This window comes from Nicotiana tomentosiformis, chromosome 1 (genome assembly GCF_000390325.3).
Source record: "Nicotiana tomentosiformis chromosome 1, ASM39032v3, whole genome shotgun sequence".
NCBI classification, from domain to species: Eukaryota; Viridiplantae; Streptophyta; class Magnoliopsida; order Solanales; family Solanaceae; genus Nicotiana; species Nicotiana tomentosiformis.
Genome location: NC_090812.1, coordinates 123,152,505 through 123,213,452, shown reverse-complemented (window position 1 = coordinate 123,213,452; position 60,948 = coordinate 123,152,505). Strand labels below are relative to the sequence as shown.

At 37.5% G+C, this 60,948-nt stretch overlaps 3 protein-coding genes across 5 annotated transcripts; 2 read left to right on the top strand and 1 right to left on the bottom strand.

Annotated features, from left to right (window-relative positions):
- The first annotated feature begins 5,761 nt into the window (after positions 1-5,761).
- Positions 5,762-12,750, top strand: LOC104084621 (rhodanese-like domain-containing protein 4A, chloroplastic). Its single transcript, XM_009588529.4, has 4 exons — positions 5,762-6,522; positions 11,185-11,287; positions 11,630-11,869; positions 12,398-12,750. The coding sequence occupies exons 1-4, from the start codon at positions 5,852-5,854 to the stop codon at positions 12,449-12,451; spliced, it is 1,068 nt and encodes a 355-aa protein (XP_009586824.1). The 5' UTR covers positions 5,762-5,851; the 3' UTR covers positions 12,452-12,750.
- Positions 12,751-13,304: 554 nt separating this feature from the next.
- LOC104084622 (ubiquitin-like-conjugating enzyme ATG10) lies at positions 13,305-17,007 on the top strand. Of its 2 annotated transcripts, none has more exons than XM_009588530.4 (7): positions 13,305-13,564; positions 13,773-13,948; positions 14,034-14,084; positions 14,223-14,306; positions 14,920-15,019; positions 15,569-15,666; positions 16,615-17,007. In XM_009588530.4, the coding sequence occupies exons 2-7, from the start codon at positions 13,775-13,777 to the stop codon at positions 16,861-16,863; spliced, it is 756 nt and encodes a 251-aa protein (XP_009586825.1). In that variant the 5' UTR covers positions 13,305-13,564; positions 13,773-13,774; the 3' UTR covers positions 16,864-17,007. The 2 variants fall into 2 exon arrangements, with proteins under 2 accessions (XP_009586825.1, XP_070046991.1); XM_070190890.1 differs by lacking the exon at positions 13,305-13,564 and adding an exon at positions 13,599-13,665.
- Positions 17,008-17,730: 723 nt separating this feature from the next.
- LOC104084623 (uncharacterized) lies at positions 17,731-39,554 on the bottom strand. Of its 2 annotated transcripts, none has more exons than XM_009588532.4 (9): positions 39,324-39,553; positions 39,011-39,098; positions 37,726-37,805; positions 36,905-37,007; positions 36,649-36,805; positions 36,109-36,237; positions 35,840-35,926; positions 23,646-23,690; positions 17,731-18,411 (listed from the first exon to the last, which is right to left on the bottom strand). In XM_009588532.4, the coding sequence occupies exons 1-9, from the start codon at positions 39,436-39,438 to the stop codon at positions 18,259-18,261; spliced, it is 957 nt and encodes a 318-aa protein (XP_009586827.1). In that variant the 5' UTR covers positions 39,439-39,553; the 3' UTR covers positions 17,731-18,258. The 2 variants fall into 2 exon arrangements, with proteins under 2 accessions (XP_009586827.1, XP_070046972.1); XM_070190871.1 differs by lacking the exon at positions 17,731-18,411 and adding an exon at positions 21,179-22,965 and having other exon boundaries at positions 39,324-39,554.
- Positions 39,555-60,948: the final 21,394 nt, after the last annotated feature.

The following is a 60,948-nucleotide window of genomic DNA, read 5'->3' as shown; positions in this document are numbered from 1 at the left end:
CTCCTCACCACCAGCAGTAGAAAAGGAAGGAACAAAAGCATAAAACGGTGCAAGCAGCAAAGCCAGAAAATACATGTTATAGATGTCGAGGAAAAGGGCATTGGTCACGTACATGTCGTACGCCAAAGCACCTGGTTGAGTTGTATCAAGCCTCCCTGAAGAAGATAGAGAAAAATATTGAAATAAATTTTATTTCTGAAGATAATTTATACTTCATGCATTTGGATATAGCTGATTACTTTGCACTCCCGGAAGGAGAAACAAGTCATGTGATCGGTGATGAATCTGTAGAGATGTAAATATTTTAATTTTTGTTATTTATAATAGATAGTATGGTTATGTAATTATTGTATATAAATAAAAGTTATACTTTGATACTGATGTTTACTATCATATTTATTTTGTTTATGTCATTTTAAAGAATATGGATAATCCTCAAATAAAGTTTGGATCAAAGACCAATCATGAAGATATTTGTGTAATTGATAATGGAACAACTCATGCCATTTTCAAAGATCAAAAATACTTTTCTTATTTGCATAAGGAAAAAGCAAATATTTCAAAAATTTCTAGTAATATAAGTTTAATTGAAGGCTCCGGAAGAGCCATTATATTTCTGTCTAAGGAAACAAAACTTACAATAGACAATGCATTATTCTCCTGCAAGCTCCGAAGAAACTTGTTGAGTTTTGTAGATATCCGCCGAAATGGGTATCATGTTGAGATGATAGATGAAGTGAATATGGAATATCTTTGTATTACAAAGAATATTTCTGGCCAGAAGTGCATTGTAGAAAAGTTACCAACTTTATCTTATGTCTTATACTATTCAAAGATTAGTACAGTTGAAGCACACTCTATCGTAAACTAGAAGTTTACTGATTCAAATATTTTTGTGCTTTGGTATGGCCGTTTAGGCCATCCTGGATCAATAATGATGAGACGAATTACTGAAAATTCGAGTGGGCATCCATTAAAGAACCTGAAGATTCTTACAAATAATGAACTTTCTTGTGATGCTTGTTATCAAGGCAAAATAATCACTAGACCATCACCAATGAAGGTTGGCATTGAATCCCTTGCATTTTTAGAACGTATACATGTGGATATATATGGACCTATTCACCTACCAAATGGGTTGTTTAGATATTTTATGGTCCTAATAGATGCATCTTCAAGATGATTTCATGTGTGCCTACTATCATCTCGTAACCTGGCATTTGCAAAGCTATTAGCCCAAATAATTCGATTAAGGGCACAATTCCCAGATTATCCTATAAAGGCTATTCGCCTTGATAATGTTGGAGAATTCTCATCTCAAGCTTTTGATGATTATTGTCTATCGGTTGGGACAAAAGTTGATCCTGTAGCTTATGTTCATACTCAAAATGGCCTTGCAGAGTCATTTATTAAACACATGCAATTGATAGCAAGACCACTACTGTTTGGGTCCATGCTATCATGCATGCAGCATCACTTATCTGTCTTATACCGATACAATATAATAAATATTCTCCATCACAATTAGTTTTTGGTCATGAACCAAATATTGTCCATCTACGAATTTTTGGATGTGCTGTATATGTGCTAGTAGCACCACCACAGCGCAGTAAGATAGGCCAGCAGAGAAGATTAGGAATATATATTGGGTTTGAATCACCCTCTATTATTCGTTATCTTGAACCATTGATGGGAGATTTATTTACTGCTCGATTTGCAGATTGTCGATCTGATGAAATAAATTTCCCACAATTATGGGGGAGAGAAAAAGGAAATCAAAAGAAAAATTGTGTGGAAAGTTTCATCATTATCCCATTTTGATCCACGTACCCCTATATGTAATCAGGAGGTCCAGAAGATCATCCATTTACAAAATATAGCAAATCAAATGCCAGACGCGTTTACTGATTTGAAAAGGATAACTAAGTCACATATCCCTGCAGAGAATGTGCCTATCCGAATTAATGTCCCAACAGGACCATCTACTAGCATGAGAGCTAGTGAACCTAAAGCACGTCTAAAGAGTGGTAGACCTTTGGGTTCTAAGGATCGAAATCCTCGAGAAAAAAAATAACAAATGATCAAAACGATACTATGAAGGGATCCCCTGAAGAGACCCAAGATCTGATTAGTTCTGAGATTCCTGAAGAAATCAATGAACCCGAAACTCAAGTGAGTGAGAAGCTTTTAATAAGTTTTACTGGTGAAAGGATTAATTTAAATCGATCTGAAATAGTGGTGGATTATATTTTTGCATATAATGTTGCACTTAACATTCTGCAAGATAGTGAGGATCTTGAACCCCGATCTGTTGAAGAATGTCGACAAAGATCTGATTGGCCAAAATGGCAAGAGGCAATTTAATCAGAATTAAACGCACTTGCTAAAAGAGAGGTCTTTGGACCGGTAGTTCAAACACCTACTGGTATAAAACCAGTTGGTCATAAATATTTTTTTGTGCGAAAAAGGAATGACAAAAATGAAATTGAAAGATACAAAGCCTGCCTTGTCGCACAAGGATTCTCACAACGACCTGGAGTTGATTTTGATGAAACATATTCACATGTTATGGATGCCATAACATTTCGATATCTCATCAGTTTAGCACTACATGAAAAGCTTGAAATATATCTAATGGATGTAGTTACAACTTATCTGTACGGTTCACATGATAATGAAATTTATATGAAAATTCCTAAAGGACTTAAAATGCTTGAAGCAAATCTAAAATCTCGGGAAATGTATTCAATCAGATTACAAAGATCTTTGTATGGTTTAAAGCAATCTGGGTGTATGTGGTATAATCGCCTCAATGAATATTTGCTGAAAGAGGGTTACATAAATGATGTTATTTGTCCATGTATTTTTATAAAAAAAATGGCATCAGAATTTGTTATACTTGCTGTTTATGTTGATGACACAAATCTTGTTGGAACTCCAGAAGAGCTCCAAAAGGCAATTGAATATCTTAAGAAAGAATTTGAGATGAAAGATCTTGGAAAGACAAAACTTTGTCTTGGTCTGCAAATTGAACATTTAGCAGACGGGATCTTTATCCATCAATCTGCCTATACAGAAAGGATCTTAAAACGCTTTTACATGGATAAAGCGCACACATTGAGTATACCAATGGTTATTCGATCACTTGAAGTGAATAAGGATTTGTTCCGATCTCCAGAAGAGGATGAGGAACTCTTTGGTCCCAAAATACTTTATCTTAGTACAATTGGTGCACTTATGTATCTTGCTAATTCTACAAGGCCTGACATAGCATTTTCTATTAATTTACTAGCAAGATATAGCTCTTCTCCTATACGGAGACATTGGAACGGGATTAAGCATATATTGCGATATTTAAAAGAAACATTTGATATGGGTTTATTTTATTCTAACAAAGGTAGTGCAAATCTTGTTAGTTATGCAGATGCAGGTTATTTATCTTATCCACATAAAGCTCGATCTCAAACCGAGTACGTGTTTACATGTGGAGGTACTGTCATATCATAGCGCTCCACAAAATAATATATTGTTGCTACTTCTTCAAATCATGCTGAGATAATAGCTATTCATGAAGCAAGTAGGGAATGCGTGTGGTTGAGATCAGTGATTCATTTTATTCAAGAAAAATGTGGTTTGGAATGTGATAAAAGATCCACAATTTTATACGAAGACAATGTTGCATGCATAGCCCAATTAAAGGGAGATTTTATAAAAGGAGATAGAATGAAGTACATTTTACCAAAATTATTCTACACACATGATCTTCAGAAAAATGGTGACATTGATGTACAACAAATCCGTTCAAATGACAATCCGGCAAATTTATTCACTAAATCTTTGCCAACTTCAACTTTTGAGAAGATGGTATACAAGATTGGAATGCGGAGACTCAAATATTTGAAACAAAGTTTTTATCAGGGGGAGTAAAATACGCGTTATACTATTTTTTCCTTACTAAGGTTTTTCTCACAGGGTTTTCCTTATAAGGTTTTTAATGAGACAACTAGTTATGCGTATTACTAAATATGTGTACTCTTTTTCCTTCACTAGGATTTTTTTCCCACGGTATTTTTCTTAGTAAGGTTTTAATGAGGAACATTATCTTTTAATGAACATCCACGGGGAGTGTTATAAATATATTATATTATGGATGTTCATTTAGTACTCCGTTAAAAATAAGCTTCTTGAAGAAGCTTATCTATATGAGACTCCGCCGTAAATATGTTTAAACTCTATTGGAAATAAGTCTTCTGAAGAAGTTTATCCTTTCAGTACCCCGTTATGGATAAACATCACACCCGGTAGAAGATTATTTATATCTGGTATAATGATCTTATCCTTTCAGTACCCCGTTATGGATAAACATCACACAAGATAGAAGATTATTTATATCTGGTACAATGAGCTTATCCTTTCGGTCCTCCGCTATGGATAAATATTACCCCCGATAAAAGATTATCTATATCTGGTATAATGAGCTTATCCTTTCGGTACTCCGTTATGGATAAACATTACCCTCGGTAGAAGATTATCTATATCTGGTATAATGAGCTTATCTTTTCGGTACTCCGTTATGGATAAATATTATCTCCGATAGAAGATTATCTATATCTGGTATAATGAGCTTATCCTTTCGGTACTCTGTTATGGATAAAAATTACCCCGGTAGAAAATTATCTATATCTGGTACAGTAGCAACTTACACAGCAGCTTGCAGAAGCAACTTACACAGCAACTTGCTTTCTTCTATAAATAGAGGAGATTTCAGTTCATTATGTACATAAGTTTGAAGTTTGAATAATATATCAGTTTCTCTCTATACTTGTCTTTACTTTATAGTCTTTATTTTATAACAAGAATTAAGTACTTTTAAATTTTATTTTCATATTTTACTTAAATAAAATCAAAAGATTTAATTATTGCCTGTAATAATAAATTTTTAAGATTATTTATTTACTTATAATATTAACTATTAAGTAAATCTATTCATGTCCTTATTTATAATTTGATACTTAAAAGCACTTTCTGAAAAATTTGGCTAGAGATAAATTATTGCTCAAAAGTGCTTTTGATAGTGATTAACCAAACACAAACTGCTTCTTTCCAAAAGTAATTTTTTCAAAAATACTTTTAAAAAAAATACTTCTCAAAATAAGCTGATTTCTCCAACTTGACCAAACATGCTATTAGTTATAATCACATAGTTGAAGTACAAAAAAGAAGAAAATCACAAGATCTTGGATTCGGATTTCTCTAAAAACTTATCCGTAGCTACCTTCACTTGGTATAGTAGTTGAATTGCTTTTGGATGATAGGTAACTTGTAATTCAACTCTTTATCCAAAAAAAAAAAAAAAATTGTTTCCTAATAATCACATTATGACATGTCATTTTGATTATAAAATTATGTGGTAATTACCTTTTCTACTAAATGAATACTCCTCTTTTTAACTGACCTTTAAACTAAAAACGTATATATCTATCCATGGAAAACTAGTTTCAACTTCTCAATGGCAAAGTTTCTCAAGGTTGAAAAATTCTATTAATTATATTTTTCAACATTTTTCTTCAAATATTATCACCCCCCCCCCCCCCGGTTACACTCTCTAAATATAAGAAACTTCTAATTCGCTTTATTAACTTCTGAAGTATTTAAATGCGAATCAATTGGAAATTTAATTCAATTTACTGAAAAGTAGGAATATTCCTTCCTGGAAAAGAACAGATAATAGGAAAAAAATGTCTAAATAGCAATTTGCCGTTATAAATGGCGCCACATCTTATCGTCTCCTTTTCCATATCAAATCCAATACATCTTTCCCTTCTCAGTTCTTTTATCTCGGCTCCTTCTAATGGAGTCTCTTTCAGTAGGCATTTTAACTTCCTTACCTCTCCAAAACCACTCCAAAACCAACAAATCCTCTCCAAAATCTCCATTTCCCAAATCTTCTCCCACTTTCCTCTGCAATTCAGTCCAACTCTATTCCCCTAAAACCAGAAAAATCGCTCCCGTTTTACAAACAGAAGCCCCAATTCATCATTCTACAAAATCCCAACAAATCTTTCCAAAATTTCATCTCTCTTTCCTTTCTCTGGGTCTCGCTTTTCCTCTTACAACCCTTGCCGCTGAAACTGCTGTACCCACTGAAGAAATTCCCTTTAAAATCAACTTAGAAGCAATCTTGCTCTCTATTGATGAATTTTTCACTAAGTATCCATTTTTTGTTGCCGGGGTTACTTTTATCTGGCTCGTTGTGATCCCATTAGCTGAAGAGTACTTCCAAAAGTATAAGTTCATCTCCGCCGTTGATGCTTTTGGGAAGCTCCGAGATGACCCCAGTTCGCTGCTGTTAGATGTTCGGGATAAGAAGAGCTTGGCTTATTTGCCTTCGCCCAATTTGAGAATGTTGAATAAGAGTGTGGTGCAGGTTGAATTCCGTGAAGGAGATGAAGATGCCTTTGTTAAGAGGGTGTTTGAGAATTTCAAGCAGCCAGAGAATACTACTGTTTGTGTTTTAGACAAGTAAGTGTTGTCAACATTATGTTTAATAAAATGCTTAGTACAAATTGTACCAATATATGTGAGAATTTTGCATTTTGACCTTTGATGCTTCGTGCTTCATTATATTCAGTTGACAGTTGAGAATATGTTTTAGAGCCTGTTTGGCCGAGACGGACAAGTACTTTTGGCCAGAGTAGAAGCAGTTTTTCTGCTTTTGGGAAGAAACAGAGAATTCTAGCTTCTTTCAAGAAACAGAAGCAGAAAATTAATTTATTCAAGACAAAACTATCCTCGCCATAAATTTATATTTCAAATTATCCCTTACTGATTTAAGCTTTTTCTTTTCTATTTTATTTCTAGTTTCTGCCATTCTTTTAAAATTAGAGATATCATATACATGAATCATATTGTAACTTTCCAAATTCTTTTTTGACTTTTTTTGTTTTTGATTTTTTCTTTGTGTAATGTCTTGTAACTTTCCAAAATATCTTCTTTTTGTTTTCAAACTAAAGCAAATTATCTACATCCTTTTTTGGATTATCAATTCTCTTCCTACAAATAATCATTTATAATTTCTTCTGTTATAGTCTATTAATTCCCAGTCTATTAATTCCCGAATCTTTAAAACAGTTATCAAATCTAATTTGTGAAAATTACCTACAAATAGGTAATAAATTTATAATTGCATCGCATAATCTTCTATATATTATTAAAACAAGAAAAAAATCTTCCACATTAAGCCAAGTGACAGCCTCACAATAGGCCACTTGGCAATCTAGGACAAAGTTAGTTATGTTAGGCAATAATTAGTTTCTTTTTGAATTTAAATTTTAATAAAATTAAATTATGCATTATGTGTTGTTAATAATTAGTTAATCTTTTTGAATTTGAATTTAAACGTACTTAACTATTTGTTTTACGAAAAGAATATTTTCTTATATATTTAAAATTATTTCTATTTTACGCTCAAAACCATCTTTCAAGTTTGATACTCAGAATCATCTTGTTACAACTACCATGGCTATATGTAATTTCATCCGACGACATTCTTCTACCGATAAGGAATTCAACTAATACTAATGAAGACATTACTGCGGAGATTGAGTAAGGAGATGGGCCTTCTGGTATTCCTTTAGAAATGCAAGGCAAATCTTCTACTGATAGAAACTAAGGGTCCACCAAGCTATGTAGAGAACCGGGTTCTCTATAAGTTCCCACAGAACGCATGCACACAGCAATAAGTAAATGACACAATGAGATTTTACATGAAAAACTCCCAGCTCACGGGATTAAAAACCACGACCTACCCTTGTAGGATTTCAACTTCACTACTGAGCAAACTTTAGATTACAACCTATTGTAACCTAGGAATTAACCTCTTAATCCCTCGCTAACTTGTAACAACTCTATTACAAGCCACTTTGTAATAACTCTATTACAAAGACTTACAACTCGACTAACTCTAGCCAAGACACAAACACAAGGCTTATGATTGTACAAAGATTTCCTACACAATGCTTCTAACTAAGCTCAGTAGGAATTACAAGTAAAGTGCTTTAACAATGGTGCAACACAACTAAGGACATGTAATGACTCAATACAGGAAACTGGTCTTTCATTATGTTGTTCTTTGTTCTTGATGCCCTTGATCTTGATGCCCTTGAGAATCACTTGCAAGATTGACACAGACTTGAGAGAATGCTTGATAGATTCTTGAATGTGCAAGTGTTTTGTTTTACCTTTTGCTTGATGTTAATAACTCATTTGTGACATCACTTGAATGATGCAAGCAAGTTAGGTAAAGGGCATTCCCCATAAAGTTGGCTGCTGCACTGTTTTTGCATTGTTGCGTGTGCAGGCAACAACTTTACAGTTGTGGGGAGTTGACTTGTACAGTCACCACGGGAACTGGTGGCCATCTGTTCCCTCTGTTGTTCCTTTGACTCTGAAGAGTTGAACCACGTCCCCGAACTGAGACTTATTGTTCTTTAAGTACTTGAGGATGTGTAACAAGTTCCTTATCTGGTTCTTATCGTTAAGTTTGTTAGATCATCAAAACATAACAGGGATACATATGTAACCTATCATCTACTATTATGTTAGCGTTGTGTGATGGAATTAGAGATGAAATTGTTGGGAAATGTTATCATGTGTGAGTGACTATGCTTATTATTTCATGGTGGATTATCAATATATAGTAATTTGTGGAATAGATTATAATTCATACTGAATGATGTATTTTGATTATTCAAATTATCGTGTAAACAATAAGTTATACTGGATAATATTATATGCTTTGATATAACTATATATGTTGTATTGATTTAAATCTTTAATATGTATGTTTACTTTATGTTGTATATTTTAATTAAATAAAATAAAAAATAATAAAAGTCTATTACGATAAATATTTAAGTTTATTTTTCTCTTTAAAATAATTATAAGACCTTGGTACTATCCTTTTTGGTAATTTGACACTCAAAAGCACTTTTTAGAAAGATAGATCAAACACAATTTGTTTACCAAATGCTGCAAAAAGTACTTATTAAATGAATTGGCCAAACGGGCTCTTAGTCATGTGAGCACTTTTAGTTTATGTTCGTTCCTATTCTAGGAGTTATTTAGCCTTTCAGAGATTTATACGTAGTAGAAAATATAGCGAACTTCTAGTACTTCTTATTTTTTAATTTTTATTTTGTATAATATTGGCCTGAGATGAGTTTATATGGAGTAACATAGTCAAGGAGGATTCACATAGCTGACCCCAACTTGTTTGGGCCTGAGACTTAGTTGTTGTTGTTGTTGTTGTTGTTGTTGTTGTTTTTGGTTTAATATGATAGATTAATATCTTTGGTGTGTTTCCTGTATGAGTCATAGTATGATCAGCTCAAGATGGTCTTCTCGAACTTGCAACATTTCACATATAGCAAGCAGTATGCAGGGGTAATTATTATACAGGTTACTTTACTGACTATAATTCATTCAAAAAGAGTAAAGAACTGGTTTAATAAAAGGGCTCTCAAAAGTGATTTGATATCTTCTTCCCTTGGTCTAGGAGGTAGGTTATGCAGGCGACAATTGTTCATAGGTTCCTCGATCAGGCCAAATAAGCTTTCCGAGAATGGAAAACCCCGGACGGCCGTGGAGGCCTGAAAACAAAGACAATCCGAAAAAAGGGCCTTCTGTCTACACACTTTCAAGAATAGGATAGACGAGACGACTGCGATTGACAAAGTAGGGGGAGTTGAGTTTATGCGTTTGGCATCGTATGTTGCATGTTTGGCATCATCTGTTGTACTCTCTAACCATTTGTACATGCAATGTAAAGGGGTCAAACTAAGCTCGCTGTTTCCAACTTTGAGTCCTCCATTTCTAACTCTCTACTTCTCTTCTTCATCTGATGATGACGAGTTTCAAGTGAAGCATTTGACTGATGATATAATTTCAGCAGTAGCAGAATTGATTGACCTTTTCTTTAGCCATTTTTTTGTGGTTGATGTTTTTTCCAATGTGAATAGATATTAGCTGCTTTGGCATAGTAAGATGTGGCAAGCTTTTGTGGGAATACAGATAAAAATGCTTAACAGTATTTTTCTACTTGCTTATAGTTATTAGATTGCTTCTTTGGGATCAAACTTCTGCCATTCCATAATACATAGGTGTGCGCGCGCGCGTGTCTTTCTCTTGCGTGTGATATGGGTGAGCGTGTGCACCATAGGGTCTGTAAATCCGCGCTTTTTGTTTGTTTTTGCATTAATTGTAGAGTATAGACATATAGAGAGACAGGGCCTTATAATTTATTTTTTTTAAAAAGGAGACATGTGACAGAGAAGTGGCTTTGAGTCCACCCTTATATTTTCCAGATGATCTTGCAAAGTTCTCTTGTGACCCTTATCCTCTTCAGATCAAATAATTTTCTTTTGTGTATAAAAGGTGCATTTGCTATTGTAGTAGGTACCTAGTGGAATAGTCGAGTGCGCACAAGTTGGGCCAGACACCATCATTAAAAAAAAATTAAAAATGTCAATTGCTATCTTAAAGTAAGATATTCTATAATGTCAAGTTACCATCACCTTTATGGTTAGTCGAGGAAGTTAATAGATTTGGATTAGCTTCCATGTCTCTCCTTATGTCTGCTCTTCATGGCTGTAGCAATTCGACTGTAATACTTGGGTGAAAAGGATGTTTGCACCTAGCCCCCTCTGGAGGCCAGGAGGCTGTCAACACAGTTGTCACATGTAGATGCAGGAGAGGTTGTGGAGCTGCGATTTGGACACTTCCTAGTTGTCCAAGTAGTGGCAGGTTAAATGCCCTTTCCACCTAAAACTTTTCCACGTTACCTCACCTTCTATCATTGATATCTCCTTGGGGATAATGAGGGTTTATGCGACTAAGATGTCAACCCAATTTAATGTCTTTACTAATTAGCGTTATAACTGCGTTTTACGATCAGATAGCAGCTGCAAAGAAGAGGAGATTCTAGTTAAGTTTCCCGCTTAATAAACATGTATGCGTTGAATATGTCTCTCGCCTAGTGAACGTTGTCTTTATGGCCTCTGCTCTGACAACGCTGGATGCTTTTAAAAGTAGCTAGCTGTAATAGCAGATAGTGACGTAGTAATACTCGACTATTTGAGTGGTTCAAAGAGTTTGATGGATATCCTTCTTTGATGTGGAAGGTAGTTTTGATGGAAACTCAATTAAAGTGGCTGAGCTATTGGTCAAAAATGGTCTTAAAGAGGCTTATGCTATCCGAGGTGGGATAAGAGGCAAGAAAGGATGGCAGGTATTCTTCCTTTCTTCCAAGTAGTTTGAGTTAGGCTGATTTAATCTCTTCATTCATGTTCAACTGTATCTTTTTGCTGTATGTATGTTTGCAAGTAGCTGTCTTTATATTCTTTGCATAGAATTCTGTCACACATAAATGATGAGAGATTCCAAGAGTTTTGGGGTCCTGATAACCTGCATCTTACCTTGCCTAGTTGGCGACCAAATAGATGTGGCCTTAGGCACTTTAACTTTATGTTGCTGGTCTTCGGAATGAAATTAGAAGCTTGATGCTTTAGTTATCAGAAACTCTGCACAGAATTGTTTCATCTTTTTCAGTTACGTTTATTTTTTCTTGTAGGAGATCCAAGAAACACTTCTCCCCCCATCTGTTCATATCTATGCCAAGAAGAAGGTTAAAGGAATGCAACAGCAAGACAGCAATGATGGAGTGATTCAAGCAAATGAAATTAATAGTCAATCTCCATCTGCTATAGGTGTGACCCAAGTTGAGCAGATAAGCAATGGTTCCATTAAGAAGTCCGTTGACTCAACCTCAGCGACAAAATGTGGTCCTAGATCATCATCCCCGTATCCAAATGTATGCTCTCTCTCTCTCTCTCTCTCTCTCCCGCATTGATTACGCATCCATGAGCAAGTGTCTGAGATTGCAAAGCTATTAAAAGACTATCTTTAACCTCAAGAGTAGTGGAAAGGTGCTTGGGACAATTCTCAAATGCCACTTGCTGCTTCAGCATCCAAGTTGGCGACTGTAATGTACTCTTTTATGCTTTAGGTTCTTGGTCTTAACGGGGAGTATGCCACACCTGTCCCAACTGTGTATAAATCTTTCTCAAAATATTATTACCTGACGCCCCCTGCATCCCACGGTAGCCAGCAGTTGCTAGTGCCAAACTCACCAAAGTAGAACCATTATTTCTTATGTCTCATTTACTCTCGGTGTGGTGATCTCAGTCAGTTTAGGTCATGTACTAATATTAAGATTGGTTTCGGGAAACTTCTTTCTCCTCTTTGCACACAACCATCAAATTGCTTTTGCTGGCAATAACTTTAGGCTTGTGAATTCTCTCAAGTGGTTTATTGACACTGTTATCTTTATATCCTGCAGTACCCAGATTTGAAGCCCCCATCATCACCTACTCCTTCAAAGCCTCAAAGTTGACAGCAGTTGCATGTTGCTTCTTTGATGCCTCATATCTCGTCGATCATGTGAATGGCATAGTCTTTGCCATGTCTCAACTGCAGCTTGATAGCAATATTTTCCTGAAGAGAGCATGACAGATACACGCTGATTTAACGAAAGCAATTAGTGGCTCTGATTTTTCCTCTATTACCATGGGAATGCAGAATTGCTTCTACAGTTCAGCTTTGGGCATTGCATGTATCAACAAGCTAAACATGCTAATGGATTTAGTTATTTCTCAACACTATCCAAATTCCAGAGCAATTTTCATATTTGTACATACATATTCTTGTCGGAGAGGCGCCATACATTAGATAATTAGAACAAACCAATGTAATCAGGAAATTGAGGTACTTGTACTGTGATTTCCCTCAATTGGTTTGAGTGACATAACACAATGCAAAAGAAAGAGGACATAACTTTGAGAGTCAAAGTAGGTAGATAATAGATAGACTTTAGCAACATAATTAACCGAAGAAGAAATTAAACATAATTAACCTATGAACTTTAAAGAAGGGTATTACTTATTTGAGAACCATCCAGTTTCTAAGCAAAGGTGAAAGTATTGTTTTTACGAAAATCACTGAAATGACCTTTAAAACTGCTTATAATATAGATTTTTACATGGAGCAGTACCAATGGTGAAAAAGTTTGGTTTTGGAAATGGTATTTCATAGATTACAAAGATAAAATAATAAAGATTTTGGTCAAACAAAAAATATCATAAACATAAATTAAAAAACCATTAGAGGGGCTTGATCAACTTATGACTTTTGGTGATTTTGGTTTATAAACAATTACTCATCCAAACGCTCTTAATTTTCACGTCGAATCAAATGAATATCATTAAAAATAAAATTATTTGATTTGGAGTTAAAGTTGAAGTTTAAAAAGTTGTGGAAACTCCATATGAGCTTCCGATTGATAATTACTGGTACTTCATATGGACCATATATCTTCGTCTTTGGCGCCTATTCTTGAAAATCTCTAACTGAACTCAAAAGTCAAACCCCCAAGAAGCTGATTCTGAAATTTTCGAATTTTCACAGCCGATAGATTTTATCTGAAGATTCTATCATTTCCGTCAAAGAGGTATCCTCTAATTTCCAGCAATCTTTCTGTATATTTGCAGAGGTCAATACATGTATCTGTTGTTATTCCAGTAATTCGCTATGTTAAATTTGAGTTAAAATGTATTAATCAATGATTACATAAATTGTTTTTCTTGTTTGATGCTTCATTATATCTTTTTACTGCTGCTTGAGTCTTTAATTATATGTATTTTTGTCCATTTGGGTAGAAATGCCATCAGATAAGGCCCTAATTAACATCTCCACTTGGGATGGCACCATTACATCTACTGATTTTTACGTTGCTGCTGTTAATTTTGCTGAGCAATGGAACAATTTAGATCTAGGGTTTCCTCACTGGTCATGGATCAACTGTCCAAAGGGACCACTGCTTGCTGCTAGCAAGGTTGGTCTTTGTGCATTTGCTTTATATATATGCTTTCGGCTTGTTTCTATATATTATTACTACTTGTATTCTGCAATTTGGGCAGGTAGAAGGATATTTATCATTGGAGAATATGATTCTCCCCGGATCTGCTGAGGTCTGTCCTTGGAACTTCAGTGGAGCCATATTGTAGAGAAAATCTAGCATAAGAGGTCACATTAGTGATTGGTCTAAGACTTTGCTCATTTAGTTTATATTTTCTTTTTCATTTTCTCTTTTTCTTTTTTGGTTATAGGATGATCGCAATGAATGTGGTCTTGCTGGAATAGAAGATTTGACTTGCTCTAACGAAGATGTATTTAGTGATACTGCCATATTGGTATGTTACACATTTTATTTATTGGAGTAATTTTGTTTACCTAGTGGACAACATTTTATTTGATGGAGTGTTTGAGTTTCAAATTATTGTGTTTTATTCACATGTCTTGAACGTTTAACAGGGACTTTTACTGGGTATAAAGTATAAACTGCTGAACTGTTGCAAACAAAACTTCCAGAAGTTTTGTGCTTTCTGTTGGATTACCATTTGAGTCTTTGGTGATATGTGCTAATTGTCTAATCTCTTGGTTCATGCATTAATTTCTTGCAATCAGGCAATTAAGATTCATGAGATCATGTATTTTTATCCTTAGCGTCTTTATAAAGATTTCAATTGGATTTGGCCGCTACTTTAAATAGATGTTAGTGCTCTTATCAACAATTCCCCTCTTTTAAGTACTCAAGCCACACTCGCTAAGTATCTGTTGCCTTCAATATTACTTTGGGGGTGGGGGTGGGGGTGTTGTTTTGTTTGTATGATTCATTGTCTTCTATAGTTTCATGCCACATACTTTAGCTGTGATATAGTAAATGTCTATTTCCTGTTCCAGTTCTCTTTATTTTTCTTTGAATTATAAATTGTTGAACATTTACGTGATGTTTCTCCTTTAAAGGTTCAAAAGCACAGCCAGGAAAGACATCATTATGACTTCCATGTCGTCTACAGTTCCTCTTTCAGGGTTCCGGTGCTATATTTCCGTGCATACTGCAGTGGTATGTTTGTCTGTATCCATTTTATGCCGGAAAGAAACTGAATAAATTAGTTCTCTTGCTATTTTCGGAGCACCTGCACGGATGCAGCGGTATTTTTGGAGAATTCGTGCAACATAGTTTATTGGAGCATCTGTCTTGTTGTATTATAACCATGCTTTAAGACTTGACTGCTACAGCAACACTGGTAATTAAAAACAAGATAGCAGCTTCATAACTCTGCCACTGAGACACTAGTTTGTATAATTTTAATTCTGAAGTAAAGCAGAAAATTTTGGTTAGACAAATCATGATGAGCTTGATACGTGTGGAAAAGATGATGACGAATCCCAGTCTGGGGTCAATCCAATGCTCTGCGTAGTTTCAAATTCTGCCTCTACTACTTGTTTGCTGTATATCATACTTTGTTCTCATCAGTTTATTTGTTTCATTAATCACTTCAATTGAACAACAAGCTAGTCTGTATTTGGTTTCTGATCTGCTATTCTGTCTCAGCTACATGATAATTTATACACCGGCATAAATATTGTTCTGATCGTGCTACATCCATAGATGGAGAACCCTTGGCAAAAGAAGACCTGGAAAGAGACCTTCCAGCTTATACTGCACAAGAATTAGCAATATCAAAATGGACTTTTATGACTCAGGAGGTATATTGCTTCTTCACTTATTTCCTCCGTGCTTCAGATATTTTCTGAAAACCTGAATACATTCTCTTGGCTTGCGATTTCTATTAGCACTTGGTATGTTTATGTGGCTTCACCTTCTATCGGAAAAAAGAAGAATTATCTCAACCAAGTTTACTTTTGTGAAACACTATTGATTTATTTCCTCTTTCTCCCAAACTCACGTACCTATCACCGCCTAACACCATTGTGTATCGCCACATAATCCATCTATGTCAATCTACCAGACTAGTAACAATATCCATCTCACTTGCCGTTGCATTTTAGCCTCTTGCTGTCATGCGTGACCACAAAAATAAGGTGGTTATCAGCATGAAGGAGAGGAATATTGAAATGGATTGCTGCATTTTAACTTTCTAGGAAGAACTGCAACATATGTATGATTTACTATTCCCTGGTCGACAATAATACATTATTAGTAGTATATAAGAATGTTTTGTGGCATTAAGTTGCAGCTGATAATCAAAGCTGCCACCAATTTCTAGTTGTTTTTAAGTATTCTCGGTGGAATCCTTATTTTCTGGTTGAGACTATCTGAATGTCAGGGTTCCTGCAAAATTCTCTTCAAATGATATCGGGCAATCCTTTTTAGTAGATATCGAATCTGCTCGGATGATCCTTGACATATCCCCTCAATTAGTATCTCTGCTTCTTTTTGCTTTATTTCTTCCATTACCCCCTTCACCCGTAAAAAGTAAAAGAGTAACGACAATTAAATGTCGTCCAAGATTATCCTGTTAAAGCTAAGATACATCTTATGCTTTGTTTGTCTCCTGGTAGTGCAGTTTACTTTTCTCAGTATATTTCCGTTTACCGATTAGCATGAGTTTATTTCAGTGGGAAAAAATTTGTGTTAATGAATGTGCACCATGTTTAGATCCATCTTAACTTCAAATGCTGAATTATCTGTAGGAGCACCCCTACCTGAATCGGCCGTGGTACACATTACATCCATGTGGAACTGGTGACTGGATGAAGCTACTTTTCAGTAATGAACCTTCAGCGGTGTCTCAAGGTGGAGTTGCAGTTGAGAAATATCTGATCTCATGGTTTTCAGTTGTGTGTCCGATCTTTGGTCTTAAAATCCCCTTAAAATTGTTTGTAAATGTGTCTAGCTGTATAACTGTTCAACCAACAAGTCTGAAAATGTTTCTGATGTAATATAGTTTTAGGATTTTTTTTCTCAACGTAAATGTTCTTCTGAACACAGCAGCAAAAATGAATTATCTGTAAGATGTACCTCTGTTAAAGATTGCATTCAGATGCAAAACATCAGACTACAGTACAATAAGTCATGTTTAAGTGTGGGATCATTGCATTGAAAATTTGCTTACGTAATTATATCTTAAACACGCCCGCTAACATGTTAATTCTTACGTGAGTAACAGAGTGATGCTGAAATCGGAAGCTCTAATACTATGTTAATTTAAGTTGCCAACTCAAATGAAAGCTTAAGTTTTTAGAAAGAGCGCACCTTTACTTTATTATCAAATGCTGAAAAGCACTTCTTAAATAAATTGGTCAAACTGTTACTTGCTAAAATTACTTTCTGAAAAGTAATTTTAATAAAGGTGCTTTCTAAAAATAAATGAGTAGTTTTGACTTTTGAGAAACTTGTCAGAATCTTCCAACAATTTACATTGTCTCGATCTGGTATTTGCTAGCTGTAGTCCACGCAAAATCTTGGCTAATTTTTGGATGTTTACAGCAAGAACGGATTAGAATTTCAGACTTTTCAAAGTGATTTCATGTTAAGTTTGCGATCCTGTACATTACAAATATTAAAGCTTTCATTTTAGACAAACCACACGAATCTCTTGTTTAACTGTTAAGCAATCCCCAAAATGGAAGAGGATCATGCAAGGAAACCTGGTACCTGTATTATCCTCGCCCTGTTATAAGTTACGGGGCTTAAAATTTACCTTTGTGCTAGTGAGCACTGCCGGAACAGCCATACAACTTTCGCAATGGTATTTCAGTACTACTACAATATATTATTTACGCCTCAAACCCAAGCAAGATGGATCGGCTATATAAATTATCACTGTCCATGTAACTCCATTTAAATCAGCATTCCAATATTTTGAAAAGGACTAGTTCTCTAGCACTAGCAAAGGTATTTCAGTAACCCATAATTTTGTCTTTCGAACTGCAGTATGGACGTGTATTACATTCCATTGCCAGCTGACTTTGGTATAAACAGGTAACTGGAGAAGAATACTACTATCACTACAGACTACATGTTACAGATGGAATCCAAATTCAGATTCGTAAACCACAATCTACACGACATGAACTAAAAAGTTCAACCCCCATCCTCTTGCTGCAAGTGTTATCATGCCAGCCTTCGCCAAAACTTGAATGTTTATTGTTATGGACAGTCAAGAAAGGACCAAAGAGTCAGAAGGCCCTTCATCTGGAATTCCTACTTAAGAATCATGCTTCCATGTAATTGACTTGATCTCCAAGCCCTTTAGAAGCTGTGCTCTTTAATGCTTTCGGGAAGACATCCAGCATGCCAGTATAATACATGTTAGATCCAAATGTTAGGTAGGCTCATTGTTTCTCGACTTCTTTACTAATGACTGCTTGTCGACTGAAGCAAGCCAGAAACTCTATATTGCCTTCAGCTCCTTTCAGAGGTGATTCAATCCAGCCTTTGCATTGAAACCCATGGTTTTGTACCCCATTTATGATCTTCTCAATCACCTGCACAGCAGTAATGTAAACATATCGTGACAACAGTAACAGTAAGAACAAGGAATTTCTGTTATAAGCAAGATATGTGACTAGGAGCATTTTTGTTTTTTTGAGAATGGTAACATTTGTATTAATAAAAGTGCACTAAGGCAGTGCATAACCATATGTACAGGGAATAGTAGATCAATCTTGATCTACCTAATTACAAAAAGCCTAACATGTCTACCAGAGATTCTGTATCCTCTACAAGACTTTCTTTACACCAAAAATGAAATAGAAGAATACAGTCCATTTTGACATCCTGAACGGATTTGTATCCTCAAAAACTCTTGAGTTTCTCTCCTTCCATACTGTCCACCATATGCATGCAGGTATCAGTCTCCACCATGTCTTTTGACTCACTGAGTCTCCAGTATTGTTCCAAGATTTTAGTAACTCAACAGTAGTAGCTGGCATAGACCATCTTAGCCCAACAATGTTAAGGAACAATTACCACAGTTGAGTAGTAATAGGGCAGTGAAGGAATAAGTGGTTGTTCATTTCCAATTCTCTGCCACATAAAACACATCTAGAGCAAAGTTGGAATCCCTTCCTTTTCAGGTTCTCTTGAGTTAAGCATGATTCTCTTGCTACCAGCCATGTGAAACAAATCACCTTATAAGGAGCTTTAACTTTCCAGATACTCTTCCATGGCCAACCTTCTATGTAACGACCAGTGTTTGACAACAAAAGATAAGCTGTTTTGACAGTATACATCCCATTTTTACCATTGTTTCAAATAAGAGAATCTTCATGTTCTTTAAGACCTTGGAAAGCTTCCAAAGTTGTAAAAAACTCAGCAATTCTCCCAAGCTCCCAATCATTCAGACCTCTTCTAAAATTGATGTTCCAACCATGTTGTCCCCAAGTTGCTTCCATTCTAAGATCAGGCACTGTAGCAATGCAGTAAAATTAAGGGAATAGTTCTTTTAGCGGACCATGTCCTAGCCAATTATCATTCCAAAACAATGTCTTCCTTCCATTTCCAAACTTTATGCTAGTGTTGCACAACATAGAATTCCAAAACTTCCTGATAGTTTTCCAAACTCCCACTCCATAAGGAGTATTAACTGGTCTTGTGCACCACTGATCCAACTGGCCATACTTCTCATATATGACCTTCCTCCATAGAGCATTAGTCTCTAGTTGATACCTCCACAACCACTTCATGAGCAGACTCTAATTGCGTGCCTTTAAGTTTCTGATACCTAGATCCCCTTCTCTTTTGCTGGTAATGAGTGAGTCCCAGTTAACTAAGTGAATGACTCTCTTGTCTCTATTGCCCTACCAGATAAAATTCCTCCTTGCTATGTCTATTCTTTTTCTCACCTTAACTGGAATAGGAAATAAGGACATGACATATGTTGGAAGTGCATCCAAAACAGAATTCACCAAAACCACTCTACCTCCCAGAGATAAATATTGGCTCTTCCAAGTTGCAAGTCTCTTTTCACATTTTTCTACCACAACATTCCATATTTCCTGGAATTTATTCTTAGAACCCAATGCCAAACCCAAGTAAGTGGTTGACAGAGATCCCACCTGGCAATCCAAAATTATAGCTAATACCTGAATGTTTTGAACTTCCTTGATCGGGAACAACAAACTTTTCCTCCAGTTCATGTGCAACCCTGAGATTGCTTCAAAGACAACCAAAATGAGCCTTAGATGTCTTAGTTGCTCAACCTTAGCTTCGCAAAACACCAGTGAATCATCAGCATACAACAAATGTGTGATCTCCAAGCTATTATCCTCCCTATTTGATGCAGAGAAACCCCTGATCCACCCATTCCTTTTGAAAATGTGCAGCATCTAACTCAGCCCTTCCATGGCTATTAGAAATAGGAAAGGTGAGAAGGGATCTTGTCTAAGACCTCTCTCTGATGCGAAAAATCCTTCTGGGGAGAGAATGGAAAATTTCACAGTTTTAATACAAAAAGTGATACACTTAATCCATTTTGCACCAAAACCTATATCCTTTAGCATTTTTAGAAGAAAGTTCCAATTAACATGATCATAATTCTCAATATCTAGCTTGCAAAGGATCCCTGGATACTGCCCTTTAAATCTAGAGTCCACACACTCATTAGCTATCAATGTAACGTCCATGATTTGTCTCCCTCTTATAAATGTCATTTGATGACCATCAACCAGCTTATTCACTACTCTCTTCAATCTTTCTGTCAACAGCTTGACGATGATCTTATACACACTTCCAATTAGGCTAATTGGTCTAAAATCTCGCAGCTCCTTTGCTCCATTCTACTTAGGAATGAATTAGTGCTATGTATGAGGCATTGAAACTTTTTTCAAAGTATTCATTATTATGAAAATTCTTAATGATTTTCATGAGATCCTCCCTGACTATCTCCCAACACTTATGAAAGAACCCCATAGTGTATCCATCCGGCCCTGGGGCCTTATCAGGTGCACATAGTTTAAGACTTTCCAATACCTCATGTTTGTCAAAATCCCTTTGCAGCCACTCCCTTTCTTCCTCTGAAATGCAAGGCCCAACCATTAAATTATAGTTTGGCCTCCATGTTTCTGTTTCAGCATATAGGTTCTGGTTTTTAATACCTTCTGGATCAGTAATAGCTTCTCCTTCAACCTCCAGATTATCTATGCGATTGAACCTTCTGCGAGAATTGGCCATTTTCCGGAAAAATTTTGTGTTTTTATCTCCTTCTTTTAGCCAAAGTCTTCTAGATTTCCGTCTCCATAAGATCTCTTCATATTTTGCTTTCTCCTCAAACTCCATATGTAAGTTTGCCTTTTGAAGAAGTTCATCTTCAGTAAGTGGTCTTTGCTCCTGTAAAATATCCATTGCTGAAATCTGATCAAGTATGTCAATTTTCTTTATCTTTAGGCTCCCATAGTTATTAGCATTCCATTGTTTCAGCTTTGTCTTCAAATATTTGAGTTTGCAGGCCAAAACATAGTCTGGTCTACCTTATATTTGAAATGAATTCCACCATCCTTCCACCTTTTCTTTGAAGCCATCTACCTCCATCCACCAATTCTCAAATTTAAAGTAAGACTTTGAGAATTCCCAGTCCCCACATGTCAGTAAAATGGGACAATGGTCAGAGTTAATCCTTGGAAGTAAGGATTGCTTGATGTTACTAAACTCCTCATCCCATTCGACCGAGAATAAAAATTTATCAATTCTTGAAGAACAATCATGATTTTTCCCTTTTGTCCAAGTGTACATTCCCCCCAGTAGTGGAGGGTCAACAAGCTCCAGTTCCCCTATGATATCAGAAAAATCCCCCATAGCCCTAGTAGAAATTTCATTTACCCTTCTTTCATATGCAAATCTGGTAGTATTGAAATCCCCACAAACCACCCCTTCACATACCCCTCTAGTGGCTGCAAGCTCCCACCACAACTCCTTTCTTTCTCTTCTACTATGTGGCCCATACACCCCTGTGAGAACCCAGCCAAAATTATTATATAGGGAGTTAAGTCTACGGGAAATGCTATATAGACCAGTATTTACTAGTTCCCCCCTCCATGCCCTTCGATCCCACATAATTAATATTCCACTTCTCCCATTAACTTCTTGTTAACTAGGAGCATTAACTTCTTGTTTTCTGTTATTTTTCATACTAAAAGTTATGGTGTACCAAACACCAAAAATGATTTGATATCGGGAAAAGGAGATGCAGGGATCTCGAGGAAGGAACAATATAATCAAGTGGGATTTCAGCATCTCCAGAATTTCCTCTAGCGAGGTTGTAGTGCAAATATCAACTAAACCTTACTTCACACGGCCAAGATTCCAAATACCTCCTTTTATGTCAAAATACTCTTAACCCCATTAAACAATGGCAAATCTACTAAAAAGATTGAGAACTGATAACTCAAACCAAAATTGACTTCTCCAAAAGGTCAGCCATATGGCACATCCTGAGCACAAACAAGCAGACAGCAAAAACAAAAGCAACATATCCTTGACATTGTTCTGTTCCATAACCCATAACAGCTAAGATGTACAATCAAAATGGAATGCTGTATACAATACAACTCTTCTCTTTGCTGGTTATTTAGCTTTTCACTGGCTTTCCCATCCTATCCGTGTTGACGGAACTTTCCATTCTCTTTATCCAAATCTAAGTTCTCAATTTTTTTCACCCTTTGTCAGTTGGCATCCATCAGAGTAAGAGAAAAACTTAACTTGGTCCAAAGGAAAATTTAAATTGTATGGAGACCTATTTCCCACCCTAAAGTATTCTATGCATCCACGAAAGATTTATGGGAGTCAAGGAAGGAAAGAAGAGAATTATGCAAGATACTATATTTACTTTAAGTTGCAGTATACTTTAATTTATTTTACCTTACTATAACTTCACTACCAGTAATTTATCTCATATAGAAAAACAAAAATGATTATAGCCCTGAATGAAATTGAGTAAAGGAGTCTAACGGGCTACTTCCCTCCAATTGACCTACTTATTCAGCCTTGTCGAGTGGCCCATCCCAGCCATAGAAGTGGCAATTGTTATGCATTTTGTCCATAAGCTGCCAAGCTCAGTTCAACAAAAATGCAAAAGGTGTCAATTTTTAGGATGCTGGACTGATGCTGAGCTTATCTACTGCTTTTCCCAAGTGTGAATTTATACAAGGTTTAATTTTCTTGTGGTAAACGAAGGAAAATACATAGAATAAGTACGGAAACTTCACGGGAAACGGTTTACCATAACATGAAATTGCTATGTAATATATATAGAGAAAAGGGCATACTATATGTGACGAAGTAGATTTTTGTTTTATACAAGTATTTGTTTGACAATGTAGCAAGTTAAGATAAGACATCAGGAAACAAGAAAATGAGATATCTTAACAGATTTAACATTCAAGTAACAATATAAGCAATGCAATCTTAGAATTTTCGAACAGTTAAATGTAGCTATTAGTCTAAATTGTTGTCCATAAAGTGCTCCTCTTTTAAAGCACAAATTCAAATGTCATTTCTTGCTAAACAATATTTCTGTTCTCCCACTAACCAAAAGTATTTCTTGGCTTTTCATATTTATTGACTGATTATAAAAGTTGGAACAACAATCAGTTGCTTTCCATATAGCCCCTCATCCCTCCTTAAAGTAGCCAAGATACTAGTATTATCATTAGCATTAAAACATGATTAAGTCAGAAATAAAGCATCAAAAGTAAGCAGATGAAAAAGTTCGGCAAATGCATACCTCTTGATGGACTAAGGGATCTCTTACAATTCCACCTCCTCCAACCTAACATGCATAAAGAAGCCTACATCAAAATGCATAATCTTCTTGCAAAATCAATCACAAAATTAACACACAATTGAGGAGATTTGAACTCCTCAATATGCTCTCAGGCACACTACCCAAGGTTTTTCTCTTTCCTACTTCTTAGGATTGTAGAACTACTTTTCTCCGGTGTTCCATCTCATCGGAATCCTTTCATCTGTCCCTGAAGCTTAGTTTTCACCCACTGTGATCTTTGTTTAAAACTTTCTCCGACTCATACTTCTTCTTTCCGGCGACTACGGCAGCGGAGGGAGATTTATTAGTATTGTTTCTGTACGTGGGGAAAGCAGAGCAGTTATTATTCTACCTGAAGTTGAATTAAATGCAGGGTGGGGAGAGATAGCCTCTAAAATAGAAAGGTTCATTCACAGAAACTTTCGCTTTTTTTTTGGTAATAAACTGTGAATATTACCATAACAAACAAAAAACTTTACAACTAAGAGCATCTAGTTTCCAAGACACCTTCTAGGAAGGGTGCTCAGAAAACTAAGATCTCAGAAAGACAAATCCGCCATCTATGTAATCTAATTACAGAGCCTAGTAATCAAAACTTTACAGTTCCTAGCTCTCCTAGAACCTGTACAATTGCTAATTCTCTCCCTAAGTTCTTTTTGAATCTGTAAAACTATAAACTCACTATTTACATTTAATTTCCTGAATATCCTCCAATTCCTAGCTTGCCATGTATAGTAAATCATGGCTCCATAAACAGCAGCACCAACTTCTTTTCTGAATTGCCTCCATTGTCTGTTTCTGATCCATTGCAGGGTGCTTCTAGCAGGCTTCTGTGGGAGAGAGATACTAGTCCATGTAGCCAGTTTTTCTCTTACTTCAGTGACCCATTCACATTCAGCAAAAAGGTGCAGCTGAGTTTCAGGAACTCCAAGCTCACATAAGCAGCAATTCATGTTCCCATCAGTGAGTATATTTAGTCTCAGTAACCTTTCCTTTGTTAGCAATTTATCCTGATAAGCAAGCCATAAGATTATTCTTTGTCTAGGCAACATTACAGCACTCCAACCAAGTCAACATTACAGCACTCCAACCAAGTCAACATTACATATAAGCTTCTCTCATCCTTGCATTATAACTACATGTTACTGAATAGGTGCCATTTGGAGTTAGCTTATATGTGTCTCTCTTATACCATTGTTCCATCATTTCTTTCAATGAATTCAATTTCTTCCACTACCAGCTACACTCTTGAGGTGGTTTATGTTCCCAGATGTCTCTACAGTTCTTTATATAAACCCCATGTACCCATTTAACCCACAACACATCCTTCTTAGTGACCATTTGCCATAGCAGCTTGCCAATTGATGCAATATTCCATAGTTTACATCCTTTAATGTTCAATCCTCCAAACTCCTTAGCCTTACACACGTTATCCCAAGTATCAGAGATACTTTCCTTTGCTCATCAGCAAAAATTAAATGTGTGAACTTGGTGCTTTTGCATATTGGATGGAATTGAAAGTCTTGGCAAATCACTCATCGTCCTAAGGACTCTGGTCAAATACTCCATGACAAGCACAAACAATAGAGGAGGCATAGGATCACCTTGTCTAAGCCCTCTCTTACCTGTAAAGTAGTCGTGCCCCTCTCCATTTACTCTAACAATGAAGCTAGTAGAAGTGACACAACTCATTACTAGGTGGACAAAGTGTTGAGGAAACCATACCCTTCCAGAACCTCTTCCAGGAAATCCCAGCTAACCATATCATAAGCCTTCTTGAGGTCAATCTTTATCAAGCATCTATGTGTAGTTTTTCTATTATAATGCCTTAGTAGACCATGGCAAATCAAGACATTGTGAATTAAGGACCTCCCCTCCACAAATGCTGCTTGGTTTTCAGCAACCAAAACTCTAATGACCTTCCTTAGCCTCTGACAAATGACTTTAGATATACATTTATATATCACATTACAGCATGAAATAGGTCTGTATTGATTAGCAAACTGAGGATCCTCTACTTTAGGAATTAGAGCTATAATAGTAGAGTTAATCTGCTTCAGCAATCTCCCATTCCCCAAGAATTCAAGAATGACATCTGTAACTTCATCCCCCACAATGGACCAAGCATCCTTGAAGAATCCACTTCCATAGCTATCAGGACCAGGACTTTTATTCACCTTTATACTAAACATAGCATCCTTAACCTCCTTAGCTGTATATGGTTTTAGAAGACTTAATTGTTGATCTATGTTTAGTACATGTCCATTCTTTATGAAACTGTGAAATGCTCTCACTCTATGTTGGTCTTTCTACCCCAATAACTAGTCCACAAATATAGATGCAATGGTTTGTTGATCAATCTGCATTCTACCTTGTTTGTCTGATAACTGCACAATACCTTGTTGCAGTTTCCTCTGCTTTATTATTGTGAAGAAATATCTGGTGTTCTCATCTCCCATTTTGATCCGGTTTGCCTTACTTCTTTGTTGCAGATACATCTTAGCCAAATAAAAGGACTGCCTGAACTTTAGAAATTTCTCTTTCTCCGCCTGTTGCAGATGTACATCAAGAGGATTAAGGTGCAGTGCTGCCTGAGCTTGAACAAGTTCTACTCTGTCTTCCTCTGCAATATCTGTAATGTTTCTAAAGTGTTGCCTGTTCAGGTGTTTCAGCTTCTGCTTCAGCATTTTTAATTTCCTTACAACCCTGAACATACTACAACCATCTACCTGTTGTTCCCAACCTTGCCTCACTATATGAAGGAATTCTGGGTGAGTAGACCAGACATTACAATACTTAAAGGCTGCTTTAGTTCTTCTTGTTGTATTTGTAGTTGACAGCTTCACCGGGCAGTGGCTTCAGGAAGGTGTTGGCCCTTAAAATCAGGCATAAAGTTAAGCCATTCATCATTTATAAACACACAGTCTATCTTAGATAATATTCTGTTATCCCCATGCCTATCACTCCAAGTGTATCTATTACCAGTACATGGTAGTTCAAGAAGCCCACAAGCCTGCACACAGTTATGGAAGTCCATTATCTCTTCCATACTTATGGGATTACCTCCAACTCTGTCTTCAACTCTCAGCACAAAATTAGTCTCTCATAACCAACCAAGGCATGCTGACACCCTGGCTAATACTTTCTAAATAGGTCCACAAGCTTCTTCTCTCCTCCCTTGTGTTGAATGCATACACAACAGTCTGGAGAAATGTTGCTTGCAAACTAACATGTTTCACTTGGCATGTAATTGCCTAATCAGTTTTACTAACAGGACTCGCTTGGTACCAGTCAGGTCTCCACGTCAACCACACTCTCCCATTATAGTGGAGGTCTAAATTAGTTATAAAACCCCACCCTCCCAAACATACTACTTGCTAGCTGATCTATCTTGTTGTCTTTTATTTTTGTTTCCAAAAGTCCTACCATACTAATATTTTCTCTGTTATAAAGGAGCTTTATCTCCTTTTGTTTGTTAAGGGCATTCATACCCCTAACATTCCAACACATGATGTTATCCATTGCTTAAGGGAGGGTTGATCATACCACCCCCTTTCTCCACTGGACTCTTTTCCCCTGGAACAGATTGCCACACTTGATTACTTGTCCCTACTTTTTCTAGTGGTTGGAAGGTATTCAGATTAACCACCCTATTCTCTGTTTGCTTGGACTTTGCAGTTCTGATACTATTCATAGGAGTCGCCCATCCTTCATTGTTTGGCCTACCAATTTGTACACCTTCAGTCACCTTAGTACCTCTTTCCACAGTACCATTACTTGTGTTTGCATTAGGAATTTCAGGCTATTCCTTATCTTTTGTTCCATCTTCATTTTGCTTCTTAGGAATAGTTTGTTGAGCCATATTTTTTGCCCTACAAGATTGTTCATCATGTCTATACTTCTTACAACATTTGCACAGTGTGGGCTTCCAATCATATTGTACTCTTTGCTCCATTAATACCCTTTTCTCATTCTTTAAAACTACTTTATCAGGTAGCTTTGTATCCATTTTCACTTCTATGAGTAATCTAGCAAAACTCAAACCTCTTTTCTGTTTTATATACTTATCCACTATTAGTGGCCTGCCAATTAGACTATCAGTTTTACTAAGCCCTTTATGACTCCAATATTTGAAATCTAACCCTGGAAGCTTAACCCAGATTGGCACTGTGTATAATTCCTCTCTGGTAAACTTCATGTCGGGATTCCACCCTTTGACTATAAATGGCTTGTTGTCAAAATGGTAGATCCCCCCTGTATCACCTCATTTTTCCCCTCCCTATTATCAAACCTAACAAGAACAATACCATTTTTTAACATTGACACCTTGTTAATCCCATATTTACCCCACATCCTCTGGACAGCCATTCAGAACAGAGAATGGAGGATGCGCCCCCAAAAAATAGCATACTACAGCATTCTTCCGGTAATCTAGCTCAGTAGTAATGTCTTCTGTCTCAATTTCACACACAAGTATTTCCTCATGCATTTCAGGTGCAATATAATAAAGCTTGAATCCAGCATTAGTTAGCATTAGTTACCTTGTTGATGTCAAAGTTATCCCAAATAGATCCCTGAACCTTTGCATCTAGCGTCTCCTCCACTTCATCTGCCCACGAGAGTTTGCTAGTACTTTTCACATTTTGTACAGATCCCATGCAATCCTGCTGAATCATCGAAATTATTGTATCATTTGTCTTCCTTGGTGACTGAATTTGACTTCCGCTCGCATCTATGGCTGAATGCTCATCGGAATTCAGTTCTGTTGTCCTCTGCGTAGTTCCCCTAATTTTCATCGCTCCTGTCTTCAATTGTGAATTTACAGTCATCTTCGATTGATCATCCTTCTTCCTTTGTTGATTCCCTAAAAAGCGGCTGATTCCTGAGCCATGAGTGCCTTCTGAGAGGGATTCCGAGCTCTCTTCGCCATGGACGGCGCACGCTATGTTAACATGCGCTGAGAGAGAAACGGACCCCTTAATTGATATGTTGCGGCCGAAAACTTTCGCTTTACAAGAGCAACAGAGATTCCAAAATTACATAATGATTTTGCTCATACTCTATGCTCAAACAAATGGTCAGAATCAAATGCCAACATCAGAGTTATTCAACCAGAAGGCAGCCCTAACAAAATTGTTGCTTCAATGCCAACAGATAAAAGTCTTTTGAACAGGTGCATCATCGGCAAGTTCTCGAAAGAACTAGATTTAATTCCCTCACGCACAGAGGTTCGAAGATGGGTAAACAACAAGTGGAGTAATGCCATTGAAGTCTATGAACTGAATGGACTACAATTTCTCTTCGAATTCCCAATCAGAAGGATGGTGGAGCAGACTATGGAGGAAACCTGGAGATGGAAGAACGTTACTTTATTGCTGAGCTGGTGGTCCCCGATAACAGCTTGCTATCCTTCTGAAACAAAATTCGACTGGATCTGGGTGAGGATTCTCGGACTCCCATTACATATATGGTCATCAAAAATCATGAAAGCTATCAGAGAAAAATGTGGTGGCTGGATTGAGACGGAGGAAGAGACGCAGTTGCGAAATCACATGAGGTAGGCTCGAATCAAAGTTAAGGGACCGGCTGAAAAGATCCCTAGAGTCGTAGAAGTAGAAGAAGGAGGAATGCTTTTTTCCTTGCCATTGTGGAGTGAAATTCCGACGACCGTGAAAGTTTTCCAAGAAGAGGCAGTAGTGAAAGTACGCCCTAAGCTCTGTGATGATATAGATACAGGCCCTGTTTTCATGAAAGAGGGGTCTAGGCACGTGGGTTCAGTAACAGGGCCCTTTAATTCAAAAATTTACAGTTGTATCCCACGTGCCATTGAGTGGGGGAATTGCTCTAATGAGATTAGGGTAAATACTAAAGTGGGTCGAGCCCAGGAGAAGCCCAAGACTTCACAAAAAATAAATGGTCCAGATTCTACAAAAACTGGCTGATGAAAAAAGCCCAAGTTCTATTATGGGTATCTGTGGGGCCAATCTAGCAAGACCCAAAACTTTGGCCTCTCAAAATTTTGGGCCCGATGTTATAAGTGAGGAACTAAATAGGGATTCTAATTTACCCCAACAAATGGAGCGACCCAACCTTCTACTCCTTGAGATAGAAGCGTGTAAACATACGGAGGTGTATCTGAGAGAGCAAACAAAAAAATCAACAGCTGCTCAACCGTTATTATCTCAATTGGAAGATGATGGAACTCACGCAGATCATGACATGCAAGAGGGGGAAATTGAGGGGGAGTTCTGATACTTGATAATCTGAATCAACAACAGATAATTGCATATAGAGGTGCAGATGCATGGGAGATAGAAGATGTTGATCCAATTCAAGTTCAATTCCAAGAAGCTGAAATTGAGGCAACTTTATGGGTACATAGTAATATATTGAGACTAAGCAAGACATATGGAGCAGTGTTCAAAGGCTGTGAAGGGGAGGCTCTATCTCTTTTCATGAAACTAGATGCCAGAAGGAACGAGGAGATGACAGAAACTCCTACTGCCAACTGTGGTACTCCAAAACAAAAGGGGGCAAAGAAAGTGGAAAAACTGGTTTTCAATGTGACGTATAAAGATGAGGGGAATAGGGCAAAGGGGAGGTCAATTTCCATAAGCAAACCATGAAGATAAAAATTATCTCGTTGAATGTTTGGGGATTGAATAAAAGGGAAAAGAGAAGGTTAGTGAACATGTTGATACAAAGGTTGAAAGCAGACATTTATTGCTTTCAAGAAACTAAGTTAGGGGGAAATATTGAATCATTAGTCAAGCAAATATAGAACAATAGAAGGGTAGAGTTTGGTTGCTTGCAATCAAATGGGAGAAGCGGGGGAATTCTTATTGTATGGGATAATAGAGCATGGAGAGGAGAGGTGATCACCACTGGAATATCCACAATCACTTGTAGATTCAGCTCGGTGACAGAAGAGTTCTCATGGGCACCTCACAGAGGTATATGCACCTTGCAACATGGTGGAAAGACAGCTTATGTGGATGGAAATTGCAGATATTAGGGGACTTTTTGATGGTCCCTGGGTAATATGCGGGGATTTTAACACAACTAGATTTGTAAATGAGAGGAGAAATTGTAGGAGAATGACAAGATCCATGACAGATTTTTCTGATTTAATTGATGACATGGAATTGGTGGATCCTCCTCTTAGCAAAGGGTGAAAATCAACAAGCTTTTTCAAGGATAGACAGGTTTCTATTCTCTACGAAATGGAATGATGAATTCAGGAATATTACCCAAACACTGTTACCTAGAGTCTCTTATGACCATGCTCCCTTACTGTTAGAATGTGGAGATTGGGAGAATCATAAGTCTTATTTCAAGTTCGAGAATTGGTGGCTCGGGGTGGCAAGTTTTAGTGACATGGTGAAAACGTGGTGGCTTTCTTTTGATGTACAAGGTAGACCTGATTATATTTTGGCCTGCAAATTGAGGATGCTGAAAGGAAAACTAAAAGAGTGGAATGGTACAAACCATGGTAACTTTGAAGTAAGGAAAACTCAACTTCTAAGTTCCATGGCAGAAATGGATGTTGTACAGGAAACTAGAAGTCTATCTGAAGATGAGCTTTTGCAGAACGCCAGCATGTTCATGGAACTGGAAGATATAGCAAAAAATGAGGAGATAGCTTGGAGACAGAGATTTAGAGTTCTTTGGCTCAAGCAAGGGGATAGGAACACAAAATTTTTTCATAGAATGGCAAATGCACACAGGAGAAATAACACAATTGACAAGCTAGAAGTTAATGGTGTGACGGTGGAGAATCCAGAGACTATAAAAGGGGAAATTCCATCCTTCTACCAAAAACTTTACACTGAAACAGAGGAATGGAGACCAGAGTTTGTTTAGGCTGATTGTCCTTGTATAAGTGAGATTGAGAAGCAGTGGTTACAAAGATCATTTGAAGAGGAAGAAGTTTGGGCAGGGGTAAAATTATGTGCTTCAGACAAGGCACCTGGGCCAGACGGATATACTGTGAGATTTTTTCATTGTTGCTGGACATTGTAAAGGAAGACGTTATGCAAACTTTGAGAAATTTTCATACACAGGAGTTTTTTGGGAAGAGCTTTAATGCATCATATATAGTCCTTATACCAAAGAAGACTGGAGCTCGAGAGTTAAGAGATTTTAGGCCTATTAGCTTAATTGGGTCTGTGTACAAAATTATTTCTAAGGTTTTGACAGAGAGATTGAAAAAAGTGATCTCCAAGCTGGTAGATAGGCATCAGATGGCTTTCATAAAGGGGAGACAGATAATGGATGTAGCACTGGTGGCTAATGAATGTGTTGATTCAAGGCTAAAGATGAAGACACCTGGAATTCTTTGTAAACTTGATATTGAGAAAGCATATGATCATGTGAGCTGGGTTTTTCTTCTTAAAATGCTGAAATCTATGGGTTTTGGAAGAAAGTGGATTAAATGGATGCTCTTCTGCATAAGCTCAATCAGGTTCTCTGTTCTCATCAATGGTTTCCCTGAAGGTTTCTTCCCTTCACATAGAGGTTTGAGACAGGGTGACCATCTTTCTCCCTTTTTGTTCCTAATAGCAATGGAAGGTCTAAATAACATGATAAAGGTAGCAAATAACAATAGGTGGATGACTGGTTTTAAGGTGGCTAGTAGTGTAAGTGGAATGGAGATAACTCATCTACTATATGCAGATGACACTTTGGTATTTTGTGATGCAAAAGAAGAAGAGCTAAGACATCTCAGGATAATTCTAACAATTTTTGAGGCAGTCTCTGGTCTACATGTCAATTGGAGGAAAAGTCTTCTTTTTCCAGTGACTGATATACAAAGGCTGACAGGTGTTCTCGGATGCACAGTTGGAACTCTTCCCACAACCTACTTAGGTATACCACTGGGTTCTAAAAACAAGTCCTTAGACATTTGGAGTGGGGTGTTAGAAAGATGTGAGAAAAGATTGGCTAAGTGGAAAAGCAAGTACATATCCCTGGGGCAGAGTAACATTGGTTAATAGTGTCTTAGATGCACTTCCCACATACATGATGTCCCTTTTTCCTACTCCTGCAAAAATAGAGAAAAGGATTAATGTTATCAGAAGGAAGTTCATCTGGCAAGGAAATAAAGAGAAGGGAGGTTATCACTTGGTTAACTAGAAGGTTTTGACAGAAAGCAAGAAATCTGGGGGCTTAGGCATATGAAACTTGAGACTACACAATAAAAGCCTACTCTTGAAATGGCTTTGGAGGTTTGGCAGGGAAGATCAAAATCTATGGCGACAGGCCATCACTGAAAAATATGGACTAGAGGGACAATGGATCACTAGAGCAGTGACAACAACATATGGGGTTAGTGTCTGGAGGTCCATCAGGGCTTATTGGCCTCTTTTTGCTGAGAATATTGCTGTTGTAGTAGGGAATGGGAGGAAAACATCCTTTTGGAATGATAACTGGCTAGGACATGGACCTTTGAAAGACCTTTTCAGTGACATGAAAGTTTTGAGTTTGAATCTTCAAGTCACAGTGGAAGACAGTTGGGACCAACATGGATGGACTTTCAACTTTAGAAGAGAACTAAATGACTGGGAATTGCCTAGATTCACTGAATTTTTGAATGTTCTTGATCAGTTCAAGGGGACTACAGTGGAGGAGGATAGGGTTAAATGGACAAGGCATAGTAGTGGCTCTTTTGCAGTGAACTCAGCATACAAACTGCTCAACCAACAAGGTCAGCAAACTCAGTTATGGAGTTGGAAAACAATATGACAAGCCAAAATACCAACTAAAGTAGCCTGCTTTGTATGGTTAGCAGCCAGGGATGCTTGTCTAACACAAGACAATCTAATGAGAAGAGGCATGCCATTGTGTTCAAGTTGCTATCTATGTGGAAATGAGGCTGAAAGTAGTAGCTATTTATTCTTACACTGTCAGTTTGTTAGAGCTCTATGGCACCTATTTTTGAGTATGAAAGGACTGTCATGGGCCATGCCCAGGAGTACAGGGGAGCTACTTGCTTGCTGGAATTTCTCTGGAGACCTGATCAAACAAAAAAAGTGGTGGAAGACTATCCCTGGGTGTATATGGTGGACCATTTGGATGGAAAGAAACAGTAGATGTTTTGAAGGACACAGCAACTCCTTACACAAGATCAAGATGAACTGCCTATTTTTGTTTCACTTTTGGTGTAGACGAGGATGTCACGCACCGTATAGGAGTGGGGTGGATGAAATGGAGGTTAGCATCTGGAGTCCCGTGTGACAAGAAAGTGCCTCCGAAACTCAAAGGCAAGTTCTATTGAGCGGTGGTTAGACCGGCCATGTTGTATGGGGCTGAGTATTGGGCAGCCAAGAATTCCCATACCCAGAAGATGAAAGTGGCAGAAATGAGGATATTGAGATGGATGTGCAGGCACACTAGGCTGGATAAAATTAGGAATGTAGATATTCGGGAGAAGGTGGGCGTGGCTCCCATGGACGACAAAATGAGGGAAGCGAGGCTTAGATGGTTCGGGCACGTGCGGAGGAGAAGCATAGATGTCCCGGTTAGGAGGCGTGAGACGTTAGCATTGGCAGGTACGAGGAGTGGTAGAGGACGACCTAAGAAGTATTGGGGTGAGGTGATCATGCAAGACATGGCGCGACTTCAGATCTCCGAGGACATGGCTCTGGATAGGAAGGGGTGGAAATCGAGCATTAGGGTTGTAGGTTAGGGTTGTTCCAGGGGCAGGGCTGGCCTGTTGTTGTTTCGCTGTGGGTTGTTAGTGGTTTATGTAGTTTCCTCACTATTTTCTATGGTAGTATTGTTGTTTATAGTTATTGCTTTTACATCTATTTTTCTATTTCTTACGATGCTGTTAATATTTTTTATCTCCTATTGTTGTCACTGACCTATTGTCTAATGTTTATTTTTCTTTTTCTCGAGCCGAGGGTCTTTCGGAAACAGCCTCTCTACCCCTCTGGATTAGGGGTAAGGTCTGCGTACACTTTACCCTCCTCAGACCCCACTTGTGGGATTATACTGAGTTGTTGTTATTGTTTTGGTGTAAGGAAGATTTTGTACAGGATGTAGATTCAATGATAGATATCATAGGATCACTGTAGTAGGAGATAGAAGATAGCCGTGGTTTTTTCTCTTTTTGATATATGTATATATGGCCTTAGCACAGCCTTTGTGCTACGATTATATAATTTGTTACCATTCTCAAAAAAACTAACACACAGCTAACTCTTAAGAACACAATAAAGGCCAACCCCTCTTGAGTGCAATGCCAGTACAAGACTTTAGATACGTGCAAATGATTGAGCTATCAGTGGAATATTTATGACTATGAATCTAATTGAATCAACGGTAGGCTTGACAGGTATATTGACTAAGCCGATAATTGTACCCTATATTTCCACATGTAGAATCCGTAACATGCAATATCAACCACAAAATCGACATACAGATCATCCTTAATAGCATAGTAAATTCCAGGCATCTCGAAAGCAATATAATACTAGAGTTCAGATTTTAAAAAAATGATTGAGTTTAGGTTGATCCGATTGAGCCAACACTTGGCCTGAAAAGGGTATTAAAAAGCTGATACTATACCCCTATATTTTCATATGTAGAATGATTCACAGCCAAACAAAAACGAGAACACCACCTCAAGAAGCTCATCTCATTGCATTTGCTTGGAGTAAGCAAGCTCAATTTAAGAGAAAATGAAAATTTTCAATTCTGATCAACTTTCAGTGAATTTGGTACACTTATCAAGTCAACAAAGTACTCTACCAAATCTAGTCCACTCAAAATTGCATATTTTAGTACATTTGTTGCAGACTTATATAAAGGGCAGCCCGGTGCACTAAGCTCCCACTATGAATTTATGTGTACAAACAAGCCTTAAGACTTGATCAATTTCCATTTCTAAGCAAGCCAAGTAAGAGCCTTGAGTTATAGAATGTTGGTAAGAAGTGACACTTCTATTTATTTTATATTAGGTCTGCAATGGGTATCGGAAACAGCCTTTCTACCTTCAAAAGGTAGGGGTCAGGTCTGCATACACACTACCCTCTCAGACTCCACTTGTGGGTGGGTTTTTTGTTGTTGTTGTTGTTAGGTCTGCAATAGGTCACTTCTTCTCAAGGCACACTAACGCTTTAGAAATGCAGACAGGAATGAGAAATGCTTACTTGGGATCTCCGAGCCTCAAATTGAGGTTTAATCAGAGTAACTAAAGTAGCTTCTTCCTTCATCAAATTGACAACTGCAGGCATAACCTGGATAGGGGAAATGAACATTTGAGTATTACTAGGTATTAACCAAGAGCATCTATATATGAAGCATTGCTGATCTACCGTCTATAGATATGGAACAACCTAAATTTATATGATAAACCGTTAATGTAGGAAGCTGCATCAAAGAAATTACATTGGAAGCATTTCCGGATGAAAAAGCTTACCAGAAGTATAGAAATAAAGGAGAGGTCCAAAGTTACTAAATCGACTTTTTGTGGGAGTTCGGAAAGGTATCTCAGGTTTGTACGCTCAATGACACTTACACGCTCATCTCGGCGAATTTTATCTGCCACCTGTTAAGAAATCAGCAAGCCTTTTGAGAATGAAGAAATCAGCAAGCCTTTAAAATTTAAAATTTAAATAACCAAATGGTCAGCCGATTTGGAATAGATCCAGGGCCGCTTGGCAACTAATAAAACTCAAAGTAGTGAAACATGTCTCTAGCTGCCAAAACAAGAAGGAAAATCTCATTACTCAGGATTTAGTGAGCTGTTGAACTTAAATTCAGAGCATACTGAAAGATATTTAAATGATGGTACATTCTATTGATTTCTAGTTCAATGCTCTAGGATTTTAGTCTCTAGACATCTCAAATTTGAGGACCTGGGACCTTACTTTGTGATTGATGGAGTAAATACCAGTAAAAGAAAATCTTAAAAATAAAAGCTTACAGAGCAACAGCTTTTATTTCTGGTGGATGTTACCTGTCCATATCCTACATCAACTCCATAGACAAATGAAGCACCATACTGAAGTAAACAATCAGTAAATCCTCCAGTAGACAAGCCTGAATCAAGAGCTACTTTCCCTGCAACATCAATCCCCAGATTTTCAATAGCAGCCTCCAGTTTATGTCCTCCCCTGAGTAAACATCAACAATCAAGTCAATTAGCTGCAGAGATCTCAGCAAAGTATGATGTCAAAAACAAAAAAATATAAGCTCAGAGAAGGAAGATTCACCTGCACACATATTTGGGAACTTCAGCCATGATCTCCACAACAGCTTTATCAGAGATTTGACTCCCTGCTTTGTTAACGACTTTTCCGTCCACAAGCACTTTGCCTAAGCTAGAAGATTGTCAGGAGTTACAGAGATGGAGGCACAGAGACAAAAGCAAATCAACCTCTAGTTAGGATATATCAACTTGACAGCAAAGTGGAAGCAAAAAAGTACAGTAAGTTGTAAAGCCGACAAGAAGAGAAGGAACTCGAAGAAAACACTATAAGATGATTTGGATGAAGTCTATGATTACAGATTAATGAGCCTGAATGGGAGCTTTACATTGTCTCGGGTTGAGATGCCTCATAAAACAAAAGATTGAGAGACACTAAAGAGTCTGAAAAAGAAATAGAGACATTCTCTTCAGGAAGACCAATAACATACACGTACAACTATTGACATCTGAAAACAATATTTTAGCATTGATGAGAGATGTGTTAAAGAATTAGATTTTCTGAAACATTGCGTCTGGAAAGTTTCAGTCTCTACTGTCAACTCTACTAGTGTGATGATGCTCTATCTAATGATAGCTAGACTATTCTTAAACAGACTCTACTCAAGCAGTGCTATTATACCTTGTAACTGTACTACATAGAATAAAAGTCTAACTCTAAACAGTTCTAACCAATTTATAAGAACAGAGAACAAGTCTCTTTACTCTACAATGAGCTGTGCGAAAATCAGGTTTTATTACCAAAAGCTCAAGGTCACTGAGCAATCCAGATGTTCTATCTATAATATCAAAGTTTAGTGTCAGATAGGCTTGATGAATAACAACTACCTTGTAGAATCCATGACTGTATAAATGTCCGGCTGTACTGCTGAAATCTCTCAAGACACAGTTCATCCAGTCTCCTTTTCCTAATGAAACCATACGAACACTCAGCAAAAAATGATGGTAGGAAAAAGACCAAAAGGTATCAATAAAATAACATACACGAACCTTACAAAAATTAATAATGACACACACAAAGAGCTTAGACCTTTGTTAGAGGAATTAGCTAAAAGAGTACCAGTCCCGAGCAGAAGTAAGGACAACCCTTTTCCAGAGCCCAAAAAGAAAAGAAAAACTCTGTTGATTGATGCCATCACTTAGTAGTTGATAGACCCAAGAACCATATATGTTGGTAAAGCATACTTAGTTCACATCTAGTGTTTCGATTTTTGCTAATATGGGTTTTAATATTGCAGTTGATTCATAGCATGTTATAGTATTCATTAGTTTGTGACCTCGGTATGTACTATTGCAATATGCTTAGATTTCGTGCCCCATCTATAAGGAATAGAAGAACGAATTTTGACCAAAATATTTACTTTTGGCTCAATAATTCAGTGGTGTGCTATTTTTAGGATAATACCAAAAATATGCAAATCGCATATGTGAAATGAGAATGCTAAAAGCTCAAAATTGACGGACGCCATTAGGAAAAACACCAACACAACGTTGTTAATTGCATCTTTGACCAAAATGTGCATTCTTTTAAACATAATTTCAATAGTCCGTAACTTATTACTGTATTTATATGGTTAGAGTTATATGGATACAAGAATCTTCCTTGATCACTTATGCTTAAATGCGTATTAGTGCATATATTTACTACGCAAATCTCATTCGTCAAATGTGAGTTAAGTACATAGTACTCTATCTATCATGAGAATGCATTCGTACACGTGAACACATCGAAGCAAATTTAGAAAATGTGCAATAAGAAAATACATACTATAAAGGCGACTAAAGTACAATAATGCTTTGTTAAGCACCTAAGAATTCTACAATTGAATAATTCGCTGCCAAACCTGTTAGGGAATCTACACAAAAAATTGGCAAAAACAGATATGCTTCTGGCGAAACTCAATTTTAACTTTGAGTTTAATAAAACATATTATCTCATGTGATTTATCTTTAAGACATCACTTATGTTTAGCTGGTATATAAGCACCTGTTTTTTGTACTTTTTTTAAAAAGCTGCCAACTCTTGGAATAATGTTCAAAAGAAAGCACATTTTGGTCAAAGATTGAAGACGAGTAAATTAACACGAAACCAGAAACAAGAGAGAAATATTACTTTTTCTTTGGTTGACCCTTGTACGTGGTCAGGGAAGCAAACGTTCTTACAGAATGATGATCGCGGGCTTTGAACACGATCCATCTCGCTGATCAATAACACAGAATTTTATCATCAGAATCTTATGTCGTATAAATCCACCAAGAAAAAGTAAAAATATAAGCTCAATACAAAAAACAGATATAGAACTTAAGCCCCGCGTAGCAGCTGGACATGAAGAGTGGGAAAATGCCATCTTTTCAAAACCAATTTTAACAGAGACTTGTGTTGTGATGTAAAACAAGTGAAGAAATGAGTTCAATTTTAAATGTACCAGAGAGCTCTGGAGTTCTGAATGGTAATTTGCAGGAGAAAAAGAAGCTATTGCTGGAGCTGCAAGCACAGTAACAGCGTGACATGATGGGTAGCTTCAGTATTTGAAGCGCCATTTTCTCTGACCTCTGCAAGGAAGAGGAGATTAGGAGAAGCGCGTCGAGCTTTTGCAAGGACTAGCTTTTTGGGTTTAGCGGCCCACTGGATAGCACCTCAATAGCGGTGATTTGCACAAATATGGTGCCACCGTTGAGATTTTAATCTTATTAAAACAAATTATAAATTGGGAAAATAATCTGTCATAATTTTATTTTAAGGCATACTCACGATTTGTCGAGAAATTTAATCGAAATTTAGCCACTTTCATGTAAAGATAAATTTGAACGAAAATACTGTTCAAAATTCGAAAAAATAGTATAATATATTGAAAGATAGACGAGGATTAGAATTTCTCACCAATTGTCATAATTGGCCACATAACTAATTTGCAAATATATATCTGACCACAAATTCTGACCATCCGCATAAATCGTCATACAACAACAACAACAACAACCCAGTAAAATCTTATTAATGGGGTCTGAGGAGGGTAGTGTGTACGCAGATCTTACCCCTACCCCAAAAGAGTAGAGAAGTTGTTTCTGAAAGACCCTCGGCTCAAGAAAACAAAAAGACAAAAGGACAAAAAGAGACAATATTAGTATCACCACATCAATCATAAGAAAATAGGAACATAGAATTTCTCACCAATTGTCATAATTGGCCACATAACTAATTTGCAAATATATATCTGACCACAAATTCTGACCATCCGCATAAATTGTCATACAACAACAACAACAACCCAGTAAAATCTTATTAATGGGGTCTGGGGAGGGTAGTGTGTACGCAGACCTTACCCCTACCCCAAAAGAGTAGAGAGGTTGTTTCCGAAAGATCCTCGGCTCAAGAAAACAAAAAGACAAAAGGACAAAAAGAGACAATATTAGTATCACCACAACAATCATAAGAAAATAGGAACATAGAATTTCTCACCAATTGTCATAATTGGCCACATAACTGATTTGCAAATATATATCTGACCACAAATTCTGACCATCCGCATAAATCGTCATACAACAACAACAACAACCCAGTAAAATCTTATTAATGGGGTCTGGGGAGGGTAGTGTGTACGCAGACCTTACCCCTACCCCAAAAGAGTAGAGAGGTTGTTTCCGAAAGACCCTCGGCTCAAGAAAACAAAAAGACAAAAGGACAAAAAGAGATAATATTAGTATCACCACAACAATCATAAGAAAATAGGAACACCATGAAATGCAGAAGAAAGATGCAAAGCAAAAGCGATAGCTAGTAAATAGGACATGCACTGAAAAGCAAAGTAGTAAAACACAACATTGTCACTAGCTATCTTAGACAAAAACCCTACCTGGCTAGTCCCACAATGGTACGAAGTAAGTCAAGACTCAACTACATCCTAACCTACAACTCTAATACTCGACCTCCACATCTTCCTATCAAGTGTCATGTCCTCAGAAATCTGGAGCCTCGCCATATCTTGTCTGATCACATCTCCCCAATACTTCTTAGGCCGCCCTCTACCTCTTCTCGTGCCCTCCACAACCAGCCGCTCACAACTCCGTACCGGAACATCTGGGCTTCTCCTTTGAACATGTCCGAACCATCTAAGTCTCGCTTCCCGCATTTTGTCATCAATAGGAGCCACGTGCACCTTCTCCCGAATAATATCATTCCTAATCTTATCTATCCTAGTGTGCCCGCACATCCACCTCAACATCCTCATTTCTGCTACTTTCATCTTCTGGATATGTGAGTTCTTAATGGGCCAACACTCAGCCCCATACAATATGGCCGGTCTAACTATCGCTTTATAGAACTTACCTTTGAGTATTGGTGGCACTCTCTTGTCACACAAGACTCCAGATGCTAACCTCCACTTCATCCATCCTACCTCAATACGGTGTGTGATATCCTCGTCGATCTCCCCTCCCCCCGGATAACCGAATCAAGGTACTTGAAGCTGCCTCTACTCAGGATAACTTCTGATTCAAGCCTCACATCCACGCCCACTTCCCCTGGCTCAGCGCTGAATTTATACTCCAGGTATTCCGTCTTCGTCCTGTTCAGCTTGAAACCCTTAGACTCAAGAGACTGTCTCCAAACCTCTAGCCTCTCGTTAACACCAGCTCGCGACTCATCAATCAGAACTATGTCATTGGTGAATAGCATGCACCATGGCACCTTCCCTTGAATATGGTGTGTTAACACGTCGATCACTAGGGCGAATAAGAACGTACTAAGCGCAGAACCTTGGTGTAACCCCATTACAACCGAAAAATGCTCAGAGTCGCCTCCTACTGTCCTAACCTGAGTCTTAGCCCCATCATACATGTCCTTAATCGCCATAATGTAGGGAACCGACACACCTTTTACCTCCAGGCATCTCCAAAGAACTTCTCCATGAACTTTGTCATACGCATAAATCGTCATAATTGACCATAAATTCTAACTATTGTCATAATTGTTGTGCAAAACTTTTACCATCATGTTTTGCTTCTAACGTTGATCTAAATCAACTCCAAATGACTACTAATTTAATATACAACCTTCTAATATCAATTTCAACAATTTTTAGTGGTTAGGTCAACTTAAACTTCCAAAAATGAAGATCCACCTTGGCTATTTTAATAAGTTTTTATTCAAGCAAAAATAAAAACCAATAATGGTATTTTTTAATTTTCTCTAGGGGTGACATTCGATACTTCAGTTCGGTATTTAACAACTTCGGTTCGGTATTTCGATATTCGGTTTATCAATTGTGTATATCGAATATCGTACCAAAGTAATTCGGTACGGTTCGATATTTCTTATTTTGGTTCGGTACGATTTCGGTTTGATACATATTCATGTGTCATGTACTACTAAGTGCTAAGAGCCTAAGTAAGCAGAAACAAAATTACAGTGCATTCCTAAAGCTAAAAGGAAAATCTTTCCGAAATGAATCAAATCCAGAGGCATTAGCACCACTAAAACCAAAAATGGACTGCAAAATGATATTGAAAACTCTGAGCAGCGAGGTACTTGAAAGGTAAAAGAAGTAAAGAACTTATCATATCAAGCTAAGACGAAGGCCATCGTATGCCTCGAGCAAAAAAGGTTATAAAATTCATTTGGACCACGTCCAAGTTAAATAAATCAACAAATTGCCATATAGCCAGATGCACCTGATTATGTGCAAAATAAGGAACTAAGAAACTGGAAACATTAGCTATCAGTAGTAACGAACAGCAACCCAGCAGCAGAATTTCTAACCCACCAGCAGAATTTCTAATTCAAGTTTACACTTTACACATATGCAACAAAAACACAGATGCATCACACTTGAGAGTCGTCAGCGCCGAGGTCGTGAAGTCGCTGTGACGCCATCTCTATTGCACTCATAGCCGATCTGTTCTTCACTTCTTTCTTGAGACACGAGAGAAACCTAATTCTAATTCCTATCGTTAGAAATAAGGAAAATAGACTAATAGCCTGTTTGGCCAAGCTGGAAAAATCAGCTTATTTTGAGAAATATTTTTTTTTAAAGTGCTTTTCAAAAAAGTACTTTTGGAGAAAAGCAGTTTGTGTTTGGCTAATCAATTTGAAAAGCACTTTTGAACAATAATTTGTGTTTGGCCAAGCTTTTCAAAAAGTGCTTTTAAGTGTCAAATTACAAATAAGGACATGAAGAGATTTGTTTAATAGTTAATATTATATAAATAGATAAATAATTATAAATATTTATTATTAAAGATAATAATTAAGTTTTTTATTTTATTTAAGTAAAATATAAAAATAAAATTAAAAAGTACTTTATTCTTTCAAGATAATTTAAATATATCAAAATATCATTCAATAAATATGAAAGTTCATCCCAAAAGTCATTTTATATTACTTAATAGTTTAAACTAAGTAAGGTTATTTTGGTATATATAATATTTTGCAAAGGGTAATTTTGGAAGGAAGAAAAGTCAAAACTGCTTCTGCTTCTGGAGAGAAGATACTTTTTTCTGCTTCTTCAAAACTGCTTCTGCTTCTAACCAAAAGCACTTTTTTTCTCAAAAAAAGGTTGGCCAAACACCTCAAATTGAGGGGGAAAAAACACTTTTTGAAAGAAAAAAGCATTTTTGGCATGGTGAGAAGCTTGGTCAAACAGGCTATAAGAGAATAAGGGACTTGGGCTTAGTCTTATTGGGCTAGAAATACAAACTTAAAATTTTGGGTTGGGCTAGGACAGTGTAGGACTAGGATAGGAATTAGGAAGCACATGAAATACTTTAAAATTTTGGTATTTCGGTATTTTGGTATACCGAAATATCAAAATCTTAATATCGAGGACCGTACCGTTATACCAAAAATTTAATATCGAATTATACTGAAATACCGAATTAATTCAGTCCGGTTCGAAATTCGATTTTTCGAATTTTATGCCCACCCCTAAATTTTTCCGGCCAAATCATTAAAGATAGATAATATAAGCTCAACAGAACATTATTCACTCAATTCTAATTTTAAATAAATAATAAATCTCTATTTTTCTATACTATATATTTTATTATTTTTAAAAATTTTAGTTGTATACTTATAATTAATTAGAAAGAAAAAAGAGAGGGAGAAAGGAAAAGGAAAAAAATGTTGAAGGATGAAACAGCAGAAGAAGAAGATGCAAAAGAAAGAGGAAGGAGGGAAAGACTAATATAGCGAAGATTTTTTTAATGGAGTCAAAAATAAGAATAACAGCAATGGAGTAGGGAAAACTATTTTTTTATGAAAACTAAAAGTGAAAGTGAAAGATAATGAAAATGTAAGAACAACTCCACATAACTCCAGCAATATGTGTTGGAGTTGTTAGAAAAAAATAATATGATGAAATAATCTGGTTTCGATAGTGTAATCATTGTCCTTAAGGAATTAACTCAAATTTCTCACAAGAACAAAATATTTATGAGTTGTAGAAAATAAGTAGAAGAGAAAGAGATGGAAAGTTTCGGATGATTTCGATGATATGAGTATTTATAATACCTCTAAGAGTCTGTTGGAATTAACAGTCTCATCTTTTCATAACAGGTACATTTTTAAAACCAATAGTTACCTTTTTGAATTTAAAAAGAAAGCTGTTAAAAAACGTTATCTAAATTTAATTTAAAAAATATTTTAAATTAATTAACAAAATAATAGATGACTAAAATTATTAATTTCGGACTATTTAATAGGCCCAAAGCCCAAGTGCCTAAGTGCCCAATCTTGACTATTAATAATACAGTCAAATTTTCAATTTTCCTCCAAAACATCCTTTAAAATATTCAAATTATATAAGACAAAGAAGTGCTTTTAAACACTTCTTCCTTTCTTTCATTTTTTAATGAGGGACAAAACAACCTCTTCTCAATTACTCCCATCAACACTAACTAATCTAACAGGAGTTTCACCTTTAAAAGTGTCAAACTCCAGCATATGGTATTGGGTTTTCATCTGTAGAGTAATTTTTGAACTCCAATATAATATACTGGGGTTCCTCCTGTCAAAGTTTTGAAATCCAACACCGACTACTGGAGTTGTGTTTGTGTTTTAGTATTGGAGATATATTTTTCTAAATAATTTTTCGTTTTAAAGGAATGGCTAAATGGTAAAAGTTTTTAAAATACTGGCTAAACCTAGTAGAAGGGGTTTATAGTGGCTATTTACAAAATATTTCATCTTAAAGAGTAATCAAACATATGCTTCTTTTTCTTCTAAGCAAGTGAATACACATACATAATTTTGGAACTTCATGTGAGTCCCACGTCAAATGAAAAAAAAAAATGGATCTTCGTATATGATCTTATGCAATCCTCATCTCCTGAGCTAATTTTTGGGGTTGAGTTAAGATCAATGTTAATTGTTTTTATCACTTCATGCTATTTTCTTGAACTTTAGTTTCTTTAAAATTCAGGCAATGTTTTTTGAAGTTTTGATAATTTTCTTAAAATTCATGCAATTCTCGGTACTAGTAGAGTACTATGTCTTCATATATAATCTTCCCTCCTGACACGCCAAGTACAAGGGGCTTCGGTTGTTAGATAATCATTTTGACCTAAATAAAAAAGACGGTAATATTATCTAACATTTATGTGTAATCTTCTTTTGATGTTTCAGCTATCGGGTTCGAATTATTGTTCCGGGACTTGGGATAAGTTCATTTCATTTGGGACTTACGTGTAAAATTTGGTTGGCATTCTGAATTGGTTTGATAGAAATCAGACGTTAGGTTGAAAGTTTAGAAGCGTATGAACTTAAGAGAAGATCAATTGATGGTTTAAACATCGATTCATAGATGTGGTGATCTTGCATATTTTGGAGGATTTGGATAAGTCCGGGTAGTGTTTACAGACTTATTAGTATGATTGTCAGGTTCCCGGGTAGCTCGGGTGAGTTTCGGACTACCGAAGCTTGATTGAGATTGTTGATAATTGCTAGTGTCTGGTGTGCTTTGCGATTGCAGAGTAGGTCTCGCGATTGCTGAAGCTTATTTTGGGCAGCAATGTTTTTGTTCTTCGCGTTCCCAAAAATGTTGGGGCCATTTGTCTTCGCATTCGCGGGCGAAGGGCTCGCGTTCGCGTAAGGGGAGAGACTGCCTGGGAGCCAGCTGGGGTTACCCTTCGTGTTCGTGAAGTATGGGACGCGTTCGCGTAGCCTTAAGTCACCGATGAATCGCTTTCGCGGGTAGTTGACTGCCATCTCAATGGGTATTTTTGTGTTAATGGTTGTTTGTGATGCGTTCCCGAAGGGTATCACCGGGCAGGCTTTTAATAGTTCTAATTTTAGGACTTAGAACCATTATTTCATATTTGAGCCCTAGACTTGGAGAGAGATAATTTTTGAAGGGAGTTTTAACACAAGGCAAGAGGGTAAGTGATTTCTACTTGATTTTAATATTATATCGTGTTTCCTCATGGATTATTACACATAGATTATGGGATTTGAAAGAAAAATTTGGGGATTTTGACTATGAATTTAGAGAGTAAAAAATGAAGATTTGAACCTAGATTCGGAGGCGGATTTGGATGACACTTGTATATTTGGACTTTTACTCGAATGTGTAGTCAAGATTTCTGACTTTTGTCGGGTTCCCTAAAATGGGTCCCGGTTGACGTTTTACAATTTGATAAAGATTGGAGTTCTATTACTTGGAATCTATTCCTATAGCCTTGTTTGGCATTATTGAGTTATTATTTGCTAGATTTGACCTGTCCCGCCGATTCGAGAGGCAAGGGCTTCTTGGAGTATTGGTTCTTGCGCTTTGAGGTAAGTATCTTTCCTAAGCTTGGATTGAGGGTATTTTTTCCCGTAGACTACGATGTTTGCTATGTGTTGATGAACATACATGGTGACCAGCATATATGTGTACACCTTGGTTATTCATGATCCGGGTAGACTTTAGGCTATTACGTGTCGTGTTTGTTAATATGCCTTCGTGTTACTGTGTTTTATCTACTTGTATGACTACTTGAGATATTATTCATGCTAGAAATCATGTCTAGGTTATGTGTTTATTTATTTGAGACATGATAGGGCTATTTTTTCTATATTTTGTTGTTTGCCTTAATTGTAGTCATATTTTTCAGTCAAGATATTATATCCGCGTGTTATATCATCATCTTTGTATACTTATTACCTGTTATCTCACATGTTGTTGGTGTGTTTACTTGTATGATACGGGTTTGAGTGGATTTGTGGCATGTTGGTATAATTTGTGCGCAGATTTAATGACTGAATTAGGGCTATAAAGCCGTATTGATATTGAGGTGATAGGTGCGCCATGACATTTGGGCTGAGTTATGATGATCGTTGACTTTTGATCCGATCAGCGCTTGGGCTAGGATCCACCCCTTCGGAGTTAGGTGATAACCCATGTTATTTTGGGCTATGTGAGTGCAAGCACTTGGTATGTGCTTAGTGAAGGGCTTTATGCCAGGCACTCGTACAGTGCTGAGATTGTGCTTACTTGATGATTTAACTGTGAATTCATTGATTTTGGCATAGATACATTTCATGCAGGCATAGAGTCGTATCTTCCTCATACTATTTGATACTTTATATCTTTAAATTAATGCTTTAACTGATTCGTTTGGAAAGAATGGCTATTTTCCTGTTAATGTGATCAAGTTGAAATTGCTATTCTTAAGCTGCTTTTCCTTTTGCTATTATCATTATGCTGTTATTGTTATTGTTGGCTGATTGAAAGTGAGTAGTGGACTTTATCAATCTCATCGCTATCTTTAATTCGAGTTTAGGCTTGCTACTTACAGAGTATATGGGGTCAGTTGTACTGATAATACACTTTGCATTTTATGTGCAGATCTAGGTGATGCTGATAGAGTTGATTTCTAGGGAGCCGTATCAGTACCTGTTGGAGATTTCAAAGGTAGCCATGTTGTTTTGCTTGCAGGCCTTCGAGTCCTTTTTCCTTAGTTTTGTTATTACTGTTTATTTACCTCAGACAGTATTGTATCATTATTCAGACCATTGTACTTACTTATTCTATAGAGCTCTTGTATTAGTTGACACCATGTTCTTAGATGGTATTTCAGTGGTATCGCTATTTGGATAGAGTTATATATCTTATTCCACTTTTGATACTATTTCTTACTGTTATTAAGTTTACTTATATACATTGAATGTTGGCTTGCCTAGCAAGCAGTGTTAGGTGATGTCATGGGTTCGTTGGAATTTGGAGTTGTGACAAGTTGGTATCAGATGGTTAGGTCTCAAGAGTCATGAGCAAGCTAGTAGATTCTTACGGATCGGTACAGAGACATCTGTACTTATATTTGAGAGGCTACAAAGCTGTTGGCATAAGATTCTCTGCAATTTGGACTAGTTGAGTCTAATTGAGTTGATTTCACCGCATTCCAGGTGCAGGGTTCGACCAAAAGGTGGTGGCAGGTTTATGAGTTGGATCGGCCAGCAGGATCACCTCCTCTTACCTAGTCTTAGTTGTCCAGGGTCTTTTTGGAGCATTTCATCCTCTTACAAGGAGGATGAGATTCGTTAATGGACTTCATCATGGTATTCACATTGCTATGGCTAGAAAGGTAGAGACCGGGATTTTATTTCACAAGGTTGTGGAGATAGCGCATCGTATTGAGTGCATTCTCATTGAGACTAGAGAGATGATGCATGGTAGGGAAAAGAGGTATCGACGCTCAGGAGTTTCAGCGGTGCCTCATCTGGAGATCGAGGTCGATTTGGGAGAGGCCATTCTAGTAGGACAACTTATCATTCACAGCCACCTAGTAGCGGAGCATATGTAGAGTCTTCATTCAGTGCACTTCCAACGCAGAGTTCTCACCACGCTCCATCTATTCAGGGTTCATCGTACCAGGTTCTTCTAGTAGGTATTCTGGTTCACGGGGTCTGACTCAGGCCCCCCAATCATTTTCGGTCAGAGGTTGCTATGAGTGTTGAGAGTTGGGGCATGTTAGGAAATACTACCCCCGTCTTTGTAGAGGTACAATATAGTAGGGAGGCTAGACAATGATTCCTGTGCCGATTGCTATACCACCCCCTCAACCAGCTCGGGGTGGAGGTCATCCAGGACGTGGTCGTCCTAGTGGGGGAGCTCAGTCTAGTGGAGGTCGAGCCAGTTGCTATGCTTTCCTAAGGAGGACCGAGGCTGTTGATTTTGATGCAGTGATTACATGTATTATTTCTGTGTGCCACAAGGATGCTTCGGTATTGTTTGATCCTGGTTCTACTTATTCATATGTGTCATCATACTTTGCTTCGTGTGTGGATATTCCCCGTGGTTCTCTTGATGTTCCTGTGCATGTGTCTACACATGTTGGTGATTCTATTATGGTGGATCGAGTTTACTGGTCATGTGTAGTCACTATTTGTGGTTTTGAGATGAGGGTGGACTTTCTATTGTTAGACGTGATGGATTTTGACATGATCTTGGGTATGGATTCGTTAACTCTATACCGTGTTATTTTGGATTGTCACGCTAAGACCGTGACGTTGGCGATGTTAGGGTTGTTGAGGTTGGAGTGGACGAGTTCTCTTAGTTGTACTCATAGTAGAGTGATCTCATTTTTAAAGGCTTAACGGATAGTTGAGAAGGGATGTTTGGCATATTTAGCCTTTGTGAGAGATGTTAGTGCTGATACACCTACTGGTGAGCCAGTTCCAGTAGTGAGGGAGTTTTCGAATATGTTTCCAGCCTACCGAGCATGCCGATAGGGATATTATTTCAGCATTAATTTGGCACCGAGCAAATAACCTATCTCTATTCCTCCGTATCATATGGCTCCGTCGGAGTTGAAAGAATTGAAGGAACAATTGCAAGAGTTGTTGGATAAAGGGGTTTATTAGGGATAGTGTTTCACTTTGGGGTCCGCCGGTGTTGTTTGTTAAGAAGAAGGACGGTTATGCGAGAATATGCATTGACTATAGGCAGCTAAACTAGGTCACCATCAAGAATAACAATCCACTGTCGCGCATTGATGATTTAATTGATTAGCTTTAGGGTGCCAGGGTGTTCTCAAAATTGACTTGTGATTGAGGTATCACCAATTGAAGATTAGGACTCTGGACATCCCTAAGACTGCTTTCCAGATTCGTTATGGGCATTATGAGTTTTTGGTGATGTCATTTGGTTGACTAATGCCGCCACAACCTTCATGCATTTGATGAACAATGTGTTTTAGCCTTATTTGGATTCTTTTTTTATTGCGATCATTGATGATATTTCTGTGTATTCCTGTAGCACTGAGGAGCACGAGCAACATTTGAGGATTGTGCTTCAGACTTTGAGGGAGAAGAAGTTGTATGCTAAGTTCTCCAAGTGCGAGATTTGTTTGGACTCGATGGCATTCTTGGGTCATGTGGTATCTAGTGATAGGGTCAAGGTGGACTTGAAGAAGATTGAGGCAGTTCAAAGTTGGCCCAGACCTTCTACCGCTACAGAGATTAGGAGCTTCTTGGGTTTGGATGGTTTTTACCATTGCTTTGTAGAGGGATTTTCATCTATTGCAGCCCTATTGACGAAGTTGACTTAGAAAGGCACTTTCATATGGTCGGATAATTGTGACAAGAGCTCTCAGAAGCTCAAGACTGTTTTGACTACAACTCCAGTGTTGGTTTTGCCTTTAGGATCGGGATCATATATGGTTTATTGTGATGTTTCGTGGGTTGGCATTAGGTGTGTGTTGATGTAGGACGGTAGGGTTATTGCCTATGCGTCACTCCATTTGAAGCCCCACGAGAAGAATTGTCCAGTACATGACTTGGAGTTAATAACTATTGTACACATGCTCAAGATTTGGAGGCATTACTTATATAGTGTGTCTTGTGAGATGTATACGGATCATCAGAGTCTTCAACATCTATTTAAGTAAAAGGATTTGAACTTGAGGCAGTGGAGGTGGTTGGAGTTGCTGAAGGACTATGATATCACTATTCTCTATCATCCAGGGAAGGCTAATGTGGTGGCTGACGCCTTGAGTAGAAACACAGAGGGTATGGGGAGTTTATCATTTATTCCAGATGGGGAGAGGCCTTTGGCTACGGATGTTCAGGCTTTGGCCAACAGATTCATACGATTTTATATTTTGAAGCCTAGCAGAGTCCTTGCTGGCGTTGTATCTCAGTCGTCCTTATTTGAGCGCATCAAGGATCGTTCATTTGTATGATGATCACCATTTGTCCTTCCTTATGGACATGGTGCAGTAAGATGGCAGCAAGGAAGTGACTATTGGTGATGACGGTGTATTGCGACTTCAGGGCCGAATTTGTGTTCCTAATATAGATGGGTTGAGAGAGTTGATTCTCGAGGAGGCTTATAGCTGACAATATTCTATTCATCCGGGTTCTACGAAGATATACCGTAATTTGAAGAAGCATTATTAGTGGTGGAGTATGAAGAAGGATATTGTTGGGTATGTTGATCGGTATTTGAATTGTCAACAGGTCAAGTATGAGCACCAAAGACCTGGTAGTTTGCTTCAGAAGATTGATATCAGAGTGAAAATGGGAGCGCATCACTATGGACTTTGTAGTAGGTTTTCCACGGACATTGAGGAGAGTTGACCCTGTTTGGGTCATTGTGGTCAGACTGACCAAATCTGCGCATTTTGTTACAATCATGACTTCCTACACTTCGAAGCAGTTAGCTAAGATCTATATCATGGAGATTGTTTGCTTGTATGGTGTGCCTGTGTCTATTATCTTTGATCGAGGCACTTAGTTTACTTTGTATTCTTGAAGAGCGATTCAACGTGAGTTGGGCACTCAAGTCGAGTTGAGTATTGTATGTCACCCTTAGACGGACAGGCAGTCCGAGCGGACCATTCAGATTTTGTAGGATATGTTGAGAGCCTGTGTCATAGATTTCGGAGGCCAGTGGGATTAGTTTCTCCCCTTAGCGGAGTTTGCATACAACAACAACTATCAATCGACCATCCAGATGGTTCCGTATGAGGCCTTATATGGGAGGCAATGTCATTTTCCATTTGGTTAGTCTGAGATGGGTAAGGCTAGGTTGTTGGGCACATATTTGGTTGCTGATTCTTTGGAGAAGGTGAAATTAATTCAGGAGCGGCTTCGTACAATGCAGTCCAGGCAGAAGAGTTATGCTGATAGAAAGGTTCGGGATGTAGCATTCATGGAGGGTGAGAAGGTTCTTCTTCAAGTTTTGCTTATGAAGGGCGTGATGAGATTTGGGTAGAAGGGCAAGTTGATCCCTCAGTATATTGGTCCTTTCGAGGCATTGGAGAGAGTTGGTGAGGTGGCCTACAAACTTGCTTTGCCACCTAGCTTGTCGGGAGTGAATCCGATGTTCCATGTTTTCATTTTCTGATGCCTCTCCCCTCTGTACTATTCTAATATTTTTCGCTGCAATGTTTTAATGTTCAATCAATAAAACTTGTAAGTTTTAAAGGGCTTTTCTTATACTGTATTTTAGAATTTTTACTGCACTTCGTTCCGTCTCCACTTGATATCAGTGCCATGTTGGCAGTATGCATACTTAGTATGAGCAACTAAGTACATATACTGTCTAGGACATGGCAAAATTATTTTCATTACGATATTTTTAAACTATATCTATGAATATCTTACATACAGTTCTTTTATCTCTGGTTCTAAATTGCTTCAAAGTCTTGTATGAGGTAATTATTTTCTCTATAAGTATGAAGTAGCCGATTAATATCCGGTTCAGACGTTGGCTAGCCTGAAAGAGATAGGTCGCTGTTGCCGAGGTAGGCGTTTAGACCTTGCTAGGTGATCCCGTCGCTAAGATGACTTTAGAGAAAATGAGGTAAAACCAAGAAGACCTTACTGAGAAGCCATTAGATCTAAGAGTTTAAGGTACTGTATTCTGATATGCATATTTACTGTTTACTTATACGTATTGAATAGTTATTTTAGCCCTGTAAACCCCTAAGACAGTATTTTCATATCATGAATTCAAACCAGCATGTTTTGAATAGTGTTAATTTATCTTCTGCAGCAACTAAGTTTGCTAAATTAGAAACTGATTTACAAAATTGGAATATCCCCAATGAACCTTTTAAAAAGATTTATGAATTAGGAAATTTCAGTTTCATTAAGAAGCATAATATTAAGACCTGTGAGTCCACCATTGCTATTAATAATTCTTTAGAAGTTATTAAACTACTTTCTGAGCAAGATCTGAATAGATATAAACGTCAATTCAATTACTTGCATATTGGTCTAGTTCAGATTGCTGTTAAACCTCTCTTTAGAAAAGGTTTAGATGTACCAATCTGTGTTATACTAAGAGATACTCGTCTCTTAAACTTCGACGACTCTCTCTTAGGAGTCCTCCAAAGTAACCTAGCCAATGGCCCGGTATACTTTAACTGCTATCCTAACTTCTCGGTAGATATCAATGACCCTAATGTCATGGATACTTTGACCTTAAACGTCAAAACCAAGAATATGAATAGCAAGATAAACACTCGTGAAGTAGCTATCATTCACAGAGTCTATTACAGACTCATGGACACTAATCTTGCACCCAGAGCTCGAGTAGAAAGTGTCAAAGGAGTCACTATGTTGATGGAAGCAAATACTGATCATAACACGGTATTTGTTCCCAGACTCCTTAATTGGAATGATATACTCACCAGTGATGAATGGCACTTTGATGCCATAACCCAACCTTCTACTTCGAATCTTGAAAGATCTAAAATTGAACAGGTAATTCAATTTCCTGATGGATCAATTGATCTCAAATTCTCAGGAATAATTTCTAATCTCTCGAGCAGAACTAGTTCCTTTAGAAGAAGGACTACTGTTCCTTCCGTACCTTCTTCTTTAAAACCCCCGGAAGAAGACGTAACTGAAAACGTCGCAACTTCCATTCCAATTACTGGTAATAACAAAGGGAAAGTTACGGGAGTAGACTTCTCCCATACAGTCCCGAAAGTTTATTACCAAAATCGTCCCGCTAGTCCAACCCCCTAGCGATATGTATCCTCCTCAGGAAGAAGTCCCTGAATATATCAAGACAATTAGATCTGGTGATCCATATATCCTAGATCAGAGAAAAATCGACCAACAATGGTCTCATCCTGATAACATACCTAAAAGAAAATGGTATGTTGCCACTTATTCTCTTGAACATAGAAAAGACTTCAGAAATTGCTGGATATCAGACATGAAAAGAATGAGATGCGAAATCGATTTCTTTAAGTGGTTTGAAATATCTGGCAAATACGAACATCAGAAGGACTGCCTGCAAGTCCTTATTAACAAATGGTATACAGCCAACAACAAGGTTGTTGAATCTGTCACTCCTCCTCTAGAAGGAATAAAAATCCCAGTTTCCAACGTGGTTATCTCTGCTTCCCCTTTCAAAATCAAAAGTGAGAAACCAACTAATATAGTTGCTTGTTCTGATCTTGATCGAGTTATTGAACAAAACAATTACTCGAATCAACTCCTTCATGTCATCTCTAGACAAATAGAAGACTCCAAAGAAAAGTCTTTATTCAGTGGAAAGCCAACCTTTTCACAACCTAGTTCTAGTCAGAACATTGAATCAAACTCAGGCTTCAAAATCACTGAGTTTTCTAAGGACAAATATCCAAAACTCAAAGATACCTTTGAAGTCAGTGGTAATGTTCTTGACAAGATCAACAAACAGTTGGCCGATCTTAATATTTCTAAGGAGATACCCAAAGATGGTAAAATATCCACCATCCAGGAAAAGGAAGATCTCCTCCAAAAACTTACAAATGAACGCTTTCATAATTATAAAAATTATCATAAGCGTCCCTCGTTTCCAGATATCCAATACGAGGAAAATCACTTTCTAGCCTCTACTTCTCACGAAGGAAGAAGCATTATCGAATGGAACATTGATGCTCTAGCAGAGCACCAAATATACCATAAACTCCATGAAATGGGAGTTTGCATTACAGCTTACAAGATAAGAGGATCTTCTGATAAAGAAGCTGCCTCTATGATTGTAGCTGGATTCACTGGCATGTTGAAATATTGGTGGGATAATTATTTTACTGATGATGTTAGACAAGCTATCTATTCTGCTATGGCTGTTGAAACCATAGTCAAAACTAAAGGAACTACCTCCTCTGCTATGGTTATAGGTGGAACTGTTACCCCCATGGAAACCACCTCACAAATAACTAGAGAAGATGCCTGTGCTACCCTTCTCTACCACATAGCGAAACACTTCATCGGAGAGCCAAAACTCTTCCAAGACAGGAGTTTACAAATTCTGAATAATCTATCCTGTCCATCTTTAGATGACTTTATCTGGTATAAAAACCAATTTATCAGCAAGGTTATGATAAGTCCTGACTGTCATCTAGATTTTTGGAAAGAACGTTTCATCAGCGGTCTTCCTTCTTTATTCGCTAGCAAAGTCCGGACTAAAATCCAAGATCGTTGTGAAGGTAAAATTCCTTACCATCAGATGACCTATGGTGACATTGTTAGCATTATCAACGTCGTAGGGCTTGAACTCTGCACTGACATCAAGCTCAAAAATTAGCTCAAAAAAGAGCAGCACTCTTCTAGAAAGGAATTAGGAAGTTTCTGTCAAGACTTCGGTTATACAAACATAGTCGCTCCTTCTACTCATTCTTCCAAGAAGGATAAGGCTTACAGGTCCTCCAAAAAGACCCGTCTCGATGATCGAGTTATTCAACCGAGAAAAGGTATGAATAAGCTATTCTCGATGATCGAGTTATTCATGCTTCAAGGAAAGATCACCAAGAGTTCTTGGTGAAATGGCACAGTTGTGATACAGAGGAGAATACTTAGGAGAGGGGAACAAACCTCAAAGCCTACAAGAGTCTAATCGATGATTATCTTGCAAGTAAGGCACCGAGGATGTCGCCAAATCAGGTGGGGGAAAATTTCAGGTGTGACTTTCTAGCCATGCCCCATAACCCCTTGGATGCGCCCCATGACGTCCTGGCAAGCATCCCAATGCCTAGCTCCATGGACGGTCTCGTGTTCTTGGCCGCGCCATGTGACAAGTATGCCTGTGCCTATGTTGCCCCACCAATAGCCCTCGCCAATGCCCATCCGCAAGAAGATGCCAACAGTGCTCTCGGCAAGCCGTGCCCCAGCGCACGCCCATTGTGAGCGCAATTTTCCCATTCCATGCGTCCAACACGGTGCGCGCAGTCCCTAATGCTAAATACAAGATTGTGGCCCTTCCAAGTGCCGCTAATGGACATGCTTTTACCTTAGGAATTTAGGTTCATTTTGATGTAAATATAGAGTAGTTTTACTTTATGTATTTCCATTATGATTTTCTAGCTTATTTATGTCTTGTCCTGTAACTTTGGTTTATTTTTTTAAGCATTATTCGGGGGGATCAAGTAGTCAAACTTTCAAGCAAGCAAATAATTCTTTGTATTGGAGTCTCTCTCCCTCGGCACCGTGTTGCCTTTATGTAATAGATTTTACTAATGAAATCAAGCTTACTTTCATATTCCCATTCTCTTTTATGTTCTCTCAATTGCTCTTGATATCAGTTTTCCCGCATGACACTGACAGTCTTATCTAGCGTACATAGGGGACCCCAGTTAGCGGATAGTAACCACACAGACATCGATTGCTTAGCCTTACGTTGCCCTTCCAAGACATCTAAGGAAGGCATCGCGTAATAGGTTTTAGGTCAAAGTTGGTCTTAGCAGCGAATTTTGACCATGTAGGTGCGGTTGACTTTTGTTGACTTTCTGGGATTTCTTCAAAGATCAAATTTTTATTGATTGAGATTGCTTCCTTTAGCATTGTTTGACTTTTGTGAATGATATTTGGCTAGGGTTTGGGTAATTGGAGGTCAAGAACAAAGGAAAAGACATAATTTGGTGTTGAAGACTAGCTTGAAGAAGGTAAATATCTTGCTTAGCCTCGACTTGAGGGAATATTTTATAAAATAGAATTATATGCTACATGTTATGTGTTTGGAGGTGACATATATGCTAGGTGATGAGTGTATATGCAGGCGCCAAGGTTATATCATGCTCACAATTTTTGGATTTCGTTATACCTTATTTGATACATGTTCTACTTGTGATATGTGGTAGTTGTTTGAATGACTACTTGAGCTTTCTTATTGATAGAGATCATGTTTAGGCTTTTGATGCTTTACTTGGACATGAAGACTATTTCTATGATGAATTACATGTTAGAGTTGTAGTTATATGCTATACTTATGCATACATCATGCATAGAGATCACCTCTTGTATACATGCATACATTCTTGCATAATTATTTTTCTGTCCATGTGCATCATATATGATTATCTCTTATTCATATGTATATATCCCTGCATATGGTTCTCTTATATGGACGAAGATTATGGTACATAAGTTTTTCTTGCAGTTGAGATAATTATGGCACAAGGTTTCTGCCATGCGATTATTGTGATATTGATATTATTATAGCATGAGGTTTCTGCCATACGGTATTTTGACATTGATATTGTATTAGCATGATGGTCTATGCCATACTGTTACTGTGGTGTTAATATGTTATAGCATTATAGATTTCCATGTTGGCACTTGAATATAGATCAGTCTCTCCGAAATCAAGTGATCACCCATGTTACATTGGGTCTTGTGAGCACAAGTGATACACATATCATGTTAGAGCACATGGGATGTGCTGAACATTAGTTATGGTTGAGTCTTGAGCATGCATTGACATTCTAGATTCATGTAGAAATAATAACAACAATCCCAGTGTAATCCCACAAGAGGGGTTTGAGGAGGGTAATGTGTACACAGACCTTACTCCTACTTTGTGAAGGTAGAGAGGGTATTTCCGAGAGAGCCTTGACTCAGAAAAAGAAGTCATAATATAATTGAAAAGAAATGCATTAATGAAAAAGCCATGTAAAAAGAAGCAGTAACAAGACCCAGTGACAACAACATAATAATAAGACAACTAAAGCCAACAAGACAACCAATGTACATGATGTAGAAACAACATGTTCTTACATTATGTAAAAACATACATGCATATCATTGACATATGCACATTCGTTCATTTTACATATGCATGACACTTGTTAGTGGATTAATGGACACTTAGAGAGTGTCAGATTCATATAAATATTGAGTCTTCATCATGCATAGACATTTTAGACTCATGTAAGAGCATTCATAAAAATGCTATTTGAGAATTGATATAAGTTGTGACTTTATCATGTGTAGACACTCTATACTTATGTAAAAGTATTCAAATAAATGTTTCTTGGTGCATATCTCCTTTGTATGCGAATTAGTTGCATTCGTATATGTTTTTGACCTGGTTATTTAGAAAAGCATGCTTATTACCTTCTTTTTGATTGAGCACCTTATTATTAATATCCGATATTCCTTGGCTATTTCTTGGTTATTCCTCGTTGGTATCTTTTGACTAAACTTTGCCATTACTTCGTTGAGATTAGTCTTGATACTTACTGAGTATATGAGGTCGGTTGTACTCATACTACACTTCTGCACCTTGCGTGCAGATATTGGAGATGAGTTGTTGTAGAGTTCGTGGATAGCATTGAAGATGTACTAGTGTTTCAGTTGCAAGATACCATTTTGTTCAAGGTAGTTTAAGACGTATATCCCTGTTTATATAAATTCCAAATAGATGATGCATTTTTTTCATACCAACATTGTACTTCTAAATCTTAGAGGCTCATGACTTGTACTACTAGTTTTTGGGAATAGTTATATTAATTTTTGCATTCTTATTATATTATCTATTTGATGATTTTTAGCTCAAGCTGTGTTATATGTTGGTTGACTTACCTAACGGGTTCGGTTAGGTGCCACTAGTACTTGGTGGGATTTGAATCGTGACAAGTTGGTATTAGAGTTTGTAACGACCCGACTGGTCGTTTTGTGTATTTGAGCCCCGTTCCCCTATTTGATGCCTCTCGTATGCTTGTTTGTTATTTTACGACTTGCGGGGATGGTTGGTTTGATTTCGGGACGGTTTTGGAGCGAATTGGAATGCTTAGTTCCTTGGTTAGAAGCTTAAGTTAAAAGAGTTGACCAAGGTTTGACTTCTATGTAAACATCCTTGAATTTGTATTTTGATGGTTCCAATAGGCTTGTATGGTGATTTTGGACTTAGACATATTCTGGATTTGGATTTGGAGGTTCCTAAGTTAATTTGTCTCAATTTGCCGATTTAAAGGTTTGAAACATTCATAATTTTTACCGCGGATTGAATTTGAGGCTATCCGATTCTGATTATAGTTTCGAAATTTGGAATAGGTCTTTTTAGTCATTTGGAAATTTTGTGTAAAGTTTGGGTTCATTCCGGATTGATTAGACTTGAATCAGACGTTTCGCTGTGAACAATTGAAGTTTTTGAAGTTAAAAGAATGCATTATATGTTTTGGCATTCGATTCTTGGTTATGGGTGTTATTTTAATATTTTGAGCTTATGAGCGAGTTCTTATATGGTTTATATACTTGTTTGTGTGACTGGACGGGGTCCCGGGTGATTCAGGTGAGATTCAGACCACCCGGAGCATTTTTAAAGTTGTAGGTTTTTGTTAGTGTGAGGTTCTTCTTCGCAATCATAGAGGTTGGATCGCGATTGCGGAGTGCATTTGAGCTGGGAAGGATTTTCTTCTTTGAGTTCTTGACACTGGGATCGGTTCGCGATGGATGAGGCAGCTTGTCCTTCGCGTTCGCGACCTGGGCTTTGCGTTCGCGTAGGAAGATGGCAGGCTAGGGGGAGGCTAGAACTAAGACTTCGCGTTCGCGTGGGATTAACCGTGTTCGCGTAGGCCTGTGGAACTTGTGCATCGCATTCGTGCGCTTGGTGCCGCATTCGCGCAAAGTTATCTGGGCAATGTGATTTTTGTGCTTCACAAACGCGAGGCAGTGGTTGCGTTCGCAAAAGGTATCACTGGGTAGACTTATAAGTAATGTAATTTCAGGACTTAGACCCATTATTTCATATTTTGAGCCCTATACTTGAAGATGGGTGATTTTGGAAGAGGATAAGTGATTCTATTAAATTTTAACATTATATATTGTTTCCCTATGGAAAATTACATATGGATTATGGGATTTGAGTGAGAAATTTGGAGATTTTGACTATGGTTTTGGAGAGTGAAAAATGGAGATTTGAACCCCGATTCAGAGTCAAATTCGGATGAAACTTGTATATTTGAATTCGTATTTCAATGGATACTCGGGATTTATGACTTTCACCAGGTTTCGAGAAGCGAGCCCGGGTTGACTTTTCGATTGACTTTGTAGAATTTAATAAAGTTTTGAGATTTATTGTTTGGAATCAATTTCTTTAGCCGTGTTTGATGTTATTGAGTTGTTTTTACTAGATTCGGGTTGTTTGGAGGTCGATTCACGTGGGAAGGCATTTTTGGAGTATTGATTCACGCGCTTGGAGGTAAGTAACTTGTTTAAACTTGGTTTGAGGGTAAGTTTTCATTGGCAATGTTATTTGATACATGTTGGGGGTGACACGTGCTAGGTGACAAGCGTATATGCGTACACAGGGGTTATTCATGATCCGGGTAGACCTTTGGCTATTATGTGCTTTGTTTTGCTATTGTGCCCCATTATTTCCGTATTTTCTCCATGTGTATGACTACATGAATTATTATCCATGTTAGAATTCATTTCTAAGTTATGTGCTTATTGGTTTGAGACATGATAGGGATATTCTTGCTATATTGAGTTGTTTGCCTAAATTGTTGTCATATTTTCAGTCATGATGTTACATCCGCATATTATATCTTTGTCTCTGTGCATTCTTTATATGTTTCGTATATGCTAATGATGTCCTTATATGTGTGACACGGGCCGAGTTGAGTACTGTGAGATGTGGGCATTTGAGACTTGAGCGGTTGATGAGTGTCTTAGGCCATAGAGCCGATTTGATTCTAATAGTGAGGTGACGCATACGCCAAGCCCCACATTGGGCCAAGTGGTATTGATTATATGGTGACGTATGTGCTTGGCCGCATATTGGGCTAAGTGATATAGATCATTGGCTAAGATTTGATTAGCGCTTGGGCTAGGACCCGCCCCTTCGAAGTCAG

Excerpts from the sequence above, each read along its gene's own strand:
- LOC104084621 (XM_009588529.4), top strand. The coding sequence starts at position 5,852 with ATGGAGTCTCTTTCAGTAGGCATTTTAACTTCCTTACCTCTCCAAAAC. Across the intron at positions 11,288-11,629 it reads GAGGCAAGAAAGGATGGCAG|GAGATCCAAGAAACACTTCT; the intron begins GTATTCTTCCTT and ends TTTTTCTTGTAG. Across the intron at positions 11,870-12,397 it reads CATCATCCCCGTATCCAAAT|TACCCAGATTTGAAGCCCCC; the intron begins GTATGCTCTCTC and ends TATATCCTGCAG.
- LOC104084622 (XM_009588530.4), top strand. The coding sequence starts at position 13,775 with ATGCCATCAGATAAGGCCCTAATTAACATCTCCACTTGGGATGGCACC. Across the intron at positions 13,949-14,033 it reads CACTGCTTGCTGCTAGCAAG|GTAGAAGGATATTTATCATT; the intron begins GTTGGTCTTTGT and ends CAATTTGGGCAG. Across the intron at positions 14,085-14,222 it reads TTCTCCCCGGATCTGCTGAG|GATGATCGCAATGAATGTGG; the intron begins GTCTGTCCTTGG and ends TTTTGGTTATAG.
- LOC104084623 (XM_009588532.4), bottom strand. The coding sequence starts at position 39,438 with ATGGCGCTTCAAATACTGAAGCTACCCATCATGTCACGCTGTTACTGT. Across the intron at positions 35,927-36,108 it reads CCTTTATTTCTATACTTCTG|GTTATGCCTGCAGTTGTCAA; the intron begins GTAAGCTTTTTC and ends TCCCCTATCCAG. Across the intron at positions 23,691-35,839 it reads TTGAGGCTCGGAGATCCCAA|GTTGGAGGAGGTGGAATTGT; the intron begins GTAAGCATTTCT and ends TATGCATGTTAG.